Here is a 72,089-nt window from a genome sequence, read left to right as displayed (position 1 = left end):
ACAGTGGCGGGTGAGCGGTGTACTACTATTCCCAGCAGACACAGAGTGGCAGTAAACAGAATGCTATATAGTGTGGCTGAGCGAGGTACAGAGTGGCAGTAAACAGAATGCTATATAGTGTGGCTGAGCGAGCGGTGTACTACTATTCCCAGCAGACACAGAGTGGCAGTAAACAGAATGCTATATAGTGTGGCTGAGCGAGGTACACAGAGTGGCAGTAAACAGAATGCTATATAGTGTGGCTGAGCGAGCGGTGTACTACTATTCCCAGAAGCGACACAATGACTGGGGGGACCCTGGCTAGCGTGGCTGGAGCGCGAACTACCCTGCCTGCCTACCCAAAGCTAAACGTTCGGCCATGCGCTCTTAGTTCGGCCATGTGGCCGAACGGTTCGGCCGAACACCATCAGGTGTTCGGCCGAACTCGAACATCACCCGAACAGGGTGATGTTCTGCAGAACCCGAACAGTGGCGAACACTGTTCGCCCAACACTACTGTCAACGCGATCATGAGCAACAAGAATGAGATCCTCCAGTTCTCTAGTTTTGTCAACCCTTCTAAGCCACATTTTCAAGGTAGGGACTAGTACCAAAGTCATCCAGAGGGTCGGGATCAGGCTCTTGCGGCATTGATTAGATGAGGGAGTATAGTTTTTTTGTAGGCTGTGTGGGAGAGGGTAGAGTTGTGCAATAGGTATGCAACTGTACAGACAGACCTGAAATGTGCTTCATGAATTTATGTACCTCAGCCCAATAAGGCTTCAGAAGGTGACACTCCCATGCTGTGTAAAGAAGGCTTCCAGTCCCCCCCCAACATCTCCAGCAGCAGTCAGAAACCGATGGGTAACATTTGTGGAGGATATCTGGTGTTCTGTACCAGCTTGTCTGGAATTTGAAGCTCTGCTCTTCAGAGCTAGTTTTACAAGCTGCCTTATGGGTGTTCAGCAATACTTCATTCCAATGTTCCTCTAAAAGCCATGCAAGAAGCCTGTTCCATTTCTGTTTAACCTGAGGAGATACCAAAAAATGCCTCAGCTGAAAGTACAGCCATCTCAGGATTTCACTAAGTTCATCTGGATGAACTTACGCAAACATTAAAGACAAGGTGGGAGTTCTAGTTTGATCCCGCTTTTCAGGAATGATAAGGAATCTCCTGGGTAAAATTAGGATTGCCCACTAAGGGTGTCAAAGGACCTGGAGAAGCAGATATGTGCAACTTAGAGCAGCAGTGCTGAAACGCCTTATGAGTAGCAAGAATCAGTGGGTGATCTATTTAAAGGGCTTATAAGGTAGTTTCAGGTAGCCAAGTCAAACCCTGCTCAACATGTGTCCAGTCTTTTCTAAGGGCAGACGCTGTCCAGTCTGTGATCATTTCTCAACAGGTGTGCAACCAGGTAATAAAAGCGGATGTTAGGCAAGCCCGCTCCGCCAGACCTGCAAGGCAAAGACAGTATCGCCTCCCTAATCCTCACTCTTTTGTCTGCCCAAATAAACTTATTCAGTTTAGTCTGTATGTTCATTAGGAGGGTAGACCAATGGGGGGGACAGCCTGTAACAGGTAAAGAAGTTTGGGTGGATGGTAATTTTAATGATAGCCCTCCTGCCAAACCAGGAGAGGCTTCTAAAATAGGGTAGGTCCAATCGGTCAAGTCCTGCGCAATCCTAGCCTGTTTTGTGGGGCAGGAGGGGTTACAGCATGAGGGGAGAGCATGGCCACACATCGGCAGGGAGAGGGCCACCCCCCCTCCCTCACCTCGGGCTCTCCCCTCAGTGCCCCCTCTCCAGCATTAATCGGCTGTAGGAGCAGCGGCAGACAGGAACACAAGCATACCTCCATGCTTCCACCGTGGAGGTCCGATGTCTAAGTGCCACACGCTACTTTCTGTTTATCAGAAAGTAGCGTGAGACGCTTAGACATCGGATCTCTGCGGTGGATGCAAGGGAGGTATGCTTGTGTTCCTGTCTGCTGCTTCTCCTACTGCCGATTAATGCTTGAGGGGGGAGTGCCCGAGGTGAGATGGGAGGGAATGTCCCCCCTCCCCACCGATGTAGGGGCCAATGCTGTCCCCTCCTGCTACAACCCCTCCTGCCCCCCCCCCCCCACCCCCAGTGATTTCTAGTTATGCCCCTGCTTGCACAGGCAAAAATGGATACTTTAGATATCCATACTTACTACTCTAGACTCGGAGTGATATATTATGTGTGTAGCAATTCAAGTCAGGGAGGTGATCTCATGCAGTTACCGTCTGTAACAATTCTTAAGCCTGAGTGAAGCCATTGGATAGAGAACCATAAGGTTCTGAATGCCTCTGTCATTTAACTTAGTCTAAGGTCTCGATCACACTGGAGCATTTAGTGATTTTAGCAGCGCTTTCAATTGCTGGCGATAGGTAGCATTTTGAAAAGCGTTACCAGGGCCGGATTTAGGCCAAGGCCGCCTAGGCCATGGCCTAGGGCACCACAGAGGAAGGGCACCAACGCAGCAGGCTAAACTGGTGCAGCATTGGCAAGCTTGCAAATGCTGCAATGCAGGGAGATCAGGCAAGTACCTAACTGCGGTACTCTGCTGCTAGCTGCCTGTGCAGTAGCCACCTTGCTCTCTTTGCACGTTTGCATTGTGGCCGGCGGCTATGGACTTGGGCAGCACATTGGAGACGGAAAGGAAGAGGAAGCTTCTACACTGGAGACGGGTGGAGAAATGAGTGACACAGATGGTTTCTGCGGTGTGAAGGTGAACTGGCTACCTATACTGAAGGGGGGTGGGAAAAGGAGGGATTAAGGAAGTAATCTGACTACCTATACTGGAGGGAAAGGGGAAGGAGTCATATGGCTACATATACTAGAGGGAAGGGGAGGGGTCATCTGGCTACCTACACTGGAGGGAAAGGGAAGAGGAGTCATCTTGCTACCTATACTGAAGGGGGGTGGCTGATGAAAGTGGCCTAGGGCGGTAAAGAGTACAAATCCGGCCCTGAGCGTTACTGCAATGTAATGTGTATCACAGTATTCACACTTAGCGATCGCCAGTGATTAGCGATTTGCTGAAATCGCAAATGTGCTGCTTGCAGCATATTTCAGCGATTTTATAGAGCGATTGCGTTTCAATGTTATAGAATCGCAAAACACAACTGCTCCAAAATCGCTGTCCACTACAGTGAAAAATTGCGGGAAAATCGCTTTGCAAAACACTAGTGATTTGGCTAACATTTTTCAATTCCCAGTGTGAATGGGGCCAAAGCGTTTTACTATCGATTTAGCGATGCTTATAGTGAGCACAGAGTTTGTATGTTCTCCCCGTGTCTGCGTGGGTTTCCTCCCAAGTCCCAAAAACATACAGATAAGTTAATTGGCTTCCCCCTAAAAATTGTCCCTAGTCTACGTATATTATTTATTTTACTAGCTGATTGCCCGGCGTTGCCCGGGTATGTATTTGGCTGGTGTTGGCTCCGCCTACTTTTTCTAACCCTAACACATAATTACTCACTGACCAAGTTTTGTGAGCTTTGCGGTCTTTGGTATCAATAATCTGCTTTGAAATGAAACAAATCTGATTGGCTGTGTGTGGCTCCACCCCTTTTCTGAATTTGAACCCCAGTCACACAATAACCAACTGTACCAGGTTTGAGGCCTGTGCCATTAACAGTTCAAGAATGGTAGCAATTAAATATTCCCCTTGAAAAGCAACAGATGAAGTTTGATTCACTTTTGTAGGCTCCACCCACTTTTCTGAATATTAATCCCAGTAACCAACTGTGCAAAGTTTAAAAACCCTGACATTAACAGTGTAAGAATGGCTGCAGTTTACATTTTCCCAGTGAAATGTGTATTTGTCTCCACCCACTGATGATCCGGCGTTGCCCGGGAATGTATTTGACTGGTGTTGGCTCCGGCCACTTTCTAACCCTAATGCACAAACACTCAATGACCAAGTTTGTGAGCTTTGGGGTCCTTGTCATCAATAATTTGCATATTCCCATAGAATTGAAACAAATCAGATAGGCTGTTTGTGGCTCCGCCCCTCTCCAGCATTCAAACCCCAGTCACCCAATGACCAACTGTAGCAGGTTTGAGGCATCTGCTATTAACAGTGTAAAAATGGCAGCAATTTAAATATTCCACTTGAAAATCAACAGGTGAATTTTGATTGGCTACTATAGGCTCCACCCACTTCCCTGAATATTAATCTCAGTCACCCAGTGACCATCTGGGCAAAGTTTGAGAACCCTGCCATTAACAGTGTAAGAATGGCTGCAGTTTATATTTTCCCAGTGAAATTTGGTTTTGGTTCCGCCCACTATTTGTAACCTAGACACACAGTCACTCAATGACCAATTTTGTGAGCTTTGGGGTCCTTGGCATCGATAATTTGTACTTTCCCATGAAATGAAACAAATCTGATTCACTGTTTGTGGCTCTGTCCCCTTTTTTGAATTTGAACCTCAGTGACCCAATGACCAACTCTACCAGGTTTGAGGCTTGTGCCATTAACAGTGCAAGAATGGAAGCAATTTTAATATTCTCCTTGAAAAGTGACATGTGATTTTTGATTGGCATTTTTAGGCTCCACCCACTTTTCTGAATATTAATCCCAGTCACCCAGTAACCAGCTATGCTAAGTTTGAGAACCCTGCCATTAACAGTGAAGAAGGGCTGCAGTTTACAATTTCCCAGAAAAATCTGTTTTTAACTCCACCCACTTTTTATAACCTTGACACAGTCACTACTCAATGACCAAGTTTGTGAGCTTTTGGGTTCCTGGCATGAAAATTGTGCTAATGGAAGCAGTTTATCCAGCAAAGAAATCTGTTTCTTTTTGGCTCCGCCCCTTTACTGAATTTGAACCCCAAACACTTAACAACCGACTGTAGCAGGTTTGAGGCCTCTGCTATTAACAGTGTGAGAATGGCTGCAGTTTCAATATTTCCCTTGAAAATCAATAGGTGAATTTTGATTGGCTCTTGTAGGCTCCACCTACTTTTCCGAATATTAATCCAAGTCACACAGTGACCAAGTGTGTGAAGTTTGAGGACCCGGCCATTAACAGTGTAAGAAAAGCTGCAGTTTACATTTTCCCATGTAAAAAGTTAGTTGTTTTTGGCTCCGCCCACTACTTCTAATCTTGACATACAGTCACTTAATGACCAAGTTTATGAGCTTTGGGGTCTTTGGCATCAATAAGTTGCATTTTACCTTTGAAATTAAACAAATCTGATTGGCTGTTTTTGGCCCGCTCCCTTCAGAATTTAAATCCCAGTCTCTCAGTGACTGACTGTAGCAAATGTTAGGCCTCTGCTATTAAGAGTGTATGAATGGCAGCAATGTAAATATTCCCCTTGAAAATCAAAAGGTGAATTTTGATTGGCTGCTGTAGGCTCCACCCACTTTTCTGAACATTAGTCCCAGCCACCCAGTGGCCAACTGTGTCACGTTTGAGAACCCTGCCAATAACAGAATGGCTGAAATCAATCTAACAAATCTGATTGGCTGTTTGTGGCTCCACCCCTTTAGTGCATTTGGACCCCAGTCACCCAATGACTGACTGTATCAGGTTTGAGGCCTCTGCCACTAACAGTGTAAGAATGGTAGCAATGTGAATATTCCCCTTGAAAATCAATAGGTACATTTTGATTGGCTGTTGTAGGCTCCACCCACATTTCTGAATGTTCATCCCAGTCACCCAGTGGCCAATTGTGTAAAGTATGAGAACCCTGCAATGTAAAAAATGAAGTTGTTGGCACCGCCCACTTTTTCTAACCTTGACATACAGTCACTCAATTATCAAGTTTATCAGCTTTGGGTTCCTTGGTATCAATACTTTGTATATTCCCATTGAAAAATAAACAAATCTGGCTGTTTGTGGCTCTGCCCCCTTCCTGAATTTGGGCCCCAGTCACCCAGTGACCAACTGTACCAGGTTTGAGGCATCTGCTTTTACCAGTATAAGAGAATGGTAGCAGATGAAATATTCCCTTTGAAAATCAAATGGGGAATTTTTATTGGCTGTTGTAGGCTCCACCCACCTTCCAAAATCTTAATCTGTCACCCAATGACCAACTGTGTAAAGTTTGAGAACCCTGCCATTAACGGTGTAAGAATGGCTGCAGTTTATATTTTCCCAGTAAAAGTTGTTTTGGCTCCGCCCACTTTTTGTAACCTTGACACACAGTCACTCAATGACCAAGTGTGTGAGCTGTCAGGTTCCTGGCATCAAAAATGTGTGAATGGAAGCAGTTTATCCACCAAGGAAATCTGATTGGCTGTATGTGGCCCCGCCCCTGTAGTGAATTTGGACCCCAGTCACCCAATGACCGGCTGTAGCAAGTTTGAAGCCTCTGCAATTAAAAGTGTAAGAATAGCAGCAGTTTAAATATTCCCCTTGAAAATCAATAGGTGAATTTTGATTGGCTGTTGTAGGCTCCACCCACTTTCTTGAATCGTAATCGCATTCACCCAGTGACCAACTGTGGCAAGTTTGAGAACTCTGTGATTAACCGTCTAAGAATGGCTGCAGTTTACATTTTCCCATTTAAAATGAACGGCTGAAATTTGATTGGCTGTTTTATGATCCACCCACTTTTCCTGGATTTGTAACCTCGGTCACCAAGTGACCAACTGTGCCCTGTGTGGGGACTCTGGCTTGATTACTGTGAGAATGGCAGCCTTTTACATTTTTTCCATTGACTTGAATGGGTGGAATCTGATTTGCTGTTTGTAGCTCCGCCCAGGTGTGCAGGGGGGCCGCGAGACCCCCAGAACATATCATCCCAGGTAGTAAGGGATCTGTGTACCAAGTTTCGTTCAAATCGGTCAAGCCGTTTTCGCGTGATCGCGACACATACACACACACACACACACACACACACATACACACACACACACACATACATACATACATCCGATTTTATATATATAGATTTATTTATTTGTTGTATTTATAAAGCGCCAACATATTACGCAGCGCTGGACATTAATTTAGGTTACAGACAATATTTAGGGGTGACAAACAGCAATATGACAATACAGGAATACAAGAAAACCAGATCACACAGCACAGTATGAGTACAAGGTAATGCTTAGTCAGTCACTGGATGGGAGCATGGAGTTAGGCAAGTTAGGTTCACTCAAATGCATAGCATGGGTGCACAGTAATAGAGGTGCATGATCAGGTAGGACACAAAAGGAGTGAGGACCCTGCCCAAAGGCTTACAATCTAGAGGGAGAGGTAGGGACACGAGAGGTAGGGGACCAGAGTTCGGCTGTGGGTTTAGAGCAATTGTGAGGGGTGGTAGGCAAGAGTGAAAAGGTGAGTTTTGAGGGCCTTCTTGAAGGTGTTGAAGGAGGGGGCTGCCCTAATGGGTGGAGGTAGGGAGTTCCATAGTGTCGGAGCGGCTCTTGAGAAATCTTGGAGGCGTGCATGGGACTGGGTGATGCGGGGGACAGTCAGGCGAAGTTCATTGGAGGAGCGGAGTGAGTGGCTTGGTGTGTATCTCTGAGTAAGATCAGAAATGTAGGTTGGACAGGTTTTGTGGATGGATTTGTAGGTCAGACACAATATCTTGAATCTGATTCTGGACTGGATAGGAAGCCAGTGGAGGGATTCACGGAGGGGAGCCGCCCTGGTGGAGCACTGGGAGGAGTGGATAATTCTGGCAGCCGCATTCATGATGGACTGCAGTGGGGCTATTCGGGTCTTAGGGAGTCCAGACAGAAGGGCATTGCAGTAGTCGAGGCGGGAAATTATGAGGGCATGGATGAGGAGTTTGGTGGTGGCAGGGGTCAGGAAAGGGCGAATCTTACAGATGTTACGAAGGTGGAAGTTGCAGGACTTTGTGAGGTTTTGGATGTGGGGAGTGAAGGAGAGTGCGGAGTCCAGGGTGACACCCAGACAGCGGGCTTGAGAGGTAGGGTGAATAGTAGTGTGGTTAACAGTGACCTGCACATCTGGGAGGTCCAGGGATGACCGGGGTGGGAAGATCATAAATTCCGTTTTGTCTAGATTTAGTTTTAGGAACCTAGCGGACATCCAGGAGGAGATGGCAGATAGGCAGGAGGAGACCTTGTCCATGGTAGTGGTGGATATGTCAGGGGTGTGGAGATAGATTTGGGTGTCATCTGCATACAGATGATAGTTAAAACCCATGGAGGAGATAACCTTGCCAATGGAGGATGTGTATAGGGAGAACAGTAGGGGGCCAAGGACCGAGCCTTGGGGGACTCCCACTGAGAGGTGGTTGGGGGTGGACGAGGACTCATTGAAGGAGGTCGTGAAGGAGCGGTTGGAGAGGTAGGATGAAAGCCAGGTCAGGGCGAGATCGTGAATGCCCATGGATTGGAGGGACTGGAGGAGTAGGGGATGATCTACTGTATCAAAAGCTGCTGAAAGGTCAAGGAGGAGGAGAATGGTGTATTTACCTTCAGCTTTAGCTAAGGCAAGGTCATTGACCACTTTGGTGAGAGCCGTTTCGGTTGAGTGGGCAGGCCGAAATCCAGATTGCAGTGGGTCTAGTAGTGAGTTGGCATTGAGGTACTGGGTCAGGCGTTTGTGAACCAGACGCTCAAGGAGTTTTGAGGCGAAGGGGAGGAGGGAGATCGGGCGGTAGTTGGAGGGTAGCGAGGGGTCGAGGGAGGGTTTCTTGAGCAGAGGCAGTACAGTGGCCTGCTTGAAGTCTGAGGGGAAGGTGCCTGTGGATAGGGAGAGGTTAAACATGGTAGTGAGGACTGGGGCCAGATCCGTGAAGTGAGGCTGAAGTAGATCAGAAGGGATAGGGTCAAGGGGGGAGGTAGTGGTATGGGAAGTCTGCAGTAGGTGGTTGACCTCCTCAGTGGTAGTAGGAGTGAAGGAGGTGAGGGGAGGATAGGGTGGAGAAGGAGTAGGTTGTGAGCAGGTGGGAGGTGAAGATTGAAGATTGGATATTTCCTGACGGATGGAGACTATTTTGTTGGTGAAGTGGGTGGCTAAATCTGTGGCAGAGAGGGAGGAAACAGAAGGTGGGGGTGTGGGTTTAAGCAGGGAGATGAAGGTGCTAAAAAGACGCCGGGGATTGGAAGCTTGTGCTCCTATGAGCTTGGTAAAGTATTCCTGCTTCGCATGACATATGACTGTGGTAGGGATTAGATTGTGATCTCCTCTGAGGGACAGTTAGCGATAAGACAATTTAGGCTGTACAGTGCTGTGGAAGATGTTGGCGCTATATAAATATTAAATAATAATCGCAGGCTTTTTAAAAAGTCACTTCCCAGTGAATTGAGCCATAGGCTCCTGCTATGGTCACCACTCTGTCCTGCTTGTACCTCACTTCCTGTCTGAGTGCAACAGGTCCGCCCCTCTCCCTTCATGATGCTCAGGTATTTACCTGGCACAAGAACGGTCAAGTAGCCTTTAGGCCTTGTTCACATTATAAATCGCCAGCGCTATCGCAAGCGCTGAGCGATTTATAGGGGTTTTTTTAAGGGCTTTTACAAGCACTTTCTGGGGGATTTTCGCTTAGAAAAGCGATTTTCTACACGTTTTTGTGGAGCGATGTCTTTGACCCGGAAATGAATAAATACAATGTATTTATTCATTAAAGTGCTCGGGAAATTGCAATTCAAATCGCTTTTTCAAGCACTTTGCAATTTTCCTATCCTTTCTATTGAATCGCAAACACTCAGAAAATGGTGCAGGAGCCATGTTTGCAATTGGATAGAAAGCTCATTGCTTATGTGAGAACACTCACATAAGCTAACATTGCACTAGCGCTTTTAAGGTGATTTTTAAAATCGCCAATGCTAAAAAAAGAGCAAAATCGAAATTGTTCAGCCCTGATTAAAGGCTCTGTTCATAGATTAGGACTCCGGTTCAGAATAAAGAATCTGAGGACTTCTGCTGGCCGCCTTATCTCCGGCCCTCCTGAGAGATCCATAAGTCAGAGTGGGGGAGATACTATTAATACCGTGCGCTCTAAACCTTATTCGGAACACCCCATAAACGCAGGGTCCCTAATGCGATTATACTTGTAAAGCTGGCTGACTGGGGCCATTTGCATAGTTTACAATTGAAAATATATTCTTTTCTAGATGTGAAGTTGAAAGTTCATGTTGCAGTCCATATTTATTCTATAGAAAGGGAAAACAATGGAAGCATTTTATTTACTCTGACTGGCCAGGGAGAGATGGCCTCAGGCAAAGTGCTGCAAGCCGACTCAGATTAGCCAGATCCTCCACTGATCTCGCTAGCTTTATCCCCGCCAGCAATTCTCTACACAGCTTTTGGAGGAAAACATTTAAAAGGGAACTCAGGGGACGCAAGTACAAAAGAACTCTGGGAATTATGTATTCATTCCTGAATTGGTAAAGCTCAACTTCAAGCAACTATTAACACAGTCTCAATATAAAATCGGTAAAATGTTTTGTAGGGAATGATTACATTCATTTTTGTGCAGGATCTGTGATAAAACCTGCAGGAACTAACTAACAGGAGAGGCTGGATTATACTGCCCTCGTCCAGACCAACTTTCCAGGGCTTACATTCACTCTATGTACAGCAGCACGGTGGCGTAGTGGTTAGCGCTCTCCCCTTGCAACGCTGGGACCCCGGTTCGAATCCCAGCCAGATCAACTTCGGCAAGGGGTTTGTATGTTCTCCCTGTGTCTGTGTGGGTTTCCTCCTGGTACTCTGGTTTCCTCCCACACCCCAAAAACATGCAGATAGGTTAATTGGCTTTTCCCCTAAATTGGCCCTAGACTACAATACATACACTACATATGACTATGTTAGGGACTAGATTGTGAGCTCCTTCGAGGGACAGTTAGTGACAAGACTATATATACTCCGTACAGCGCTGTGGACGATGTTGGCGCTATATAAATACTAAATAATAATACTGTACAGCAGCCCCCTTCTCATTCCAGTCCCCTCTTCCATGTGTAATCTCCATGCAAAGCAGCTTCCTCTTCCATGTGTGACATCAATGTACACTAGCCCCTTAAGTTTCACATAATGCTCCTTTGGGCAGCAGCCCCTCGCTTCCATATATAGAAACAGAGGCGGCCTTTGGGGGTGGCAAGAGGGGCGATCGCTTCAGGCGCCCCACATGAAGAGGGCCCCGCATGTCATGCCCGCCATACCATGCTCATTTTGGTGGTGGTGAAGGAAAGGTCTACAGAAGTCTAGCTGTTTGTGTTCTGAGCAGTGTGTCATTTACAAATACTCAGATTTTCCTATTTTGTTTTACACACCTTATATTTTGCATTGCCCCCCCCCCCCCCCCCTTTTATTGCTTAGGTTTCTGTCTTCAGCATGCTTTACTGTACTATGCTGTTTGCATTTTTGTAATGAATTTCTGCACTGACATGAAGCTTGCCAAATGTTAGATTAAGGTAACGTGCAAGAGCCTCAGCCTGAGGACCCCGGGGCATTGAGGTCAGTCAAGCGTGGACTGGAGCTAGAGGGGGCTCAGGCTGGAGCTTCTAGACAGACTGGGGATTGGTGCTAGGTTTCATTGGGAGCTAGGGATAGGTAGAGGCTGGCTGGGGAGCTAGGGATAGGTACAGTTTGATTACATTACGTATTGTAATTGTTCCTGTATTGGTTGGCTTAGGGGTCTTTAACAAGTTTTTAAACAATAATAAGGCATACTGCTTTAGAGGTGGACAGGCCCGTGACCGTGGTGGTATGGTACATGGCCTTCACTTATGCCTCTAGGCCCCGCATATGACACTCGCCCCAGGCCCCCCGTACTCTAAGGCCGGCTCTGTATAGAAACCCCCATTTTTCACGCCAGTGGCCCCTTTGGGAAGCAGCAGGCATACATTCCTTATGGGTGCCCATCAATTTAGTGCAGGGTGAGCCAAATGACGTCTCACCCTGCTGCCGCACAAATTCTGGGCGGCGCTAATTACTATCCCCCTCCGAATTGTAGCAGCTTGAAGGGTGCAGTAATTCAGGGGATGAAATTGCTGGATCCCAGAATTACCTGTACGCGGGGCGTGCACTATAGCATTTCTGCTATAGCCACGCCAAAATCAGGCGCTATATGGTGCACTGTGCGCACCGAGAAGCCCTGCCTCAAGACAAGACAAATAACATTTATATCGCGCTTTTCTCCTGGCAGACTCAAAGCACCAGAGCAGCAGCCACTAGGGCGCGCTCTATAGGCAGTAGCAGTGTTAGGGAGACTTGCCCAAGGTCTCCTACTGAATAAGTGCTGGCTTACTGAACAGGTAGAGCTGAGATTCGAACTCTGGTCTCCTGTGTTAGAGGCAGAGCAGGCAGAGCCCTTAACCATTACACCATCCAGCCACCACTATTGCCCACCACTATTGCCCCCAGTATAGGTCATCCATGTATAGGTAGGTAGCCAGTATAGTTGCCCCTGATATAGGTAGCCAATATAGTTGCCCCCAGTACAGGTAGCCAGTATAGTTGCCCCCAGTATAGGTAGCCAGGTACAGTTAAAAATGGCGCAGAGTGAATAATGGCGCTCATAAAACGCTGTTTACCGTTTTAATGTAAGTACATTAAAATGGTAAATAACATTTTATAAAAGATTTATTAGCAGAACGGTGCGCCATTGCAGGGGGGGGGGGCCTAGTGAGGCAGCGGTGGTCGGGAGGGGGGGGTGGAAGCGGGACACTAGGCAGCGGGGTGGAGGGAGTAGGATTAGGTGGAGGGATGATTAGGTAGCATTAGTATACAGCGATCGCTCCTTCACTTCATAGTTAGCTTGCAGGAGTCCTCATCCAGCCAATCAGCATGCGGAAACTGAAGCCGCATGGTGATTGGCTGGATGCAGGACTCCTGACAACTAACAGAGGAAGTGAAGGAGCGATCGCAGGCCGGGTCTAGGTAATGTATCCCTCGGCACACATCCTCCGCCTAATCCTACTCCCTGCACCCCGCTGCCTGTCCCACTGCCTCTCCCCCTGAGGTACCAACCTCCTCGAATCAAAACAATCAAAAATCATTATACAATGGTATAACTGGAACTTCTCAAAGTATTTTGTGAGGCTGGCCCACTTCTTAAGGTATCGTACCTAACGAGTGATCCTCAATAGATGTGAGTGCCTCTAAGTCTACTACCACTCTTCAGGTAGCAGGTTATGTGTGCTCTATGTAGAGGTAAGGTTGGGGACATGCCAGTGGTGACCCAAGATAGGAATTTCTAGAGAAGTTTCTGCAGGAACAACAGAGCAATTACTCCCAAGATATTGCTTGGGGGAAGGGGGGGGGGGGGGCAAGAGTAAAGAATAGTACTCTGATTAAAGTTCAGACTGACTAATAATATCTCACCTTACCATTTAGAGCAAGAGCTATTACTCATTTTCAACACCTGCACAAGTCCATTGGTGATCTGCGATTTTTAGAATCCTGTTTGCCAGTTTCTTTTAGAATCAGCATGGAATGAAGGTGTCTAACATCCACTTAAATAATGGATGGCCTTTCCTCACTATCCTTCTGGGCTTTCTTGTCTTTTTGGAATTTTTCCATGTTTGGAAACTTTGCTGGCTTATCATTAGGACAGTACACCATAGCAACCAATCCAAACTAGAGGGTTGTTGTAACATCCAAAAATGCTAAATTGGCAAAAAAAGTAGTTAGTGCCCCCAAAAATATATGTAAGCCCTTCTTTTCTAAATAGGTCCTTATATGTCCCCCATGTTTTATTTTTTTTACCTGGTCTGGGTGCGTTTGACTAACTGTGGAGTGCCAGCAAGATTGTGGGATTTTTTTTAAGCTACAGTAACAAGCTTATCTCATCATGAATATAACAAAAATCTTCCTATTTCAGATAAGGTAAGGACACTATGAATCCCCGACCCCAAAGAGTTTACACCGTGGTGTAAGCCTGTTGTCTAGGTGTTGTTTGCGGTGGGAGCGACAATAAGCTGAGGCAGTAGAGGGAAAATTAACACTAAGCTGGGTTAACAAAAAAGGACAAAAGTGATGTCACTTTTGGGCACAAAAGAAACATTGAAGATAGAAACCAGCAGAAATGTTTACTTTTATCATATCATGTCTCCTAAATTTCACAGTGTACACTAAAAACAACAGGATAGGTAAGCTAAATAAATAATTTCTTATTGGATTTTTTTTTTTTAATTTAAAAAATGTAGTGATATATATTAATGCTACATAAATTATTATAAAATGCCATGTTATTAAAAGTAACATTTCATTTCAGTATGCAGCCAGCTATTGCATAGAAACAGCATTTGCTTGGTAATACTCCTCTTCTTCTTACATGATTATTTATCTGCACAGAGCAGGAGGCATTAAAGCTCTTCCTGCACATCTGGATAACTCGGCAAACATTTGCAAATATGCTAATAATGTATACATTTAAAATGAAGTGATGATTTTTGTTTCCCTTTGTATCTACTGTTATTACTTAGTATTTATATAGCGCTGACATCTTATGCAGCACTGTACAGAGTATATTTTATCTTGTCACTTAACTGTCCCTCAGAGGAGCTCACAATCTAATCCCTACCTCAGCCATATGTCTATGTGTATATCGTGTAGTGTATGTATTGTAGTCTAGGGCCAATTTTTAGGGGGAAGACAATTAACTTATCTGTATGTTTTGGGGATGTGGGAGGAAACTGGAGTGCCCGGAGGAAACCCACACAGGCATGGGGAGAACACACAAACTCCTTGCAGATGTTGACCTGGCTGGGATTCGAACCTGGAGACCCAGTTCTGCAAGGCGAAAACATTAACCACTACACCACCGTGCTGCCCATATTAGCATACTATATTAGCAAGTTCAACCATATGTATAATAACATTCATGTTTTATTTAATGTAACTATGCAGCTGTATTTCATTATAATAATACTAACAAACACTTCTTCAATGTTAACCACTTTACCCCCCGCGGTACGGATTTCTCCGTCCCTTTTTCCATCCTTATAAAACCAAGGGACTGAGAAATCCGTACCTCCCGCGCGTTTTCGCCGCTGTCTGTGCTCCCGACGCTCGTGCGTGCGCTCCCGCCGCTCATGCACGCCACTGCCCGCTTGCCCGGAGATCAATGAACAGGAAAATCCATTCCCGTTCGTTGATCTAAGCCCCCGCAATGATCTGCTGCTTCTATAAAAAAAAACAGCGCGATCATTGTGATTTTCCCAGCCTCATAGTGCTTCCTGTAAGCGTCCTTCCGGACCCTTACAGGTCGCATGAACAAAGACTCACTGTGGCCATCTTGTGGCCAAATAGTAAAACTACACCCTAAAGCATTTTACATATACAAATACATTAGTTTTACACAATAAAATTAACTCATTACCTCCCACACTCCCCAATTTTTTTTTTTTTTTGTAATTAATTTTGTAATTAAAAAAAAAATACAATAAAAAAAAACATAAATAGTTACCTTAGGGACTGAACTTTTTAAATATTTATGTCAAGAGGGTATAACGCTGTTACTTTATAAACTATGGGCTTGTAATTAGGGATGGATGCAAAACTGAAAAAAAATGCACCTTTATTTCCAAATAAAATATTGGTGCCAAATATTGTGATAGGGACTTAATTTAAACGGTTTTATAACCGGGACAAATGGGCAAATACATTTCATGGGTTTTAATTACAGAACAAAAACTTTTAGGAGGAGCACCAATAATAAAGTAAACTTGATGTGTGCCACGGTCAAGGCCTCTGTGCCATTAGAGACCAACAACAGTCCAACCACAAGTAAGACCGGCACCACTGGAGATGAATAGTATCAATAAGCTCTTTTAATCACACAAACATGGCTTCAGCAAGACAGACGCTGTTTCGGGCATAGCCCTTTCTCAAATTGCAATAGCCTACAAATAACACCACTACATGTGTCCTTAAGTATCCCTCCCCCACTAAAAACACCAATCGGTGTCCTGCTGGGCGGGGTGTAGCATGGCGGACCTGATGGGGAACAGACAACTTAATATGCAAATCACATTGGGGAGACATAACTTCCATTTACCTGTCACCTGTAGCAAACGACAATCAAGACACGCGCAATGGGAGCCGGCCTCCAACAACGTCATCACCCTTCCTCCCCGTGCGCCGCATCCATCAAGCAGCGGCAGCACGCAGGGGGGAGGCGCCACGCGTATCGATGGAGCGCAACACTGCGCTCCATCAAAAGGCCCGAACTTCCGGAACAACCGGAAGAAACCTCCACTTGACACGCAGAGTCCGATGGTCACTAGGCAACAAGCCTGAGTGTACATAATCGGGCTCAGCGGCTAAATGCTATGCGTGCGCCCAGTCCACAGCCCAGGAAACGCCACTTGTCGCCATGAAAACGTGAAAAAAAGTCCGGCCACAAAATAAATACTGTGGACACAGGACATATCAAACGAACAGGCATACAAGAACGTGAATATCCCGACTTAGGACAAGGCGCACGCCGGATACAAAAATCAAAAGCCCAAAACTAAAGAAAAATATAAAAGTATGGAGAGCTACACATATAAAAAGGGAAAAAGGAGAAGTAACCCAAAAATTAAAATGTAAAAATATGTCAGGCAAATGGATCAATGTCACACCATGTGTCAGGATGGCTATACATACCACCCAGAAGAAACCTCAATCAGGACGGCCATACACACCACCCAGGGGAACCTAAAAACACAAAAGAGCAATAAGTATATGAAAATAGCAACATCACAAAATATTATACATTAATACAATGATGGTGAAAAAGGCAAGGTAATAAGAATATCACACAGCTGATATTAAGTTAACGGTTATGGACACAAAAACCCAGATCGTACTCCCGATTCATACCCTTTGGTTCTAACGTATCCAGCTTTCTAATCCAAGCTGCCTCTCTTTTCAATAATGCCGTTTCTCTATTACCCCCTTGCCAGTTGACGGGGACAGAATCAATAACTGTCACCCTCAACTGCGACACTGAGTGTCCCTTTAAGGCAAAATGCTCGGAGACAGATTGACCCCGCACTTTATTACGGATCGCAGACTTATGGGACGAAATACGGTCCTTCAACCGCTGGGTAGTCATACCCACATACCCAAGGCCACAAGGGCACTTGAGTAAGTAGACCACAAAACTGGAATCACACGTATACCGTCGATTAAGAAAAAAAGTTGTGCCTTGGGATGGATGTGTGAACCTGTTGCCTTTAAGCACCATCCCACACATATGGCATCCCAGGCATGGAAACATACCAGCATGTTTGCTGCTGACCTGTGCATTTTTGTGGGTCAATTTGTCACGGATCGTTGGTGCCCTTTTAAACGACATAATGGGGGGAAAACGAAATTCAGGAACAAATGGAAATCCCTCAGTGAGGATCCTCCAGTGCCTGCGGATCACTCGCGATACTGCGTCACTGCAGGCACTGAAGGTCGACACAAAAGGAATGCGTGGGCCAATCTGTCTCCGCCTCCCACCAACACGAGGCACAAACGTAGATGGGGGATAGCCCCTCCTGCGGAACTTCAACGTCATTTGTTCTCTCTGGAAACCACATCTAGACTTGTCACTGACTATTTTGTCCACCCTACCCAACTGGCTAAGTGGAATGCTGTTTTTGGTACCTGTTGGGTGAAAACTTCTATAATGTAAAAGTGAGTTGCGATCAGTATCCTTGATATAAAGGTCAGTGGAGAGTCGGTCACCCACCCTGATGACCAACGTATCCAAAAACGAAATAGACCCTGGATCATGGTGGGACGTCAATCGTATAAAGGGACACGAGTCATGCATCTGAGTCACAAAATCCATAAGGGTCGAACGGGGCCCCCTCCAAATCTTACTAAGCTAGAGAAAGGGGCGTTGTCTTCATTGCAGCAGGATGTGTCCATCACCATCCGCCCTGCCGATAAGGGTGGGGCTGTGGTGGTGATGGACACAAACATGTATGTGGCAGAGATTATGAGACAGTTATCTGACCAGGGAGTTTATCAGCCCATACCAGGAGATCCGCTTGTGTGGATCCGCAAGAAAGTAGATGACCTCCTGACTGATGCTCTTGAGAAGGGTATCATAGACCAGGGACTTTTTAAGTTTCTTAGGGAAGACTACCCGGTGACACCAAAATTATACACCCTCCCTAAAATTCACAAGTGTTTGATGAATCCTCCTGGCCGACCCATTGTGGCTGGTGTTGGCTCAATTTTTGTACCTTTGGCCAAATTTTTGGATTCTATTCTTCAGCCATTAGTCCAGGCCACCCCTTCATACCTGAGAGATACTTCTATGTTTTTGGAGAAGTTGAGTGGTGTCACACTCCCTGGGGAGGATGTCCTCCTGGTGACCTTTGACGTTGAGAGCCTCTACACCTCCATCCCGCATGATGGGGGTGTGGAGGCCGTAGACTGGTTTCTCATGACTCGTACAGATCTGACGGTTCAGCAGAGGATGTTTTGCACTAGGCTATTACAGGTTGTACTTCAATGTAACTATTTTGAGTTTGGGGGACAGTTCTACTTACAGCTACGTGGGACCGCCATGGGGTCGAACGTGGCTCCCTCCTATGCAAATTTATACATGGGCCTCTATGAAGAGGCCTTTGTTTATGGTAATTCCCTGTTCCACCAGCATTCATTATGCTGGTGGCGTTTTATTGACGATATCTTTTGCATTTGGAGGGGGCCCCGTTCGACCCTTATGGATTTTGTGACTCAGATGCATGACTCGTGTCCCTTTATACGATTGACGTCCCACCATGATCCAGGGTCTATTTCGTTTTTGGATACGTTGGTCATCAGGGTGGGTGACCGACTCTCCACTGACCTTTATATCAAGGATACTGATCGCAACTCACTTTTACATTATAGAAGTTTTCACCCAACAGGTACCAAAAACAGCATTCCACTTAGCCAGTTGGGTAGGGTGGACAAAATAGTCAGTGACAAGTCTAGATGTGGTTTCCAGAGAGAACAAATGACGTTGAAGTTCCGCAGGAGGGGCTATCCCCCATCTACGTTTGTGCCTCGTGTTGGTGGGAGGCGGAGACAGATTGGCCCACGCATTCCTTTTGTGTCGACCTTCAGTGCCTGCAGTGACGCAGTATCGCGAGTGATCCGCAGGCACTGGAGGATCCTCACTGAGGGATTTCCATTTGTTCCTGAATTTCGTTTTCCCCCCATTATGTCGTTTAAAAGGGCACCAACGATCCGTGACAAATTGACCCACAAAAATGCACAGGTCAGCAGCAAACATGCTGGTATGTTTCCATGCCTGGGATGCCATATGTGTGGGATGGTGCTTAAAGGCAACAGGTTCACACATCCATCCCAAGGCACAACTTTTTTTCTTAATCGACGGTATACGTGTGATTCCAGTTTTGTGGTCTACTTACTCAAGTGCCCTTGTGGCCTTGGGTATGTGGGTATGACTACCCAGCGGTTGAAGGACCGTATTTCGTCCCATAAGTCTGCGATCCGTAATAAAGTGCGGGGTCAATCTGTCTCCGAGCATTTTGCCTTAAAGGGACACTCAGTGTCGCAGTTGAGGGTGACAGTTATTGATTCTGTCCCCGTCAACTGGCAAGGGGGTAATAGAGAAACGGCATTATTGAAAAGAGAGGCAGCTTGGATTAGAAAGCTGGATACGTTAGAACCAAAGGGTATGAATCGGGAGTACGATCTGGGTTTTTGTGTCCATAACCGTTAACTTAATATCAGCTGTGTGATATTCTTATTACCTTGCCTTTTTCACCATCATTGTATTAATGTATAATATTTTGTGATGTTGCTATTTTCATATACTTATTGCTCTTTTGTGTTTTTAGGTTCCCCTGGGTGGTGTGTATGGCCGTCCTGATTGAGGTTTCTTCTGGGTGGTATGTATAGCCATCCTGACACATGGTGTGACATTGATCCATTTGCCTGACATATTTTTACATTTTAATTTTTGGGTTACTTCTCCTTTTTCCCTTTTTATATGTGTAGCTCTCCATACTTTTATATTTTTCTTTAGTTTTGGGCTTTTGATTTTTGTATCCGGCGTGCGCCTTGTCCTAAGTCGGGATATTCACGTTCTTGTATGCCTGTTCGTTTGATATGTCCTGTGTCCACAGTATTTATTTTGTGGCCGGACTTTTTTTCACGTTTTCATGGCGACAAGTGGCGTTTCCTGGGCTGTGGACTGGGCGCACGCATAGCATTTAGCCGCTGAGCCCGATTATGTACACTCAGGCTTGTTGCCTAGTGACCATCGGACTCTGCGTGTCAAGTGGAGGTTTCTTCCGGTTGTTCCGGAAGTTCAGGCCTTTTGATGGAGCGCAGTGTTGCGCTCCATCGATACGCGTGGCGCCTCCCCCCTGCGTGCTGCCGCTGCTTGATGGATGCGGCGCACGGGGAGGAAGGGTGATGACGTTGTTGGAGGCCGGCTCCCATTGCGCGTGTCTTGATTGTCGTTTGCTACAGGTGACAGGTAAATGGAAGTTATGTCTCCCCAATGTGATTTGCATATTAAGTTGTCTGTTCCCCATCAGGTCCGCCATGCTACACCCCGCCCAGCAGGACACCGATTGGTGTTTTTAGTGGGGGAGGGATACTTAAGGACACATGTAGTGGTGTTATTTGTAGGCTATTGCAATTTGAGAAAGGGCTATGCCCGAAACAGCGTCTGTCTTGCTGAAGCCATGTTTGTGTGATTAAAAGAGCTTATTGATACTATTCATCTCCAGTGGTGCCGGTCTTACTTGTGGTTGGACTGTTGTTGGTCTCTAATGGCACAGAGGCCTTGACCGTGGCACACATCAAGTTTACTTTATTATTGGTGCTCCTCCTAAAAGTTTTTGTTCTGGCTTATCGGTGCCTATAAGGAGTGGAGCATCATGACGACTACACAGGTGGAGAAGGTGGCAGGCATATTTTGCTATAATGAACAACAAGCAACTGAGATTCTGTCGTTGGTTGAGAGGGGGACAGCCTTTTTGAATACTCCAGACCCCAAACCATTACAGTGGGAATTGGAAGTGACCATGAAGCGGAGGATCAACTTGGATTTACATTCCAAAACTTTGGCTGAGTATTGCCATACTAAAAGGATCCCCAGGTCCATGAGATCCCAAATAGCGCCCGTCATGTTTCCACACGACGCATCATATTGTGAGGTCTGGGCGAATATCTGGAATAAGGCGTCTTTAGACGCAATGCTGCACACGATTGTGCGCATCCAACAGGAGCTTCCTCTTCTTACGGCAAAAATCGAAGTTTTGACCAAGCAAATTAAGGATACTTTACCAGGTGACAAGTTCACGGAGTTCATGGACACTTTGGGAACCAAGATGGATAACCTGACCAAAACCATCAAGGATGAAAAAAGAGGGAAATTCACCCGGGATACATGCGATTATGTATCTGGCTACGTATACTCCTGGCAGCGTCTGCCCAGTGCCCGTCCAGCACCGAGAGGGAGGAGACCACCCAGAGGAAAGAAACCTCCAAATTCTGGGGCCGGTTCGGCCCGTGATGAATCAGGTGCCTCTTCGCGTGATGCCTCCCCAAACTGTGGAGGCGGAGGAAACATAGAGGGGGCAGGCGCCGCAGGAGGAGAAGTCCCCAAACGGAGATTGAGTCCAAGGGTCCTACGACAGAGGAAGAACCTGTAGAATCCTTAGTGGTCAACATTTCATCTCGGACTCTTTCAGAGGAGGAGACTCGTGTATTGAACTATGGACTGTCATTTTGTCCAACCAACTTTACTAATTTTTTTACGTTGGACCAGGAATTATTTCGTTTTTTTCGGAGTATACGGCTAAAACACTTTTTTGCATGTTTACCCCCCTTTCCATCCAATAGACACAGTGAGGATGATGGTTGCTTCAGACTCAAAGCCATGGGCTTTAGAAACCCTAGTTCTTTCTTACCACCGAGTCACCCCATCATAGATAGTTTTGTTTCCAAAGTGCAGGGGGATATCAAAAATATAGAGGAGGGGAGTAAAAAGGGTGGTTTTTTTGTACCTCAAAATCTTACTAAGCTAGAGAAAGGGGCGTTGTCTTCATTGCAGCAGGATGTGTCCATCACCATCCGCCCTGCCGATAAGGGTGGGGCTGTGGTGGTGATGGACACAAACATGTATGTGGCAGAGATTATGAGACAGTTATCTGACCAGGGAGTTTATCAGCCCATACCAGGAGATCCGCTTGTGTGGATCCGCAAGAAAGTAGATGACCTCCTGACTGATGCTCTTGAGAAGGGTATCATAGACCAGGGACTTTTTAAGTTTCTTAGGGAAGACTACCCGGTGACACCAAAATTATACACCCTCCCTAAAATTCACAAGTGTTTGATGAATCCTCCTGGCCGACCCATTGTGGCTGGTGTTGGCTCAATTTTTGTACCTTTGGCCAAATTTTTGGATTCTATTCTTCAGCCATTAGTCCAGGCCACCCCTTCATACCTGAGAGATACTTCTATGTTTTTGGAGAAGTTGAGTGGTGTCACACTCCCTGGGGAGGATGTCCTCCTGGTGACCTTTGACGTTGAGAGCCTCTACACCTCCATCCCGCATGATGGGGGTGTGGAGGCCGTAGACTGGTTTCTCATGACTCGTACAGATCTGACGGTTCAGCAGAGGATGTTTTGCACTAGGCTATTACAGGTTGTACTTCAATGTAACTATTTTGAGTTTGGGGGACAGTTCTACTTACAGCTACGTGGGACCGCCATGGGGTCGAACGTGGCTCCCTCCTATGCAAATTTATACATGGGCCTCTATGAAGAGGCCTTTGTTTATGGTAATTCCCTGTTCCACCAGCATTCATTATGCTGGTGGCGTTTTATTGACGATATCTTTTGCATTTGGAGGGGGCCCCGTTCGACCCTTATGGATTTTGTGACTCAGATGCATGACTCGTGTCCCTTTATACGATTGACGTCCCACCATGATCCAGGGTCTATTTCGTTTTTGGATACGTTGGTCATCAGGGTGGGTGACCGACTCTCCACTGACCTTTATATCAAGGATACTGATCGCAACTCACTTTTACATTATAGAAGTTTTCACCCAACAGGTACCAAAAACAGCATTCCACTTAGCCAGTTGGGTAGGGTGGACAAAATAGTCAGTGACAAGTCTAGATGTGGTTTCCAGAGAGAACAAATGACGTTGAAGTTCCGCAGGAGGGGCTATCCCCCATCTACGTTTGTGCCTCGTGTTGGTGGGAGGCGGAGACAGATTGGCCCACGCATTCCTTTTGTGTCGACCTTCAGTGCCTGCAGTGACGCAGTATCGCGAGTGATCCGCAGGCACTGGAGGATCCTCACTGAGGGATTTCCATTTGTTCCTGAATTTCGTTTTCCCCCCATTATGTCGTTTAAAAGGGCACCAACGATCCGTGACAAATTGACCCACAAAAATGCACAGGTCAGCAGCAAACATGCTGGTATGTTTCCATGCCTGGGATGCCATATGTGTGGGATGGTGCTTAAAGGCAACAGGTTCACACATCCATCCCAAGGCACAACTTTTTTTCTTAATCGACGGTATACGTGTGATTCCAGTTTTGTGGTCTACTTACTCAAGTGCCCTTGTGGCCTTGGGTATGTGGGTATGACTACCCAGCGGTTGAAGGACCGTATTTCGTCCCATAAGTCTGCGATCCGTAATAAAGTGCGGGGTCAATCTGTCTCCGAGCATTTTGCCTTAAAGGGACACTCAGTGTCGCAGTTGAGGGTGACAGTTATTGATTCTGTCCCCGTTAACTGGCAAGGGGGTAATAGAGAAACGGCATTATTGAAAAGAGAGGCAGCTTGGATTAGAAAGCTGGATACGTTAGAACCAAAGGGTATGAATCGGGAGTACGATCTGGGTTTTTGTGTCCATAACCGTTAACTTAATATCAGCTGTGTGATATTCTTATTACCTTGCCTTTTTCACCATCATTGTATTAATGTATAATATTTTGTGATGTTGCTATTTTCATATACTTATTGCTCTTTTGTGTTTTTAGGTTCCCCTGGGTGGTGTGTATGGCCGTCCTGATTGAGGTTTCTTCTGGGTGGTATGTATAGCCATCCTGACACATGGTGTGACATTGATCCATTTGCCTGACATATTTTTACATTTTAATTTTTGGGTTACTTCTCCTTTTTCCCTTTTTATATGTGTAGCTCTCCATACTTTTATATTTTTCTTTAGTTTTGGGCTTTTGATTTTTGTATCCGGCGTGCGCCTTGTCCTAAGTCGGGATATTCACGTTCTTGTATGCCTGTTCGTTTGATATGTCCTGTGTCCACAGTATTTATTTTGTGGCCGGACTTTTTTTCACGTTTTCATGGCGACAAGTGGCGTTTCCTGGGCTGTGGACTGGGCGCACGCATAGCATTTAGCCGCTGAGCCCGATTATGTACACTCAGGCTTGTTGCCTAGTGACCATCGGACTCTGCGTGTCAAGTGGAGGTTTCTTCCGGTTGTTCCGGAAGTTCGGGCCTTTTGATGGAGCGCAGTGTTGCGCTCCATCGATACGCGTGGCGCCTCCCCCCTGCGTGCTGCCGCTGCTTGATGGATGCGGCGCACGGGGAGGAAGGGTGATGACGTTGTTGGAGGCCGGCTCCCATTGCGCGTGTCTTGATTGTCGTTTGCTACAGGTGACAGGTAAATGGAAGTTATGTCTCCCCAATGTGATTTGCATATTAAGTTGTCTGTTCCCCATCAGGTCCGCCATGCTACACCCCGCCCAGCAGGACACCGATTGGTGTTTTTAGTGGGGGAGGGATACTTAAGGACACATGTAGTGGTGTTATTTGTAGGCTATTGCAATTTGAGAAAGGGCTATGCCCGAAACAGCGTCTGTCTTGCTGAAGCCATGTTTGTGTGATTAAAAGAGCTTATTGATACTATTCATCTCCAGTGGTGCCGGTCTTACTTGTGGATGGGTTTTAATTACAGTAGCATGCATTATTTAAAAACTATAATGGCCGAAAACGGAAAAATAATGATTTTTTTCCCACATTTTTTCCTATTTTCCCATTAAAACACATTTAGACTAAAATAATTCTTGGCATAATGTCCCACCTAAAGAAAGCCTAATTGGTGGCGAAAAAAACAAGATACAGTTCATTTCATTGCGACAAGTAATAATAAAGTTACAGACGAATGAATGGAAGGAGCGCTGAAAGGTGAAAATTGCTCCGGTGTTTCAGGGGTAAATCCCCTCGGTGGGGAAGTGGTTAATCACTTGAGTAAACACAAAGCAGTTGAAGCCACAATAAACACACTTTTGTAGGGATGTATAGGGGAAGCCGTAGCTGATGTACTTTGCCATGTACACATAAGCACATGATGCAAACATATAGCCAGGGATGAGGAAATGATGACACCTGCAGAAATAAAAAGGGGGGCAGGGGATCAATGGAATATGGAGTTTTATCCCTTCTTTGTCCCAGCATCCTGCATTCCACTTTTAAGCCTTTCTTGACTTTCCCAAGGAATACAACATTATAATACTGTCAACACACAGCTACAATGTTAATCAGTTGAGTAAACACTTGAGCTCATACGAAGCAGTGGAGCTACACTGAACACCGTTTTGGGGAAGCTAAAAGTGATGTACTTTGCTATCTGCACATAAGTAGACAATTCAGACATTTAGCCAGGGTCGAGGAGAAGACACCTGTATGAGCTTAGATATTTAACTTTACAAAAGCATTCTTGTGTTTATTCTATATAGAAATATGGAGGCTCTACTTGCCGTATCTGGCAGCTCTGGCTCATCAGTCTGCTGGTTCAGACGGACGCTTGCAGAGCGTTTACTGCCAGCGTTCAGGGCTTGGCGTTAAACGATTCCATTCAAGTGAATGGGAGCGTTTGTACCAAGCTTTTACGCTCGTTTGCACGAACACGGCGTTCGGGTCCCGATTTTCACTGGCGTTCAAGGAGCCCCTGGTAGCTACATGTTGCTTCCAGGGGCGGTTAACCGCGACGGGTAATGTCCCCCTAGGGGAAGAAAAAACGTGACCGCATCCGAACGCAATGCGAACGCTGCTAAAGCCCGAACGCATTGCCGCCGCGACGCCAACGAACGCGATGCCTCCAAACGTCCGTCTGAACCAGCCCTTAGATTGTGAGCCTTTGGGAAGCGCCCTCTCCGCTTGTGTTTCCCACTCAATCACATTATATGACTTAAAGGACCACTCCAGTGAAAAAAATAAGCAGTTAAAACCTGACAGAACCAACAAGTTTTGGACTAGTTCATCTTCTCATGGAGGACCTGAATGGCAGTTGCTCAGTCTAACTGACAAAACAGTGCACAAGGCAGTAGAGATGCTGGTTGGTATTTTACTGTTTTGGCAGTTAAACTGCCTTCCAGGCAGGGCCGGCCCTAGACTTTTTGCCGCCTGAGGCAAACTTCGGAAAAATCGCCGCCCCCCCCAGCCGTGGGTGGGATTCCGCCGAGCTGGAGGGGGTAGCGGGCAGGAAGGGGGTATTGGGCACAGCGGTGGGGAGAGGGGTCGGACCCCCCCTCCCTCGCCTGGGTCACCCTATCTGTGCTCCCCTCCAGCTTTTAGTCGCTACTGGTAAGAGACAGCGGGCAGGGATGACTCACCTCTTCTGCGTTCCAGCAGGCGTTCCACTGTCGTCACTTCCTCCAATGCCGTCCACTTACAATACAGTGGGCGGCACTGCAGGAAGTGACGACAGTAGAATGCACGCTGGAACGCGGAAGAGGTGAGTCGTTCCCACCCGCTGCCTCTTACCAGTAGCGGCTAAAAGTTGGAGGGGGAGCGCAGATAGGGGGATGCCCAATACCCCCTTCCTGCCCGGTACCCCTTCCAGCTCGGCGGCCCCCCACACCCACGGGCAGGCGGGTGCCGCCTCCCCCCCAGAAGTGCTGCCTGAAGCATTTGTTTCACCCTACCTCATGGGCAGTGGCCCTGCTTCCAGGAAATGCTTTTGAAAACAATGAAAATCCTGAGAATCTCCCATGAGGAGATAGACTAGTCCAAAACCTGTCGGTTGTGTCTTTTTTTCGCTGGAGTGGTACTTTAACTAACTGGACTTCTTGATCCCCACTCCATTGACTTCATAAACCTAGCCTAGTACCTAAACATTCCCCTGGCATGTGTGATTGTGTATTCATGTATTCGCATGTTCTGTTTTGTTGTCTGTTAACGGATCATGTGATTATGCCTAAAGATTGTGGCTAACAAGATGCATGTTGGGAGATTTACATCTGCAGGCATTCTCTGCTTCACTGGACTTTTTCCAATAAATCTTATCGGAAAAGCTTAAAGGAAACCAGAGATGAATGCTTTGGCACAAAATAAACATATCCCCCGATAGATTTTACAAAATAAATATTATACCTGGTATTTTTGCTGCTCTGGTGTGCCGGTTTTTGTGTTTTTTTTACTAAAACTCCATGAAAAACACAGTTCATCAGAAAAGCATATTATTTAGTGAGCTGTGTGCAAAATGAAATCACCATTTCTAAAAACCTCTTAAACCCCATATACACGATACGATTCTTTATACGATTCGATTACGATTCTATTTACGATCCGATTAAATCCAACATGTCCGATCAGGATTCGATTCGATTCAATTCGATTTGCCATTGCAAAACAATGGCAAATTGAATTGAATCGAATCGAATCCTGATCGGACATGTTGGATTTAATCTGATCGTAAATAGAATCGTAATTGAATCGTATAAAGAATCGTATCGTGTAGATGGGGCTTTATGACTAACAAATATAGATAAAAAAAAACGTTTTTCAATATACCCTTACATTAGCAGCTCCTCCCATCTCACCTCAACTCTCTGTGATGCTGCAAAGTATACAGAAAGGGGAAAGCAGAGCCAGAAGGAGGCAGGCTTGGGCTTGAAAAGACATCAGAGAAGACAGACTCAGCTACAATGATTCCTGAGCAAAGCTAGACTGAATGCTCAGTTGGGGATTTTATCAGGGCTGATAACAAGCAGGCTGAGCAGTGAAGAACGAAACAGAGAGCGGGTAGGTGTTTTCTCTAATGTTCCCACTGATATATATGGTAAGATACATGAGGGTGCTTCGTCTCTGGTTCCCTTTAATATTTAAAGATTGCAACTTTAATTCAGGACACAGAATGCCTAGATTTATGAGGTGGATACAGATTAAGTAAGAGACAGGACACAGTCTGAAAAAATAATTCAGTCGTTTTTTTACCACCTCTAGTAGTTTGAAGAATGTTTCTGTCATGCTGGGGGGGGGGGGGGGCTAAGCAGCTAGATAATGGAAGAGGCTACACAGGTTGTCCCGAGCAACTGCAGCTCTGGGCTTCCGATATCGCTACAAATAAGACGCAATGGCAGCGCAGTGCGATATTGCGCTGCCTATGGTCTGAGTAACCAGACAAAGAACAAACAGACAGACAGAACGCTAGCAAGACTAAGCGCTGCCCTAGCGATAGCAAGCATTCAGATACAAGACAGGACTATAGATTGGAGCGTAACTAGTAGTAACCGCAGCTCACAGTCATGTCCACAGAAGCAGAGCAAGCAGGATAACAACCAGTCACCAGCAAGCATTCACACAAGCAAGACTACAGGAAAGAACGTAACTAATAGTAACTGCAGCCTATAGTTACGTTCCAAGAAACTAGAGTAGCAGGAATACTACCAGTTACCAACGCGGTGATGGCAGAATCCAAGCTATCAGGATAGTGGACTTCACTGACCCACCACAGATGCAGCGAATGTCCATCAGGCATGGAAACAAGGCAATACACAATAATACAGAAAAATAACCAACGGCTCAACTAACGGATAAATATATATTAGCAAGTCTGCATATATATTTATCAAGAAACTAGCTAACACACAAGTAATAAGGTCGCATTGAACTACAATAACAGATCTTTTACAGAGTGACAAAGTGCCCAGCAGACCAGCGTACTGACCGCTATGTCGGGCAGAGTCTAAAATGGGAGGCAGACTTTTATGCCGGCATCAACCAATGGATGCAAGTATGCAAATTTCCACACAGCTGAATGGTAATCATTCAATCCTGAGCTGGCTTGATTACCATTTGCTAGCTGGCTGTGAATGCAAAGGAACCCCATAAGGGCTATCCGGCCGCAGCTCAGCTGCAACAAGCAATTGGTGGAATGATGACAGCATCCTGAGCTGCCCAGAACTGCAGAGCGATTGCAAATGACAATGAGACTTGTTGCGAATGCACAACTGAATGCAAGCAGATAAGCCAGAACTGTCCATTTGCAGCTCCACTGCAATGGACAGAACACACTACAGGAGGGATGCTGACAGTTTCAAAATGCAAAGAGCTACATAAGCTATTGGTACTTCCATAGTAATAATAGCAACAAGAGTGTCATTATTATAGATGGAAACATACTTTTTTGTTTAATCAAAAATGATGAAACTCTGGGATTGTAAATTACAGATCACTGTTTTTACATTTATTAGAGCTCGAGTTATTTAATAATCCGAACATTTATATAGCGCATTTCTCCTGTTGGACTCAAAGCGCTCAAGAGCTGCAGCCACTGGGACACGCTCAAGAGGCCACCCTGCAGTGTTAGGGAGTCTTGCCTTGAACTCCCTACTGAAAAGGTACTGACCCTAGCCAGGATTCGAACCCTGGTCTCCCATGTCAAAGGCGGTGCCCTTAACCAGTACACTATACAGCCACCATTTAATATAATCCCCTTTAGATTGTAAGCTCACAAGGGCAGGGCTCTCTCACCCTTTGTGTCTTGGAATTTGCATTTTATTGCTTGCAATCTGTTATACATTTTATTCACCATGTTACATTTGTCACTGTAATAACCAATTCTGTATTTTGTACCAGTGTCTATATTTCATGTATATCATTGTCTGTATTAATATGTACCCTATGTTTGTTTTTCTTACTTTGTACAGCACCGCGGAATATATTGGTGCTTCATAAATCAATAATAATCTATTAAAGAAGAGCCTGTTTTGTTCCTATAGGTATGTACACTGCCATAATTTGGTTCAACTCAACCTTAGTCCAGTATGAGTATTATTATTATTATTAATTTATAAAGTGCCAACATATTTCGTGGCACTGTACAAAATAAGAAATGAACATGGAGTACTTAATAATACAGACAAATGGAATATGCCAATATAAAAAATACATAATCGGTGACAAAATACAGAATCGATACAAAGTACAGAATTGGAAATGATAGTGACTAAAATGATTTCCAAGACACAAAAGGAAGAGAGAGCCCTGCCCTTGTGAGCTTACAATCTAAAGAGTATTTAAAATTATGTTCATAGTTTCGCTCGCACAAAAGTATAGTATTTTTAATTGAATAGTTTATCATATTGTTAAATACTGTATAGGTCTACTGTGCTGCACTGAATAGTATAAAATAATATATGTACTTTTTTGCAGTTCATGAGTGTCATCGTAACATGTATTCCATTTTATCCAAATAACAATAATTATCTGTAAATTATTTAATAAATTAAAGAGACACTGAAGCGAAAAAAAAATTATGATATAATGATTTGTATGTGTAGTATAGCTAAGAAATAAAACATTAGGAACAGAGACATGAGTCTAATATTGTTTCCAGTACAGGAAGAGTTAAGAGAAACTCCAGTTGTTATGTATGCAAAAAAGCCATTGAGCTCCACGACTTTCAAAGTCGCAGAGAGCTCTGTCTTCTGAAGCTTGTTATCTCAAATGTCATTCATAGTATTGTTTCTTCTTCTGCAGAGGACAGTTCAAAAGTTCACTGGCCTGTTCTGAAAAAATCATTTAGAATGCTGAGTAGTGTGTAAACTGCAAATATTAGAGACTGATGCAATGTTATAAAATAAAAACCTGTATAACTGAAAATAAAAATATGATATTTTCTTTGCTTTTAATAGTGTAGTAATTATCCAAAATAACACAACCAATTAATTATATCATATATTTTTTTATTCAGTGTCTCTTTAACAGTAGTCTAAATTTGAGAAATAACTTACCATAGTACAAGTAATATAAAAATCAAAAATTCTAATAAGAAATAACGATACAACTGCCTGGTAAGCTTTATTTTATACTAGTATTTAGTCTGTGCAAAATTTAAATAGGTTTGTTCATGTGACTAATTCAGCTATTAAAGCTTTATTGAAAATAATTCAACTTACATGAAATGATAAAACTCCCAGCCCCTGTGGTGGTGGAATAAAAAAGAAAAACAAAACAAAAACCTTACTCCTCACTTATACCATAAAATATTTCCAAATCTAGCAATGATAAATGTTAATATTCAATAATAATAATAACAATAGTAAAAATTAGAAAATGTTTGCAGAACTACAAAACTCTCATTTAACAAATGTAACAAAAGTAATATAAATTTAAAAATGTGTAAATGTCTATTTTGTTTTTTTCAAAATGATCCTTAAATAAGTTACTCATTATTTTATCAATCAGCACCATCATTTAACGTTCCTTTCAAAAAGAAATGGAAAAGGCTTAGGATGATCTTGGTGATAATGAAATGGTTAACCCTCTAACTATCCGATTGTTCTGGCACCTGCAGAATGTGAAAGATGGCACAGTGTCTTTTGTGGATCATAATGGCACATCTTTATTATTGTTCTAATACTCATTAAAAAAAGAGCCTAATCTCTTATTGGTCCAGTGACAAGTCCAATCCTGAACCCAGAGATGTTAGCTTTTTTCCCCCTCTTTTTATAGCTTATTGTTGCCATAGCCACAAGGCTGCAATATGGTTGATTTAGCGATTCCTCAGTACTGTACCACCATGAGCTTATTGTCTAAAATCTGTATTATTCAACTGTTCTGAAGATTTACATTTTTAATAGCTCGTTTATGTAATCCCATAAATAAGGTAACAGAAAAGCAACCTCACACAAACGAGTGAGTCAGGCTCTGAAAAAAAGCTGCTGAAACAGGTCAGTCAAGGTCTCAGCTGTGGGGTTTTGATTGGTATCGGCAACGTATCCAATGTCACCATGGACTTAAGACCACCCAGTTAGCCCAAAAATGGTGCATTACCAAGGCATAGTCTAATAGTGTTATAGTTCAGCACCCTCTTTTTAATGCATAAAAGAGCATAAAACTGTTAGGCAGAGAAGAAAAACAGTTTAGTCAAAAACTCATTTAGTTTATTGCTTTGACAGCTGAACATCAGTAAACTTCAGATAATGAATTGTCTGTCTGCTTCAGCCATTCTCTTTCTCCTCAACTGTTCCTAAAGGAGATTGAAACTGCCCCAAACATAAAGCACCTGCCTAGGCAAATTACAAGGGGAAAGCTGTCTGCAGGATCTCGTGTTTTCATGTTTTTTACATACATACATTTCTCCACCAGAAAGGATAAAGATGATAGTAATATTGCTAAGAGGGATACAAATTATATAAATATGTTAAAGATGACTTACTCTCAACACCATAAGCATATTATTATTATTTAGTATTTATATAGTGTGGACATCTTCTGCAGCGCAGTACAGAGTATATTGTCTTGTCATTTATCTGTCCCTCAGAGGAGCTCACAATCTAATCCCCACCGTAGTCATATGTATGTGGTTTGTGGTATATGTATCATAGTCTAGGGCCAATTTATAGGGAAGTTAATTAACTTTTCTGAATGTTTTTGGGATGTGGGTGGAAACCAGAGTGCCCGGAGGAAAGCCACACAGACACTAGGAGAACATACAAACTCAGTGCAGATAATGCCCTGGCTGGGATTAGAACTGTGGACCCAGCATTGCAAAGCGAGAGTGCCAATCACTACGCCACCGTGCTGCTTGTAATATAGTGTATAAAATAACCATTTTGTGATCAAAATTTTAGGGGGAAAAATTCACAATGATCAGATTTACATTAGTAGTGTTTGTTCAGCATCACATGACTGAACTGCCAAAAACCATTGCAGGAAACATCTTAGCTCAGGAATGGGGAGCGTCATTCTAAACAACTTTTTGCTTCAATGTTCATTGAAGATTTTGACAGTGTTCTACAAGGTGGTCAATGCCATTGGCTGCACTGTGGTTCCAAATTCTGGACACAAACACATTTTAGTGGTGTTGCTGGCATTGATGGAGGTAGCAGAGAGTATTGGGCTAATGGTCCACGTGAAAAGCCTTTTGTGTGAGACACTGTTATAGTTAGAAGAAAACCTGTGGATGGCATGAGCTCTCCCAGAGCATGTCAACTCGTGACTACTGGTCTGCACCTGAGTATCCCACAAGGCTCATTGGACTGCCATCATAGAGGCCAACATAGTGCTTTGCTACAAACAGGTTGCAGACCCTGGGATCATACCACTAGACAGAGAAAAGGAGAGAATGTACTGAGGTATGGGTATATGGGACTGGAAGCACAGCAGGCATCCAGAAGATGAGGTCATAGGCAGGCCAAGAGTCAGAGCAACTGGGATCGATATAAAGTATAACTCGGGCAGGTCAGGGCTGGTGGTAATCAGGTGAAGTCAAAATCCAGGTAGAGGTCGAGGCAAGTGGCTATCCAAAGGTTGAGTTTAAAGGACCACTATAGCAAAAAAATTAAAATGTAAAGTACATGTTAACACACAAATCAACACACACAAATAACATTTATATTTTCTTTTCTCCTGGCGGACTATGTTAACATATACAAATAAGAAGTACATTTCTCCCATAGTAAATTGTGCTATAAATGACTTTTCTCATGTGTTTCTGTCACTTACAGTAAGCAGTAGAAACCTGACGGAACTGTCAGGTTTTGGACTAGCTCATCTCATGAGGGATTCTCAGGGTTTTGTTTATTTTCAAAAGCACTTAGTGAATTGCAGTTGCTCCATCCAACAGTATATGGTGAGCATGGAGGCTGGCCAGCATCTTTATATACATTTTTTTTCAGGGAGTGTCTTTATAAAAAATAAAGGTCATGCTGAGAATCCCCAGTGAGGAGATGAGCTGGTCAAAAACCTGTCGCTTCTGTCAGATTTCTACTACCTATTGTAAGTGACAGTAAAATAGGAGAAAAGTAATTTATGGCTCATTTTACTCTGGAAGAAACAAACTTCTTATTTGTATGTGTTTACATGTATTTTAAATTTTACACTTTTTTGCGATAGTGGTCCTGTAAGTACAGGCTAACTCAGCAACAGGAAGAAGAGTCAGGTGCCGTTTAACTACTTAGCGACCGCCCCACGCCGGTGGGCATGGTCGCGATGGTGTGACACGGCTGTCCCCTCTGAAGCTGCGAGAGTGATCCGCTGTCATAGGCTATGACAGCTGATCACACTGATTGGCTGGCGAGGGGAGGGAGGGGGGATTTTTACATATATTAACAAAACAGCACATTTTTATTAAAAAACAAATACATAAACATTGACAAACAAATAAACACATGTCTGGGGGGGCGATCAGACCCCACCAACAGAGAGCTCTGTTGGTGGGGAGAAAAGGGGGGGGGAATCACTTGTGTGCTGAGTTGTACGGGCCTGCAGCTCTGCCTTAAAGCCACAGTGGCCATTTTAGTTAAAATTGCTCTGGTCTTTAGTAGGGTTTTCCACTGAAGTCCTCAAGTGGTTAATAGGCCAAGGAAATCAGGCAGAAAACTGAGGTAATATCACAAAGCAAAGCCTAGAGCTGAGCAGAACGGTCAGCATCTTGCTGCCTCCCCATCCCCAATACTCACAGACCTGCAGATCAGTGGCGACCCGAAGAAAAGAGAGCAATGCATAGTAATTGTGCAGCACACCTCAAATGCAGGAAGTGAGCAGTGACCTCCAGGGCCGGATTTGTACTCTTTATCACCCAAGGCCAATGTCACCAGCCGCCCCCTTTAGTATAGGTAGTAAGATGACTCCTTCCCTCTAGTATAGGTAGCCTGATGACCCCCCCCCTCCCCCGGTATAGGTAGTCAGATGACCCCTCCCCCTTTCCTGAGGTATAGGTAGCCAAATGGCTTCCTTAATCCCTCCTTTTCCCACTCGCCCCCTTTCAGTACAGCTCACCTCCACACTGCAGCAGCCATCAGTGTCGCTCATCTCCAGTGCAGAAGCTTCCTCTTCCCCTCCGTCTCAAATGCTGCCCAAATCCGTAGCCGCCCGCCACAACGCCAATGTGCACAGAGAACAAGGTGGCTGCTGCGTAGGTGGCTGGCAGCAGGGAGATTAGGCACTCGATTGATCTCCCTGCATTGCAGCATTTGCAAGCTTGCAAATACTGCACCAGTTGCTGCTTTGGTGCCCCTTGCTCCTGTGGTGCCCTAGGCCATGGCCTAGGTGGCCAAGGCCTAAATCCGGCCCTGGTGACCTCACTTCCATGTCTGAAGTGTCCCCTGTGGTCAGTGTGCCAATCTCTGCTCTCTTCATTTTTTATGCAGATCTGAGGTCTGTGTGTAAGTGACGGGGACACATAGGCAACCGTACAGTAACAGACAGGGCGGCTCTGGCAGCTTGGGCGCCCCCTGCTGTGGGTGAGGCCCCAAGCAGCCGCTTAGCTTTCCTGGGCCAAGCAGCACAAGCAGTGTATTTATAGCATCAAAAAAGGCTGAGTACTCAACATAACCTTATTATTTACACTAACAATGATTGTTATAGGATTAGTTTTCAAGAGCTGCACTCCTGTTGTCAGATCAAATAGAAATCAGTAATAAACAGCGAAATGTAAACACTAAACTATAATATTAAGTTCTGCCGCCTAATGGGAAAAATGTTAAACAGTCATAAACATTCATGGGGACTGCTGTTATAGCGAATGTTTCCACTTCAAATATCAAATCAGACTCCTGTATATGTATACAGTATATCTCTTAGAATTCTCTTGAACCTGATTGGATATTTGCAGAACAAACTGTCAAAAGTGTTTTTTTTCCTACTTATATTACATTAGGGCCTTCCTTGATCTCTTGTTTATGCTTATTTATACTAATACTCTCAAATAAAGTGATAGAAGTGGCCGTCATATATGTCGGTGTTTATCGTTTTGCAATTTGGTACAGATTCACATTTAATCTGGCGAAGGCAGTGCGGTTTCCGAAAACTAATGCTATAACATTTATTCTTAGGGCAAATAAAAAGAGGGTGGTACTCAACCTTTTTTAAAGGGAACTTAAAGCAAAAGTCTCCCCCCCTATCTGTCCATGCCTGGACCCCCCAAGTGGCAAAGGACGGGTGCCATAAGCACCCGTTCCTATTGCCAGTGTGATGAGAAACTTCCGTTTCTCATCACTTCCTATGGTGCGGGGAAAATAGTCAGGTTCCGGGTCAGGTGCGGCGGCCGGAACCTGCGTTCAGGAAAAATGCATATTGGTATGTAGACAGGGGCGTTGCTAGCCCCAAAGATCAGTGGCACGTGCCCCGGATCTATTCTGGAGTGCCCTGGATGTCTCCCAGGCAGAGTCAGCTCTGTTGCCTCAATGGCGGGCATGCTGGGAGCTGTGGTCCATCAATCGGGATTATGCTGGGTGCTGTGGTGCCTCTATGTGGGCATACTGAGTGCTGTGGGACCACGCTGGGCGCTGTGATGCCTTTACATGGCCATGCAGGGAGCTGTGGTTTTTCTATGGGGGCATGCTGGTAGTTTTGGTGCCTCAGTGGGAGGCCCATGGGAGCATGGGAGGAGGTCCACTAGAAGGTCAGGGAATGCTATGGGGGAACTACCAGACAACTTGGCAGCAGGCCAACCCACCCAGCAGAAATCCAGACCAGCCAGCACAGAATCCAGGTAACTCTGCCTAGTAATGTATAAGTGACACTCCCTATTTATGTGAATATGCTGCATTTTGTTTATTAATGGAGAAGGGGCTTCATCCAACATTTTGCTGGGCAGGCCTACTTACACTGCTGTTAAGTTCATGTAAATGTGGCTCCACCCATTGCCACACTCACATTCTGGTGTGTGGCCACACCCATTTTTTTGGCTGGAGTGCCCCAAAGTGCCCTGGATCTCTTAGGGCCTGAGCCCACTAACGCAGTTTTGCGCAGTTGTGTCCGCTTTTCAGCAACTCATCAATGTTACAGATGCTGAAAAGCGGATACAACTGCACACAACTGCATTAGTGGGCTCAGGCCCTTAGGATTCTAGCATCGCCCCTGTATGCAGACCTGCCCTCCCAGTGATGTTACACCCTAGGCTGTTTATGCTTTGTTTTTTTTTTGCCACAAATTAGGCTTTTTATAGGCAATATTTTTTTTTAGTAATTATTTTAATTTCTATGCTGTTTAAATGGGATAATAATGAAAATGTATATACTATTTTCAACCCCTGTAGTTTTACAATACACAATGATACTATACTGTAGATAAAATTATATTTGTTCTAATTATCACAATATTGAAATATATTCCTAGTACCATTTGAAAGTCAAGTGTTTTTGTTTTTTTCATTATACCTTACAAATGATTACAATCCCTAATTAGCAAAAATAGCAATCATATACCCTCAGCATACATATATAAATAGCTAAGTCACCGATTAAATAATTTTTTTATTCTCTTTCAACGTCTATCACTTTATTTTGGCTCTTTATTTTGGCTATTTTTTTTTTTTTTTTTACAAGTTTTTCATTTTGGTAACTATGGGGTGAGGAGGGACACAAAGAGGTTAATTGGTTCTTTTTATTTATATGTGTAGGATTTTTTTTGTAGTGCACTATTACATTTTTCCACCAGATGGCACCTTCCTGCATAGAAAGCTGAATCACAGTTTTCTATGCTAAACAGAAAGTAAAAGTTAGGGTTTTTTTTACAGACTTTCAATGAATACTCTATGCTGTTCGTTACAGCAGAGATCATTCACAAATCAGGCACTTTGATTGGCTTTGGAACGCATGTTCCCATTCACTAATCTGTGCTCTAACAGCCAGCGATGGAGGGAGCATGCTACATCTACACCAAGACCACAAGGCACAGGAACAGTTTCTTCCCCTCAGCTGTAAACTATCTGAACTCTTAGATCTCTCTTCATCCTCCCATGACAAGTGGTGACTGGTAGCACCTAGCTGACTGCATGGCTGCGCACTACATGTATACATGTTCAAATGTGTCCAATTGCTGTAACTGTATCCTTTATATTGTCTTGCTGCTTACATGTATTTGTATCGTATGTCCTGTTCTTTTTCACACTAGCCCTGTACTTTCCAAACCCAATTCCGGGCACGGCCCAGTCTTGCTTGGCGAAATAAAATATTCTGATTCTGCATAGAATGCAGAATATGAGTATCTATGCCCCTGGGACTTTAGGTGAAGTCCTGTGGGGTGTAGATATGCTGCCGCAGGATTAGTTAAAGAGGCACTGTTGTGACATATAGTATAATGCAATATAATATTTAGGATAACCACTTTTATGGTAAATTCCTTTATCTATATATTGCTGAATATTGATCTTTAGCCCTGCCCTCCCAGTGATGTCACATACTAAGCTGTTTAGCTATGCGGAATTCTCTCCCTAGTCATAGAAGGTCAATAGAAAGGCCAAAGCAAAGCCTCTGCAAGTCTAACCTGTGTTTGCTTACAGAGATTATTAGATTTCCACAGCTCATCTAATTATTTTATTGCAGCCCTGATAATAATTAAACTTCATATTTCTTGACTGCTGTTTCTTTTATTATTGATGGACCACTTAAAGGATACCTGAAGTGACTTGTGACATGATGAGATAGACATGGGTATGTACAGTGCTAAGCACACTGATAACTATGCTGTGTTCCTTTTTTTCTTTCTATGCCTGAAAGAGTTAAATATCAGGTATGTAAGTGGCTTACTCAGTCCTGACTCAGACAGGAAGTGACTACAGTAAGACCCTCACTAATAAGAAATTCCAACTATATAACACTTTCCTAGCAGAAAATGGCTTCTGAGAGCAGGAAAGAGATAAAAAGGGTCAATAGTTCTTAGATTTCAGCTCTGGCATACTTCAATGAATTGAGCAAAAACAATAAATCAGTTAAAACTTAAAAAGTAGATTTAAACTTAAAATAAAACTGTGGAAAATCTTAAAAGTCATTTTTAGGTGAAGGAAGATAGATACAATCATTTATTTCATTCGTTTATTTTCGCTTTGGGTGTCCACTTGAGGACCCACCATTTACCCCCCCTTAAGGACCAGCGCTGTTTTAGCTGATCTGTGCTGGGTGGGCTCTACAGCCCCCAGCACAGATCAGGGTGCAGGCAGAGCGACCAGATCGCCCCCCTTTTTTACCCACTAGGGGGATGATGTGCTGGGGGGGTCTGATCGCTCCTGCCTGCCTGGGTGTTGCGGGGGGGGGGGGGGCACCTCAAAGCCGCTGCTTGGCCAGGGATCGCTGATCTGGTACAACGCTGCTACTGTTAGCAGCGTTGTACGGATGTAAACAAAGCGGATTATTTCCGCTTGTGTTTACATTTAGCCTGCGAGCCGCGATCAGCGGCCCGCAGGCTATTCACGGAGCCCCCCGCCGTGAATTGACAGGAAGCAGCCGCTCGCACGAGCGGCTGCTTCCTGATTAATTAGCTTGCAGCCGGCGACGCAGAACTGCGTCGCTGGTCCTGCAGCTGCCACTTTGCCGACGCGCGGCATGAGTGTGTGGTCGGCAAGTGGTTAAAGGACGACTCCCAAAGTAAGCAGTTTTCTATGAACTGCATCAATAAAGAGCATAGTGATTTTATTAAACGCCAATGATCAGGCCCGGATTTACATCACATGAGCCTATAGGCACAGATGTCCTGACACTCTAGACTTCAACCTACATGAACCTATAAACCCCCAACGAACCACACCACAAGTGTGCTGGCTGTCCCAGCTGACACTTCTCCCTTACTTCCCTTGCCTGCCATAGGAAGATACAGGTGCCCATTAGTATTAGGTTGCCAGAAGTATCTTCAATATTAACCTTCCTGGCGGTAAGCCCGAGCTGAGCTCGGGCTATGCTGCCCAGGAGGATATCTCAGCCTCTGGTTGGGCGATTCGCCCCATTCAAAGTGCTGTACGCGCAGCTAGCACTTTGCTAGCCGCACGTACAGCTTGATCGCCGCCGCTCTGCGGCGATCGTCTGCGCGCAGCGGTGGAAGAGGGCCCCCCCCCCGCCAGAGCCCTGCGCTGCCCGGACCAATGAGTTCCAGGCAGCGCTATGGGCTGGATCGGAGGCGTCTGACGTCAGCTGACATCCATGAAGTCATTCCGATCGTTGCCATGGCGACAGGAGAAGCCAAACAGGGGAACACGTTATATACGCGTTCCCCTGTTTGCTATTGATGCCGGCGACGATCGCACTAGAGGGACACATGCGCCCTCTAGTGGTGTTTTATGTAGCTACTACTACTCTGGTAGCTTTACATGAAACAAAAAAAAATTAAAAAAAATTTGATTTCTGCCTAATTGACACAAAAAATGAACCGCAAGGAGGGTTAAGTAGCTAGAGGTTCCCCTTAGTATTAGGTAGCTAGAGGGACCTCAGTATTACGAAGCTAGTGGCCCCCGACTGAAGGGAGATCTTGTCAGTGTAAGTCTGAGAGCAGGGCGAGTAACCTCTCATCAGGACTCTGCCTTGGGAAGGAGGAAGGGTAGCGTTAGGGGAGTGAGCCCCCTTTCCATCATCAGGTGCCTGTGGGCTCGAGCCTACAGTGCCTTATGGTAAATCTAGGCCCTGCCAATGATATTAAAAGATTTTTGTGTTTATTTTTCATGATTTTCCAGAAAGATGTTGTGCCATAAAACTGGTGAGGGAGTTTGGCAGCAAAATAGTCCATCTGCAGGGCAGTTCTAAGCTAAATTTCACCCAGTGTGAGGTGTGAAGGTGTAAAAATGTGCCCCCCCCCATGGAGCCAGGCATAGGTGCCCGCATTATAGGTTAGTTGCGTAGGTGCCTTTAAGTATAGGGTAGCCTGCATAGTTGCCACCAGTATAGGATAGATAGGTAGGTGCCCCCAGTATGGGTTAGATAGGTAGGTGTCCCCAGTATAGGTTAGATAGGTAGGTGCCTGCAGTACAGGTTAGATAGGTAGGTGCCTGCAGTATAGGTTAGATAGGTAGGTGAGTGCAGTATAGGTTAGATAGGTAGGTGAGTACAGTATAGGTTAGATGTCTGTTTTTATCTGCATGGGGAAAACACATTAAAGTGTGCACTAACCAATTGAATTACATAGGTTTTTAATTTACCTGTGCAGAAAGCGAGGGGGGGGGGGGGGTCATACGTTTTGCCGGGGGTCTTAGTGACTTCTAGTTATGCCTCTGGCGCAAGTACAAGTGTTTTCACTGATGGTGGAGTGAGACCATTATCTGAATAAGTACAAGTGTGACAGCCATGCAATAAAGTGGAATTTTACAGAATATAAGGTAATGAATAAAGTCAGTGTTTGCCTATTGTAAAAAAAAATATTGCACTTTAACTGCTCTTAACCCATAATTTTATCCGATTGATTTTGAATAGATGCGCGCGCAATCGCAAATTTTCACCTGCAATTGCGCGGGAGAATTCATGACTGCGCGCAGAAAAACGCTAGTGCAGCCGTGCTATGAGTTATCACGGTTTAGTGAGTCAAGCCCACTGTCAGACTCCTGACACAGCACAACAAGCTGCTTTTCCCCAATGATGACCTCTTCACCTGCCTCTCCTCTTGCTTCTCTTCCTACTCTGACTGCATGTTAGTTTAAACACAGTCCAAACATGCTGCCCCTGTCATCTCTGCGCCTGATGCAAGTGTTTCACCTTGCTTCATGAGAGAACCGGCCTTAACCACGGCACTTCCAAGTCCCACTGTGGGGGTCAAATCGCAAAACACAATTGGGACGTGCCCGATGGAAATTGCCAAATGCTTTTCTGCTTGCTTCCTGAAAGACATTAGAAACGAGACTCGGGGCGACCAGCCCCTACACTGTCAGGATTTCAGGAACTGTAAGAGACTGCAAGGTAATGAGCTGCAGAGGACTGCAAAGTAGCCCGTGCTTTACAGGAACAGGAACAGTGCCGATAGTAGAATATCGCTAAATTTAAGGATGCTCTACTATTTAAAGAGTTAATTTCCGTCAGTAAAGTACTGGTAATTGTTACAGATATTTTACTATAGCTAAACGTAACGCTACTCTCACACAGAACCCTCCACTACCTATGCCCAACACTAACCCCCCTCCCCCGGTGGTGCCTAACTCTAAGACTCCCCCAGTGGTGCCTAAAGGTCCGTACACACGCCGGACTTTAGGCAACGACGGGTCCGTCGTTGCCTCCCGCTGGGTGGGCGTGCCAGCGACAGTCCGGCGTGTGTACGCTCTGTCGTCAGACTGATACGGCTGTTCCTGAGCGATCCGCCGGACGGATCGCTCAGAAACAGCCGTATCAGTCTGACGACAGAGCGTACACATGCCGGACTGTCGCTGGCACGCCCACCCAGCGGGAGGCAACGACGGACCCGTCGTTGCCTAAAGTCCGGCGTGTGTACGGACCTTTACCCTAAGACCTCCCTGGTGGTGCTTAACCCTAAGACCCTCCCAGTGGTGCCTGACCCTAAGACCCCCCCCAGTGGTGCATAAACCTAAGACCTCCCTGGTGGTGCCTAACCCTAAGACCCTCCCAGTGGTGCCTGACCCTAAGACCCTCCCTGGTGGTGCATAACCCTAAGACCTCCCTGGTGGTGCCTAACCCTAAGACCCTCCCAGTGGTGCCTGACCCTAAGACCCCCCCTGGTGGTGCATAAACCTAAGACCTCCCTGGTGGTGCCTAACCCTAAGACCCTCCCAGTGGTGCCTGACCCTAAGACCCCCCCTGGTGGTGCATAAACCTAAAGCTATGAACCCACGTCACGATTTTACCAATGATTTCACCGATGACCAGTGTTTTTTGTTGAGCGGTCATTTCCGCAATATTGCGACATGTGTACAGGCGCACGATCATGGGAACATCGCTTAGAGTTGCACAGCAATAACAACCCTAACAGCGGATCGGATCTTTAAGATCGCCAGCGACTCTTGTGCAGTACTGCAATCAATTGAAGTCTCCTGCCGCCGGCAGGAAGAGGTGTAGCTGAACAACCCTCGTCAAGGGGACGTTGCTGGACCTGTTGGGTGGTGAGTATATAGGTTAAGGCGCCTGGTGGTGCTTAATCCTGAGACCCAGCCTGGTGGTGCCTAACCCTAAGACACTCCCTCGGTCATGGCCGGATTTACCATAAGGCACTGTAGGCACGTGCCTACAGGCGCCAGATGATGGAAAGGCAGCTCACTCACTCCCCTCCACAAGTGTCTCCCTCCCTTCTTCCCTTTGCAAAGTCCTGATGAGTGTATAAATGAGAGGTTACTCACCCAGCTCTCGGCATTCCACTGACGACATTCCACTGACGTCAGGAGCACCTCTAGCTACTTAATACTGAGGTTCCTCTAGCTACCTAATAATTGGGGTTACCTGTAGCGACTTAATAGTGAGGGTACTTCTGGCTGCCTAATGATAAGGGGCACCTGTAGCTACCTATGACGTGCAAAGGAAGAAAGGGAGAAGTGACAGCCAGCACACTTGCGGTGTGGTTTGGTGGGGGTTTGTACGTTCATGGAGGGCGAAGTCTAGGGTGCCAGGACATTGGTGCCTATAGGCTCCTGTAATGTAAATCCTGGCCTGCCCCCGGTGGTGCAAAAATGAAAAAAAAGCAAAAAAAACGATAATTATCAAGTGCCGCCTGGCACATGCACCCGATTTGCCTGATACCCGTTTGCATAGCAAAACTAATCAATTGGTGCAACTGCAAGAAAATACACCTTGGTGATCACAGGACTATAATTTTCTATGAAGACCCATTAAAACCTTATTTCTTGTAATTTAAAGAGGGTAATTGATTGCACAGCCTGAGGAAAACAATCGCAAAAGAGACTATAAAACTTTCCCCGAGATCTTGAGGAATCATAGCTGCAATTCTGTTTTTTTTCCTCCAGCGGCCGAGTGTTTATGAATAGTAGATGTGACAGTATTGTTCCTAATGGTCCAGGGAAGACCTGTTTGGCATTGTGTGTTTTGATGAGCTGGAAACACATCATCATTAGCCGGCAATGTGAAAAAGACTGAAGGCTTCTATGTGCCTCCCAGAGATTGGCAGATCCAATACAACAGGAAAAATGCTGTGTTTGTGCGCAGAAAAGGAACCCCCTCTGGCTACATTATTCCATTGATCTAAAAACATTTAAATCTCCTTTGCGGAGTAGTTTTCAGTGGAAATTTCATAATCACTGTGCAAATCTATTACATCTGCACCCCTTCAAGCTGTTCTATACACCAACACAATTTATTTCCCAGCTTAAAAAGTGTCTTTTAATGAGGGTTGGGGAGCGACTTAAACAGAAAGAACCGCAAGTCATATATCAACCTGTCAGGGACTTGCATGAGGTTTACAGACACCAAAAAAAGGCAATCGCCCCATCAAAGAGAGTTTTGATAATTTTATTACTTCTTTCATTTTGTTTTGGTTTTTTGTTCTCTTTCTCTCTCTTTTAGCCAGTTGATCACTAGGGGTCTCTCATGCTCCTCTGACAAGAGGAATTCCAAGCCGGACTTTACATTTTTTTTTTATAGATGAAATAAGTAATGCTAAGCTAACTTTACTTGTTTGTATTCTTTGTTCTTGCCTTGCAGCGCTAAAGTCCCAGCCAGGGACTTAACTATAGGGGAGCAGCCCCTGCGATCATTAGGGGGGGGGGCAGACCTGGGGGGGGGGGGGCAGGGCCCAACTACTAACCTTCCATTCCTCAGATACAGGGGACTATACTTCAGATCAACACATGGGCCCCCAAGCCCTGAAGGCCACCAATGGGAAGCAAGGGAAGCGGTGTGAGAATTGGGAAGGCATCAAAGTTTCACTGGAGGTATCATGATGTGCAGAGCTGGGACAAGTCCCTTCAGCACCCAAGGCTGAGACACCAAAGTGCGCCCCTCCATCCCTCCCCCCCAGCCGTCACACACTGATTGCTGCTAGACTAAGAGGCGCCCCAGGGCCCCCAACCTCCCTAATACTTTAATCTCCAGTTATCTGACTTGCAGTCACTGCCATGTATCCCCTTTTCCTATTTCTTTCTGCTTCAAACACAATTGGGAATGACAACTGAATGAATTGTGCGCCCCCTCCTACACTGCGCCCTGAGGCTGGAGCCTCTCCAGCCTCTGCCTCGGCCCAGCCCTGATGATTTGTAGCTACTGTACATACCTCCCAACTTATTGAGATGAGAAAGAGGGACACTTAAAGGACAACTGTAGCAAAAGGTCTGGGAAGGCTGCCATATGTTTCCTTTAAAACAATACCAGTTGCCTGGCAGTCCTGTTGATCTATTTGGCTATAGTAGTGTCTGAATAACACCAGAAACAAGCATGCAGCTAATATTGTCAGATCTGACAATAATGTCAGAAACACCTGATCTGCTCCATGCTTGTTCAGGGTCAATGGCTAAAAGTATTAGAGGCAGAGGATCAGCAGGATAGCCAGGCAAAAAGGAAATAAATATGGCAGCCTCCATAGCCCTCTCACTTCAGTTGTCCTTTAAGCCATGCTCTTGCCACACCCATAATAACGCCCATGGCACGACCCTAGTCACACATACAATAAAGGTTTCAGAAAAAAATATATGTTTTACAATTCAAACCACACTGGTCCATTCTGTCCTGGTTCATTTTCCTTCATATTAACATAAAATAAGAACTATGTCAATATTCAATTTCATGCTTCAATTTGAAGGATGGGAATAAAATTCAAGTTAAACAAAACATTTGCAGGAGTAAAATATATATATTTACATAGATCTGTACATGAGTACTGAAAGAGGGACAAATGAGGAAGAAAGAGGGGCAGAGGGACAGGGTCCCCAAAGAGGGACTGTCCCTTCAAAAGAGGGACAGTTGGGACGCTATGGTAGTTGCCACTGATCCCAGCTTCAGATCCCTGTCAGGACAATATTTGCATGGAGTATGTACTATAAAGCATATGTATAGTGCATACAGTGGGTTGCAAAAGTATTCTGCCCCCTTGAAGTTTTCCACAATTTGTCACATTACTGCCACAAACATGAATCAATTTTATTGGAATTCCACATGAAAGACCAACACAAAGTGATGTACACATGAGAAGTGGAACGAAAATCATACATGATTCCAAACATTTTTTTTTTACAAATAAATAACTGCAAAGTGGTGTGTGCATAATTATTTGGCCCCCTTTGATCTGAGTGCAGTCAGTTGCCTATAGACATTACCTGATGAGTGCTAATGACTAAATCGAGTGCACCTGTGTGTAATCTAATGTCAGTACAAATACAGCTGCTCTGTGAGGGCCTCAGAGGTTGTCTAAGAGAATATTGGGAGCAACAACACCGTGAAGTCTAAAGAACACACAAGACAGGTCCAACACAGGTCAGGGATCAAGTTATTAAGAAATTTAAAGCAGGTTTAGGCTACAAAAAGATTTCCAAAGCCTTGAACATCCCACGGAGCACTGTTCAAGCGATCATTCAGAAATGGAAGGAGTATGGCACAACTGTAAACCTACCAAGACAAGGCCATCCACCTAAACTCACAGGCCGAACAAGGAGAGCGCTGATCAGAAATGCAGTCAAGAGGCCCATGGTGACTCTGGATGAGCTGCAGAGATCTACAGCTCAGGTGGGAGATGTCTCTAGATGTGCAAAGCTGGTAGAGACATACCCTAAAAGACTGGCAGCTGTAATTGCCGCAAAAGGTGGTTCTACAAAGTATTGACTCAGAGGGCCGAATAATTACGCACACCCCCACTTTGCAGTTATTTATTTGTAAAAAATGTTTGGAATGATGTATGATTTTCGATCCACTTCTCACATGTACACCACTTTGTATTGGTCTTTCACGTGGAATTCCAACAAAATTGATGCATGTTTGTGGCAGTAATGTGACAAAATGTGGAAAACTTCAAGGGGGCCGAATACTTTTGCAACCCACTGTATATGTACTATATGTTGTCTTCTTGTTTGCATGGGTTTCTTCTGAGCATTCTGGTTTCCGCCCATATCCTAAAAACATACTGGTAAGGCTAAATGGCTTTCTACCCCCAAAAAATCATTTGGGTAAAAAAAAAAAATCTTAGTTGATCAAATTAAAGTGTCCTGGAAAATGTGTCAGCACTAAATAAAAATCTACTTATAACAGAGGATGGTGTAGTGGTTAGCACTCTCGCCTTGCAGCACTGGGTTTTTGGTTCGATTCCCAGCCAGGTCAACATCTGCAAGGAGTTTCATGTTCTCCCTGTGTCTGCGTGGGTTTCCTCCGGTCTCCCCCCACATCCCAAAAACGTACAGATAAGTGAATTGGCTTCCCCCTAAAATTGGCCCTAGACTACAATACATGCACTACATGATACATACATAGAAATAGGACTATGGTAGGGATTAGATTATGAGCCCTTCAGAGGGACAGTTAAGTGACAAGACTCTGTACATCGCTGCAGAAGATTTTGGCACTATATAAATAATAATATTATACTGCTATCTGGGGGAGGAAGGTGCAACTAATGCAGCTATATTGGGGGGTCAGGGGGGCACAATGTTGACCTTTGCCTAGTCTCACTTTATCTAGTACCGGCCCTGTTAACAGTGTATATACTGTAGTCCCAACACCAACTGTCTCTCAGAAGATCTCACAATCTAATTCCTAGCCATTCATAGTCTAATGTTCATCTAGGACCACTTTGGGGGACAACCAATAAAATTATCTGTATGCCTTTTGGGATGTTGGAGGAAACAGAGTGCTCTTCCTCCCACATCCCAAAAGCATACAGATAATTTTATTGGCTAAACATTTTTTTTCATTATTCATTTTTGTATGACCTGGCTAACGGAATCTACAATGCTAACTTCCTGTGAAAATGTCACATGCAGCTTAGCGGGACCGAATAGCAGTCTATGAGCAGTCCCAAGCTCCTCTACAATTCAGCATCACATACAGGCGGTAGTCATGGAGAAGTTGGGATGTGGCATCAGTCTTCTAATAACACAGAGCTGAGCCTGACCACGCCTAAAGAGAGGAGCAGTGGGAGGAGCTGGGTGAGGTGATGACTCCGTGTAGAAGAAACTCCCACTTTCCTGGCAACTCTACACTTCGTGCACAGTTCTCAAAATCATGTAACTGGCTCTTCCAAAGAGAATAACTTTGGAATAGCCGCATCAAGTTTGAAACTTGTGTGATGAATGGAATAGTAGTCTGTTATTCCCCTATACGGACAGTAAAATATCCAGGAAGGTGAGCTAGGGCTGTAAAAGCTTTTAGCAATGGGCAGCCATGGAATGAGTTCTTCCCCAGCATGTTGCACACTGCTTTGAGGGACACAGTAATCTCAGTGTTAATGCGCTTTAATGAAGGAACGTTAATGATTACATAAATGGAAGAAAATCTGTTTTCAAGCCATCATCGTAAACAAAAATATTAGTCATTAAAGTCCATTAAAAGGAACAGTAAATATGAGTCAATTACCTTGTAAAGAAAATGAATTGTGTAGAAACACATGCAGTGGTCACTACAAAGAAGCTGCTTTTTTAAAATAAGGACTTGGAGGAACTTACTTGTACAAGCACTTGCTCTTCCAATCCATTTATTTCATACAACATATGGTGCCCATACATGGTACAATTTTTTCATTTTGTTTCGATTAGATAATTTAGTTTGATTATTCCATTAGATCGAGTATAAAGATTTTTCCAACATGTCAGATCAGATTTTCATTTAAAAAAACGGGATAATCGATCATTTTTCTTGATCGAAAAAAATAGATTCTTTTTGACTTTCATTCAATTTGATCGTTTTGGTTGGATAAACGGGAAAATCAAAGATTTTGATTGTACCGTGTATGGGCACCAATAGCCTTATCTTATGTCTGCACATTTAAAGAGACACTGAAGCGAAAAAAAAATTATGAAATGATTTGTATGTGTAGTACAGCTAAAAAATAAAACATTAGGAGCAGAGATATGTCTAATATTGTTTCCAGTTCAGAAAGAGTTAAGATACTCAGGTTATCTATGCAAAAGAGCCATTGAGCTCCACGACTTTCAAAGTCGCAGAGAGCTCTCTCGTCTGAAGCTTGTTATCTCAACTGTCAGTCGCTGTATTTTTTTTTCCTTTTCAGAGGACAGTTCAATAGTTCACTGGCCTGCTCTGTAAAATCATTTAGAATGCTGAGTAGTGTGTAGACTGCAAATATTAGAGAATGATGCAGTGTTACTAAAAACAATATATAACTGAAAATAAAAATATGCGAATATTTTCAAACATTTTCTTTGCTACTAAGGTTCTGGTAATTATCCGTACTACACAACCAATTCATTATATCATAATTTATTTGCTTCAGTCTCTCTTTAAAGCCACTGTCCAGAGAAAAGTTTTGGTTAATGCTCCTCTTAATACACTAGCAATATTGGTTAAAGGAATACTGAGGTGACATGTGACATGATGACAAAGACTGTTATATGTACAGTGCCAAGCTTATTAATAACTAGGCTGTGTTCCTTTTTTTTCTTCATCTGCCTGAAAGAGGTAACAGTTATGTATGCAAGTGACAGTTTCTTTCCAGTCGGGAGCTAGTCGGACTATAGGGAAACCTGCACTGATAAAGAATTAAAGCTCTTTCCTAGCAGAGAACAACTTCTGAGAGCAGGAAATAGATAAAAAGGGTGAATATTTCATAGAATTTAGCTCTAGCATACTTTAAAGACTATGTCATTGAGAAGAGACAATTAAACAAACTTGGGCCTTTTTTCCATGGGCAGATGATAGGCAGTGAAATGCCTCACAAATACCGGTACTTGCGGCGGCTGCTGGTAACTGCTCACTGCTGCCTGGCAACTGCTTGCTGAGCACACAATTTGACTGCCTGTGGAAAAGAGGCCTGAAAGAAAACATGAACTGAAAGCGAAAAGTTACAATAAACATACACGTCATACTTACCTCCCGTGTAGTCTACTCATCAATCTCTTTCTCCTCTCCGAGTCCTGCATGCTGTTTGTCCACTGTGATCATTGACATTCTCCGTCCTCCATTTTGAAAATGGCCATTACCCCATAACCACTTCCTGGTCAGCACACTATTAAACTGTAATATCGCCCACTTGAGCCATAGAGAAACATGGACATTACCTTGCTCATCAGTTGTCCTTTCAGTTATAACGGACAACCACTGGTTTATTTAAGTTCTCACAAAACACTATCAGGCCTGGTGCACACCGAGCGGTTTTTGAAGTGATCCGCAAACCGCTTCCGCCTTGGAAAACGCTTGGCTAATGTATTTCAATGGGCTGGTGCACACTGGCAGTTTGCGGTTTTTAGCAAACCGCAAACGTGGGTTCTGCAGCACTTTTGCGGTTTGCAGAAGCGTTTCTGCCTCAATGTAAAGTATAGCAAAAGCTCAAACCGCTCTGGAAAACGCTAGATCAGAGCGGTTTTCCAGGCGTTTTTGTTACAGAGGCTGTTCAGTAACAGCTTTCACTGTAAAATATTTGTAATCTGCTACACGAAAACGCTCCAAAAACCGCTAGGCATGTTTAGAAAACGTCTCTAAACATGCCTAGAATCGCTCTGAAATCTGCTCCAAAAACCTCTAGCGTTTGGAGGATCTGCTAGCGGTTTTGGTGTGCACCAGGCCTCAGAAGTGGAAGGGATCATTGTAGGAAGAAAATGGTGAGCTTCTGAGAGGAACTGATGGCGAAGTAAGTGTGTAATATTCATTTGCATGTACAGGGGGGGGGGGGGGGGGGGGATTATTGTGGGTAAAATAGAAAGGATTCTATGGTTGTTGTTTTACTATGCTGTCGATTGTGTGTGGGGGGTGGACTCTTGCAAAGTTTAGCATTTGAAATGACTGTAGAGCGCTTGGCCACAGTAATTTTCAAAGTAGCTTGTGAGCCCAAAAATTTGGGCACCCCTGTCTTACACAACTGTCTACACAGGTCCAGGGACATCTGTGCCCAGAGGGGACCTTTACCTGTTATAATGACCCTTAGAGATCCTTTAACTGTCCATATTAAGGGCTTACAATGTAAATGATAGGTTTCTAATTGCAGTACTTGAATCCAGAACAGGGCAATTTTTTTTTATTTTTTTTTGGGGGTGACCAGTAAACCAGCCCACATCTTGCTATGTCATTAACCAGTGAGGCCACTGGATACTCTACCGCATTTCATGCAATGAAGAATCATATAATGCAGAATTACTGAAACAGCAACAGATGAAGCATATTGCTGCAAATGTTCTATTCATTTTTTCCCAACGTCAGGTAATTAATCAACATATCCTGGTTGGTGGTGGTTTATCCCGATTACCTCTGTGCACATTTGGTGAGATTTCATTTTTTTTGAATGTGATGCATTAGACCAATAACATGCTACTAGTCTACTACTAAAAAAACTTATTAGGCCTCTATTCCATGAACACCTACTTTACACTTAAATAGAAACCGTAACCAAGAATTGAACTTCATCACAATCAGTAGCTGATACCCCCTTTCCCATGAGAAATCTATTCCTTTTTTTTTTTCCCCACAAATGGGTCATCAGGGGGCTCTGTATGGCTGATATTGTGGTGAAACCCCTCCCACAGTGTGATGTCAGGACCATGGTTCTGACAGCTCACTGTGGGAGCCTTGTTGCATTGTGGGAAATAACAGCTGTTTACAGTTGTTTCCAACTGCCAAAAAAGCAAGCAGCATCTCCTTCCACTGACATCACCTGCCAGCAGTAAAAACGTCACCATGTGGAAAATGTCAGAATGTAAATCAGGGGCAAACACTGACTAAACCATTTATACATAATTATTGTAAAAATGAAGCACTTTATTACATTATTTTCACTGGAGTTCCTCTTTAATGCTTGGCTGCTTCCTAATGCTCAGCACAGGCTCTCCCATCTGATGCGTGGCAGGAGAGTTTCTTGCTGCTGGGTAACCACAAGCAGTTAAATGCTGACATTTGCAGCCAGAAAAGGGTTCATTGGTTAGCAGATGGGAGGCTCAAAGCACACCTGAAGTGAGATATATGGAGGTTGCTATATTTATTTCCTTTTAAACAATGCCAGTTGCCTGGCAGTTCTGCTGATCTCTTTGGCTGCAGTAGTGTCTGAATCACACACCTGAAATAACCATGCAGCTATTCTAGTCAGAAACATCCATCTGATCTGCATGCTTGTTCAGGGTCTATGGCTAAGAGTATTACAAACAGCAGCTTAGCAGGACAGCTAGGCAATCTACATTGTTTAAAAGCAAAAAAAAGGTCAGCCTCCATATCCTGATCCGTTCCAAAAATAGTGTCAGAATGTGAGAGGGGATGTGCCTGTGCTTTGTACCACTGTGATAGCAGCATTACTCTTGTAAGGGAAAATATGATGTTTATTGTACTCTGTAATAATCATAATAGGTTAAAAAATATGGAGATGGGATGGACGTTCATTAAAGAGGAACTCTAACCCAGGGTTGAACTTCATCCCCTTTCCCATGAGAAATCTTTACCTTTTCTGGAATAGATCACCAGGGTAGATCTGTATGGCTGATATTGTGCTGAAATCCCTCCCACAGTGTGATGTCATGACCATGGTCCTGACAGTTTCCTATCTGTGAAGCTTGTTGCATTATGGGGAAAAAATAGTAACCAGTAGTTTCCTCTGTGCATAGAACTCTCAGTAACGGGCATTCTGTACAGATCACCTGGCAGAATTAAAGATGTGGACACCTGAGATAAATTTCAGAATGTAAAAGAAAAGGTTACCATCCATATTCATTACGTTATTTTCACTACAGTTCCTCTTTAACTTGAGGTACTGTATTTTACACACATACAGAATTTAAAGGAACGTATTTAAGAGACTGTGCTGAGTTTTCTGAACACGTTTTATTTATGCTTCACACTAAAGCATTTTTTGAATTTAGGAACACGTGAAATACTACCAAATTAAATGTTCACCTTGTTTGACCAGCAAATATTATAAGCATCTTTATTTACTGCTGTAGTAATCATGTGATGCATCCATTAAACAACGTTCAAATGTATGTATATACACAGTGCACAGGAACAGACATAATCAGTGTTCTATGCAAACAAGCGCATTGCTTGTGTAGCAAATGTTAGGAAAATAGTGTAACGCACGTTGTACAAGCAACACACACACACACGTGTATAATGCGTGTAGTGCGCAATTTGTTTCATGTAGGTTTCCAAAAACCCACCGCACCATTTTTCCAATGATTTTCCCGATGACTGGTGATTATTTTGCGCGACGAGCAGTCTTTTCTGCGATCTCGCGATATGGGTACAGGCGCGCGATCGCGCAAATGACAATTAGCAATACACAGCTATATCGATAGTCACAGCGGATTGGATCTTTAAGATCCCTGACGACTCCGTGCAAATCACCGCAATCAACTGACTTCCCGTTCACGCCATCGTGTGACGCCCCTGTACCCATCAGCCGGAAGATGGATCGGGGAGCGCTCGTCGTGTGATCCATTTTCCTTCGTCGTGAGGGGAGTATTCAGCTTTAAAATGTACATGTGCAGTCATATATATTTTAACATTGTTTAGTGAATATACTCCCGGTGTTCCTGAGGTTACTGAAACCAGGTCTCCTAGCAACAGGTAAGTAAACCCCACTGTTTGCTCTCTTTACTACACAGCAGTAAACCAAGAACATTCTTCTATCAACCTGCCAGTCAAACCACCGGGCAGAGATCCAAATGCAGAACACATTTTTATTTGTAACATTATTTCAATCAAGTAAACTATGCAGCACATCACATTTCGCTGATTAACAAAACAAACCAATATTTCAAATAAAAGAATAATGAACTATACATTCCATTTAGAAGCGTGACCTCTTTACTGTGTTACATATTGCACTAAAGGTGACGAGGCTACCAGGAATATGAATTAATTCTTTAGACCCCCCCCCCATTTTTAGATTGAATGCTTAGTGTTAATACCACAGGAAACCATAACTCTTATTGCATTGGTTAAGTGCTGACAGGCCACAACTGCTCTGCAGTGCCAATTGGTTTTATGGCTAGAAAGAAGCAAGCATTTCCAACATTCAGTAGAATCATCATAGGGCTACACAAGCAATATTATAAGGTTAAAATGTACCTGAAGCAAAAGAGGTAAAAAAAAAAAAAAAAAAAAAGGAGAGATAATACTTACCCTCAGTAGTGGCCTCTAGCTTAGGGTCCCTCTAAACATGTCCAACAAGAGCTAGTCAAATAGGTTTCTGGTGGCCGCGCTCCCAACATGAAGAAGCGTATACAAACTGGGCATGTGCGAGTAAGGTCCGCACATGCCCAGTAGAATGAAGCCACTTAGGCATGTTTTTTTGCCTCTGTGCTACTGGGCATGTGCGAACCGAAGCCTTGGTTCCAATTCCAGTGCTCTCATTTGGAATGGAGCAGACCAGTTCAGTGTCCGCTCCATTTTCATGTCGTAATCACGTCCGGGGGATGGAATGCAATGCACCTAAGGTAGCTATGGGCAACGCATCTGCTCGTCTGAAAAAATTACAGCAGGACAGGACTCTGCCACTTCATGGGTCAGTTTTTTGTAACAAGTGGATACTATTTTTAACAATAGGATCAGCTTCCTGCATTGAGCAAAGGTGTGAAAAACACATTGAACAGGTACGTTTTTTTTTTTTACACACACACACAAAAAAAAAAAGTGCGTTACTTGTGTATGCCCAATATGGACAAGCTCATACACGGACAGGAGTGCGGTCACAAGAGGAAAAGGGTACTGAGGCAAGTATGAGGATTTAAAACCATTCCTTGCCACAGGTTTGCTTTAAGATCAAGAGACTAAATTCCTTATATTTTAAACTGCCACGTTTAACCCTCTTGTTTACAGCACTTTGTGGACGGGCATAAATACAATAAAATAATTAAAAACAGTTTAAACGGAGATGCGGTGTTGGTCTTACCTATCCCGAAGAACTAGGCTAGTAATGGCTAAACAGACGTTTATTAAGCTCTATAGACAACGCGTTTCATGGGATCTTGACCACTTCCTCAGGTTAATCATACAAAAAGTGCCCGACAGATGGGGCCAATGTGAGTGAGGCCAAAGTGGGATAGAGGCACTCACAGACATTGGCCACATCTATCAGGCACTTTTTGTATGACTGACTTGAGGAAGCAGGCAAAACCTTGTAAAATACATGGTCTATAATAGTGCTAAAACATAACTAACCTAGTTCTTTGGGAGAGGTAAGACCAACACTGCCTCTCTTTACGGTTTTTAATTAATTGTATTCAGGCGTCTCCACAAGGTGCTTCTTCTATGCTGTGTTAAAGGGAACCAGAGATGAACGTTTCACACAAAATAAACATATCAGTCGATAGCTTGTAAAGAATAAATGCTCTACCTGATCATTTCGCCGCTCTGGTGTGCCTTTTTTAGTGTTTTTTATCCATTATTGCTCCAGGAAAAATCAAATATGGCCGCCGCCTCATATCCCTTCTGCTTCCGGGTTATGAGTTGTTCTGGATGTGCTGTCTAGGCTATATGAGACTAGGCTGCTATCTAGGCTATATGAGAAAGGCTGCTGCAGCCTTTCATCTGTGTGCTTTCATTTTGGTATGATGTGCAGCTGCCTGTAGGAAGTGTCTCTCATAGGAATGAAACTGCAGTCATCATCACTATCTATGCAGACAGAGTGCACACAGATCATATTGCAGCCACACTTGTCTGTTTCAGAGATTCTCTCTCAGCAGGAGCAGCCCCTCCCATGTCATCACAGCTCTCAGTATGCAAAGCAGGAAATCTGAGCCAGGAGGTGGCAGGCTTGGGCTTGAAAAGACTCCACAGAAGAGTGACTCAGCTATAATGATTCCAGGTCAAACCTAGACTGAGCCAGTCGGGGATTCTTATCACAGCTGATAATAGACTAATTAAGCAGATAAGAATGAAACTAAAAGCAGGGTAGGTGTTTACTGTCATGTTCCCACTGATAAATGTAATAAAATACATGAGGGTGCTTCGTCTCTGGTTCTCGTTAAGGCTCAGTTAGGAGGTTGTAATTTTTTAGCTTGACCCTAAGAAAACCCAGTAGGGAGTGCGACCATCCTGTTCCTGCACTACAGTACCTGAAAACACACACACACACACACACACACACACACACACACACACACACACACACACACACACACACACACACACACACACACACACACACACACACACACACACACACACACACACACACACACACACACACACACACACACTTTCTCAAACCTGTTCATGGCTCCCCTACGGTGCATGTTTTGCAGGCAACCTCAGCTATGCTCAAATGTATGCATTGGGGAGCCACAAGGACAGGTCTGAGAAACACTGCCCTGGAGGATTCTCGGCCAAGGCAGCCAGTCAGGGCCAAGAATCTAGCAGCCTCCCCGAGGTATTGCTGGGTGATCCAGAGTGCAGGATCGTCTTGGCAAAGTGCTTAATGGTCCTCCTTACCCCTCCCACTGGAAGCTGCTCTGTCATATCGCCATCTGTACAGCACTCAGTGCAAAACTGTAAGCTGAAGGATTGACTCCTGATCCATGCAGACAACATTCTTTGATGGTGTGTTAGCAAGGCCTGGACTATATGAGAAAAGATATATCATTTAAGATTAAGTTATTTCAAAGACACTTGCTTTCCTTGCAGTACTTTTAAATGAGACCGTTAAAATATGTTAAATTTCAACAAAACCCAATAGTCGACAAGGTAAATTCTTAAATCAGTCACACGTCGATCAGATCAATGTAAATTACAATAGGAACTGAACTTATAAGTACAAAAATCCACTGTGTAGTTATGGACCCGTAGAACCATTTGTTTTAAAAAGTGAACCAGACACGATGCACCTTCATGTATTTTACCATATATTAGTGGGAACATTAGAGAAAACACCTACCCTGCTCTCCGTTTCATTCTTCACTGCTCAGCCCGCTTGTTTCAGCCCTGATAAAATCCCAGACTGAGCATTCAGTCTGGCCTTACTCAGGAATCATTATAGCTGAGCCTGTCTTCTCTGATGTATTTTCAAGCCCAAGCCTGCCCCCTTCTGGCTCTGCTATAATGACACAGCTATAGGGATTCTTGAGCAAAGCCAGACTGAATGCTCAGTCGGGGATTTTATCAGGGCTGATAACAGGCAGGCTGAGCAGTGAAGAATGAAACAGAGAGCAGGGTAGGCGTTTTCTCTAATGTTCCCACTGATGTATATGGTAAAATACATGAGGGTGCTTCATCTGTGGTTCACTTAAAATACAACAAAGTGGCCGTTATCCAAAACTCAGGCAACCGGAAGTCTCAACTAACTGGCATGCCTGAGGGATAAAGGGGACTTTGTTTTGGGGGTGTTTGCAGCCTTTGAAATACTCACGGAGCCTCTAACATCTGGCAGCCTTCCTCTTGCTCCTAGCGGCTTCCAGCATCCGTGCACTTCTCTTAGTGTGTCACATGACCCGATGTATGGGGGATGCCGGAAAGCCGCTAGGCGCACATCCACAAGTTGAATCTAAAACAGCGAGGACAAGAGCTGCAGAGGAGGCAGCCAATCACATTTAGCCCGTAAAACAGGTATTCTGGTTACTACTTTGCTATTATATTAAATGTTCCCTTATATACCTTAGAATTTTCCCTGCTCAGCTTTGGGTTATGCTGAACTACAGATCTCTTGATCCCTAGCGATGTATAGACCTAGGGATGGGCTGAGATGTGGGGGGACACTCTCCCGCTGGCATTGTTCCCTGTAGCACACATTCAGGGAAGCTCATGCACCGGTTACAGCTAACGCTAGCACAAAGCATCCTTGTTACCACCCACCACTGAGTGAAGGCAATACATGCTGAAAAAGTCCTAAAAATATTAACAGTCAGTGTCAGGCTGGAATAACAGACAAACGCCCAGTGTATTGCCAAATACCGAGTAACAGTTACAGCCTTATTGCTTTGCAGTCTCTATGGCTATCTGCTGTCATGGTCGCTCTTGGAGCGTGAGTGCCTGGAGTTCTTGCTGGAGGCTGGCGAGTGGCTTTTCTCCTCTCTGGACTCCTGGCTCCTCTTATAAGGATGCGCAGTGTGTTTTGTTGAGCGTCGCGGCTCCTGGCTGCGGTCCCTGCTCTCTTGTTCCTCGTGAGATCTCCTGCTGCGCTTCTCCCTGCCAGGCGGCAGAGTATTCTTTATGGTATTTATCAGAAAGCGCTTGTTGGTGCTGGCAACAGGACACTTCATCCTGCAGAGGAAATTCATGCCAAAAAAAAAAAGTTAAGAACTCAGAGCTGAACAACTTTCAGTCTTACAGCAATAGGCTTGTCTAGTGCACCACCTAGTGTCCATTCTGAGAAATCTGCTTAAAAATGTATCCTTTTGGGAACCATTTCTTACTGAACAAGATTCTAAAAACAGCATGTAATAAACATGAGTATAGCAATATGAGAGGACTGTCCAAATAAATCTATACCGTATACTGGCAATTGTAGCCTGGAAAATAACTAGCACCTGTTGTACTACTTCCATTTAATATTACTCAACTGCAGAGATGGTCAGTAATGCTCAGAATACACAATGCGTTTTTTGTTCGATTTACCGTTCGATCGTGTTTCGATTTGTTTTTCCGCTCGATTTACCTTTCGATCCTCTTATCTATTTCCATTCACTTCTATCAGAAATCGAGCGGTAAAACGATCGAAAGTTTAATATGTTGGAAATTAGCTATCGAACCATCTATCTGCCTAAAAAACGCATGGTGTATTCCCAGCATTAGAAACTAAAAAGTTAAGTTGATGTGATGTTTGTGTTTGCAGCCAAGAAGTGGTACAGCCCAATGCAGAACCAGCCTTGATAAGGGAATTTTCAAAACAATGCAAATGGACATAAAATCAGCATATAATTTGCATTAAAGAGAACCTGAGCAGTGACAAAAAAAAAATAAAAAATGAAAATCTAGACTTACCTGGGGCTTTCTACCCCCAACCAAACACCCCCCCCCCCCCCCCCCAATAGCCCGCAAGGTCCTCCAGCATCCTTTTCTCCTCTCTCCTGGTCCTGATGGTGGCTCTGGTAGTCAGCAACTTTGGGTGGACGGGGTGACTACAGAAAACCCCAGGTAAGTCTAAATTTCATTTTTATTCACCACTCAGGGTCCCTTTAAGTCAGTTATTTGCATCTCACTATCTTGTCTCCTCTCTAATGAACCGGTTTCTTTGTTTTCATTAATAGACCTTTATGGTCCAGTTTCTCCTTAAAGGGATACTGTAGGGGGGGTCGGGGGAAAATGAGTTGAACTTACCCGGGGCTTCTAATGGTCCCCGCAGACATCCTGTGCCCGCGCAGCCACTCACCGATGCTCCGGCCCCGCCTCCAGTTCACTTCTGGAATTTCAGACTTTAAAGTCAGAAAACCACTGCGCCTGCGTTGCCGTGTCCTCGATCCCGATGATGTCATCAAGAGCGCACAGCGCAGGCCCAGTATGGTCTGTGTCTGCGCAGTACACTCCTGGTGACATCAGCGGGTAGCGAGGACACGGCAACGCAGGCGCAGTGGTTTTCTGACTTTAAAGTCAGAAATTCCAGAAGTGAACCGGAGGCGGGGCCGGAGCATTGGGGAGTGGCTGCGCCAACACAGGATGTCTGCGGGGGACCATTAGAAGCCCCGGGTAAGTTCAGCTCATTTTCCCCCGACCTCCCTACAGTATCCCTTTAAAGGATACATAAGGCAAAGCTAAAACAGAAACGTTTTACTCACCCAAGGCTTCTCCCAGCCCCTAGAAGTCTATCAGGTCCAACACCGAAGTGCTCAAGGCCACCGCTGTCCCCTCTGTAAGATTGCGACCTGTGAATGGGTCATGGTTTTCTGAGTATGAGCGCCTCTCGTGTTTGCGCCCCTGTAGTTGGGAGCGCTCTGCCCTTGCGCAGTTCACAAAGACTTGCACTGTACAAGATCTCACGGCTAGAGGAGCACGATGAGTGGTACGCAGCAGGCATGCACAGAAGACCTCAACCCATTCACAGGTCTAATGGAGGGAACAGCGGCACGGTAAAACTTCAGAGTGGGACCTGATAGACTTCTAGGGGCTGGAAGATGTCAGTGAGCGGCAAAACCGCGATTTCTGTTTTTTTGATTGGTTAGCCATGATCATGCGACTATGCCTCACTTTCCTGTAGGGTAAATAAAAGTGGAAAAGAGACCGGATCATTCACAACAAGCCAATTAAGGGGATCCTAAACTGAGAAGGATATGGATTTTTCCTTTTAAAATAATACCAGTTGCCTGATTATCCTGCTGATCCTGTGTCTCTAATACTTTTAATACACAGATGAGTTACTCTTCTCAGCCCAGGCCTGCGCTCACTAACATGATGGTTCGGTTTTGTGAAACTCAATCTCGCTTATCACTAGAGAGGTAATAACATCACTAAGAGTGAAAAGAGACTGTGGATAGCACTGCATTTTGGCTGAGCTCAGGGCAGCTGCTCACAGTCTAATCTCATGGAGCTTAAATAGACACGGAAGAAAAAAAAAATGATGAAATGATTTGTATGTGTAGTACAGCTAAGAAATAAAACATTAGGAGCAGAGACATAAGTATAATATTGTTTCCAGTACAGCAAGAGTTAAGAAACTCCAGTTATCTATGCAAAAGAGCCATTGAGCTCCATGACTTTCAAAGTCTTCTGAAGCTTGTTAGCTCAAGTGTCAGTCACTGTATTGTTTTTTTTTTCTCTGCAGAGAACAGTTCAAAAGTTCACAAGCCTGCTCTGTAAAATCATTTAGAATGTTGAGTATAGTAGAAACTGCAAATATTAGCGAATGATGCTGTATATTCCGGAGTATAAGACGACTTCCCAACTTTTCCAGTTAAATATAGAGTTTGGGACATACTCGCCGTATAAGACTACCCCTCTTGGCATCCCACCACCTCCTTCACTGTACACACACAAAACACGTCTCCTCCATCCACCTCACAACAAAATGATTGTATCATAAAAGATTTATCATAGGACATAGCTAAACATAACATATTGTATAAAAGATTTACTGTATAAAAGACAGTAGCAACTGGCATTACCGGGTGCTGCAGTCATCCGGGGGAGGGAACAGAGATCGCTCTGTACTGGCAAAGTGTGCAGTTCCCTGACGTCATCAGGGAATTGTTGCAGGCATCAGGCTCTACGTTTTGAGTGAAAGTTTCCAGCAATCTGGATAGCATATTGTGAACAGCCGCTTGCATGGGTAATAGAGCAGCTTCCTAGTTGCGGGTCACCCGATTGGTGGCGTGTGGGCTTCACAAAATGTTCTGCCGGCCATCTCTTCCAGCGTGAGCACACGTTACCAGTCAGGTGACCCCCCCAAACCAGGAAGCTGCTCTATTACCCGCGCAAGCAGCTGTTCGCAAAATGCTGGAATATACAGTAACAAATTAAAAAAATGAGAATATTTTCTTTGCTACTAATGTTCTAGTAATTATCTGTACTACACAACCAATTCATTATATCATAATTTTTTTTTCGCTTCAGTGTTCTTTAAAGCAAACCAGAATTGGAGGGAAAAAAGTGGATTTTTACTTACCTGGGGTTTCTTCCAGCCCCTCAGACTTTCAGGGTCCCTCACACTCCTCTGTGTTGTGCCGTTGCCCGATCAGAAAGATCTGCGGCTGGAGGTCTAGTTGCAGCATGCGTGGTCCAGTCTGTGCGCCTCCTCAAATTTGACAATGGCGTAAGTGTATAACGCTCCCAGCTCCAGGAGCACAATCGAGAAGGTGCACAGACAGGACGATGCATACTCAGAAGACGCGGCTAGAGCTCCGGTCACAGATCTTTCTCCCCCCTCCCCATATACAGGCGTGCTTTAACCAAGTGTAATATCATTATTATTTATTGCATTTATAAAGCACCAACATATTATGCAGCGCTGCACAATAGATAAATGGGTTAACATACAAAACAAGATCATGCAAATGTGTTGATAACAGTAGCTCAGTAACTGGACAAAATAGAGACTGTACCCACAAAAGGGGTGACAGGCAGGAAGATTGCATAATCAAACTGGAAACACTAGCAGGGCTTTGGAGTCGGTGCAAAAATCATCCGACTCCTCATTTTATGAAATCAACGACTCCACTGCAGGTACCTAAAAATTGCTCTGACTCCTTAGGCCCCATTTACACTTATTCAGTTGCTCTCAGTTATAACTGAAAGAAAACTGATTTTCAAAGTAATGTCCATGTTTTCCTGTGGCAACTTTCACACTTAACGCGTTTTAACTGAAAACGCATAATAACGCACACCAGATGATTAAAGGGAACCAGAGACGAAGCACCCTCATGTATTTTACCATATACAGTGGGTTGCAAAAGTATTCGGCCCCCTTGAAGTTTTCCACATTTTGTCACATTACTGCCACAGACATGCATCAATTTTATTGGAATTCCACCTGAAAGACCAATACAAAGTGGTGTACATGTGAGAAGTGGATCGAAAATCATACATCATCCCAAACATTTTTTACAAATAAATAACTGCAAAGTGGAGTGTGCGTAATTATTCAGCCCCCTGAGTCAATACTTTGCAGAACCACCTTTTGCTGCAATTACAGTTGCCAGTCTTTTAGGGTATGTCTCTACCAGCTTTGCACATCTAGAGACTGAAATCCTTGCCCATTCTTCTTTGCAAAACAGCTCCAGCTCAGTCAGATTAGATGGACTGCGTTTGTGAACAGCAGTTTTCAGATCTTCGATTGGATTTAGATCTGGACTTTGACTGAGCCATTCTAACACATAGATATGGTTTTGTTTTAAATTCCATTGTTGCCCTGACTTTATGTTTAGGGTCATTGTCCTGCTGGAAGGTGAACCTCTCCCCCAGTCTCAAGTCTTTTGCAGTCTCCAAGAGGTTTTCTTCCAAGTTTGCTCTGTATTTGGCTCCATCCATCTTCCCATCAACTCTGACCAGCTTCCCTGTCCCTGCTGAAGAGATGCACCCCCCAAGCATGATGCTGCCACCACCATATTTGACAGTGGGGATGGTGTGTTCAGAGTGATGTGCAGTATTCGTTTTCTGCCACACATAGCGTTTTGCATTTTGGCCAAAAAGTTCCATTTTGGTCTCATCTGACCAGAGCACCTTCTTCCACACGGTTGCTGTGTCCCCCACATGGCTTGTGGCAAACTGCGAACGGGACTTCTTATGCAATGCCTTTCTTTTTGCCACTCTTCCATAAAGGCCAACTTTGTACAGTGCATGACTAATAGTTGTCCTATGGACAGAGTCTCCCACCTGAGCTGTAGATCTCTGCAGCTCGTCCAGAGTCACCATGGGCCTCTTGACTGCATTTCTGATCAGCGCTCTCCTTGTTCGGCCTGTGAGTTTAGGTGGATGGCCTTGTCTTGGTAGGTTTACAGTTGTGCCATACTCCTTCCATTTCTGAATGATCACTTGAACAGTGCTCCTTGGGATGTTCAAGGCTTTGGAAATCTTTTTGTAGCCTAAGCCTGCTTTAAATTTCTCAATAACTTGATCCCTGACCTGTCTTGTGTGTTCTTTGGACTTCACGGTGTTGTTGCTACCAATATTCTCTTAGACAACCTCTGAGGCCCTCACAGAGCAGCTGTATTTGTACTGACATTAGATTACACACAGGTGCACTCTATTTAGTCATTAGCACTCATCAGGCAATGTCTATAGGTAACTGACTGCACTCAGATCAAAGGGGGACGAATAATTATGCACACACCACTTTGCAGTTAGTTATTTGTAAAAAATGTTTGGAATTATGTATGATTTTCGTTCCACTTCTCATGTGTGCACCACTTTGTGTTGGTCTTTCATGTGGAATTCCAATAAAATTGATTCAGGTTTGTGGGAGTAATGTGACAAAATGTGGAAAACTTCAAGGGGGCCAAATACTTTTACAACCCACTGTATATCAATGGAGACATTAGAGAAAACACCTAGCTTGCTTTCTGTTTCATCCTTCACTGCACAGCTTGCTTCTAATCAGCCCTGATAAAATCCCCAACTGAGCATTCAGTCTGGCTTTGCTCAGGAATATTTATAGCCGAGTCTGTGTTCTTTCATGTCTTTTCAAGACCAAGCCTGCCCCCTGCTGGCTCTGCCCAGGAATCATTATAGCTGAGTCATTATAGCAAAGCCAGACTGAATGCTCAGTCTGGGATTTTATCAGGTCTGATAAGAAACAGGCTGCGCAGTGCAGAATGAAACAGAAAGCATGGTAGGCATTTTCTCTAATGTTCCCACTTATCTATATGGTAAAATACATGAGGGTGCTTCATCTCTGGTTCACTTTAAGTGTAAATGGGCCCTAAGTCTAATTTTTACAAAGGCTATGGATTTGGTTCAACAATCATCCAACAGTTTATTTAGATTACTGAAACCACTGACTCCGACTCCAGGTACCCAAAATTGCTCTGACTCCACAGCCCTGAACACTAGGGAGGAGGGCCCTGCCAGAAGCTTACAATCTAAAGAATGGGGGTAGAGATAATAGGTGCATCTGCTGAGAGGGTGCCCAGCAGAATGTATTATGGTGCGGATACTCCACTATATTAACTAGGAGAGAAGAATTATAATCTATAATTACAGTCAGCATATGTGGGAAAACCTTTATATGAGCTTTTGTTTTTTTCACTTTAGGTATATTTTAAGCTTTGGGCTAGGTTCACAGTGGGACATTGTGATGTGGCATTAAAAACTGTGCCTGCATTGCTGTGTCCTTGTTCCCGCTGATGTCACCAGGAGCGTACTGCGCAGACACAGACCATACTAGGCCTGCGTAGTACGCTCCTGGTGACATCAGCGGGATCGAGGACGCGGCTGTTAGCCCAGCAATCAATGAATGGGATTATAGATCCCATTCATTGATCAAAGTCCCCCCCAGAAAAACTGACAGCCTCTAATCAGAGACTGCAGTTTTTCTAAGTGAAAAATAGTGTCCCATCTTCATTCTTGTTCCTGGGAGCGTGATCGATCGCTCCCAGGACTTTTTGACTGTGGCCATCTTGATTAGCATGTGACGCTCGGTGTAATGGAGCGCACATGCAGCACAGAGGAGTCAGCGTGCTTCTGAGCCTCGCGCTATGCGCCAGCCAGAAGTGAAGGGGGAAGGACATACTGCGCACACAGGGCGCAGTATGTCCGGGGCAAAGTTCAAGCAAGTCGCCGCACACCGGAATGTATAGACAGAGAACGGCGGCAGACGGAGGGGGGCTAGAGGAACAATTGGTATGTGCTCATTACACCCTACACAGTGCTGCAATAATTTTAACCACAAACGTTCGGTTGTGGTATCCTTTAATTACGGTAGCATGTATTAATTTCAAACTATAATGGCCAAAAGCTGAGAAATAATGATTTTTTTCAATTTCTTCCTTAATATTCCTGTTAAAATGGATTTAGAATAAATTAATTCTCAGCAAAATGTGTCACCCAAAGAAAGCCTAAATGGTGGCGGAAAAAAAACAAGATATAGATCATTTCATTGTGATGAGTAGTGATAAAGTTTTTGGCAAATGAATGGGAGGTGAAAGTTGCTCAGATGCACAAAATAAACAACCCTTCGGGCTTAAGTGGTTAAAGTCACAATGCAACACAAAAAAAGTGGTAATGCACATTAATGGTGGGTTACCGTCGCATACAGTAGGTACAGTGAAGCATTCAGGCAATAAAATGTATGCTTTCCTGTACCCAGTAACGTGTGCATTTAGAGGTAACGCACTGCAGCAGTGCTTTACGGTAACGCTACACCTTACAATGCGACGCTAATGTCGCACTGTGAATGCCCCATAGGCTATCACTGCAGTGCGGTAAGCTGCGTTATAAGACTTTATAACACAACTTCGCAACGTCCCACTGTGAATGCAGCCTTATCGAACACAGCATTTACTGACTAGAGAATTTCAAAACACAGTATTTATTAAAACATACAATTAATGTCTGGAATCCATTTTCATGACCAGTTCCTTTAGTTGTGTAAGGGTTGGCCATAACTGCAGAATTTGAAGTTTACAGGACATATGTGAGCAGAAGATTTATTAAGAGGTCCGAAACTACTATGCTATGTCAAGTTTTACAGGAAAGTCATAGTTTTACATACCAGCCCATTGGCCCCATGGTCTCAGCTCGATCTTTTCCACGTTTGGCTTCTTTAAGAAGCTCCTCCACTGCTTTTCTGCAGAAGAATAAAAGGAGCGTCACACATTGTGAAAAATTGTATGGTGTACGGACAGATTCCCCCTTTTCCTTGTCGTCTGTGCCAGATATTTCAATTGAGTAACAGTAAAGCATTTCTATCAAAATGACACCCCCCACCCCCTTTCTGCACAACAGGAGTGTGCTGGGTGTTTGGGATATATCATTAACTGGCCCATCATTCCCCTTAAAGCTGCAGAGAGCAAAACAGAAATGTGGGTGCCCGCAATGGCATAGAAGTTTGCAGGGCTGTGGAGTCGGTACAAAAATCTTCCGACTCCAACTCCTCAGTTTATGAAACCACGACTCCAACTCCGGGTACCCAAAATGGCTATGACTCCGACTCCTCAACTCCGACTCCTTAGTCTAATACTTAACAGGGCTGTGGATTTTGTACAGAAATCATCTGACTCCAACTCCGGGTGCCCAAAATTGCCCCGACTTCGACTCCACAGCCTTGGAAGTTTGAGCGCCACCAAAGACCATAAATCACAGCTGGAATTATGCCCAGGGTATAATTTTGGCCCCTGAGGCATCGGTTGTAGACAATATTGGCAGAGATGGCAGCGCACATAGTGGTGGAGGCACAGACAGCACCGGGTAAACAGTTATCAACGCATGGGGTTTGACAGCGATAGTAGGTAGGTTAGTAAGTATTAGTGGAGGGTCAGTGTGACAAGAATGTTAGGGCAGGTTAAGTATAGTGAACATATTCTATCAGCACTATAAAGTGCAACAGTTGAATATTGGTAACATTAACAATATTATACTAGCAGCTTCACCTGGCGCCCAAATGTACACACAGCCTTTTTTTCATGTATGCACAGAGTACAAACACATGCACAGTGTCAAATACAATGAGGAAACTATAGTAGTGAAACCGGTCGGGTGAGGCGGACGTGTGGCTGGATGGCGTCCTGTGATTTCTATGTGCTGTTTTCTGCTGTGGGTCCCTGTAACAAGGACCCAGATGTGAGTGGATTTTTAATGAGTTTTATGTTTTTTTTAAATTGGATTTACATTAAACACCAAAATAGATACGCTTAGATCAGTTTATCATTTCTTTCATGCATAATCTGCTGAAATACTGCATTAAGAACCTGAACCATTGTGGTCATTCGCATATGGAGAGGAGGCCAGCTGGGAAAATACCTGCCGCTGACCTTATAATGCTATGTTACAGACCCTGTAATTAAAGGGAACCAGAGAGGATGCAATATACATACCTGGGGCTTCCTCCAGCCCCATACGCACGGATCGCTCCCACGTCGCACTCCTCCGCTGCCTGCATCAGCCGCCACCGGGTCCCGTCATTGCCGCGAGTCGGCAAGTCGGCCGGCGGACGCGGCCAATTCTCCGCATCACAGGGTGCTCTCCCCATACAGATACGCATGTGGCTGTTAACTGCGCAGCCGCATGCGTACATGTATGGAGGGAGCCCCTGTGATGCGGACAATTGGCCGCGTCCGCCGGAAGTGACGGGTCCGGTACCGGCGGATCCAGGAAGCCGAGGATGGCGGCGTGGGAGCGATTCAGGCTTATGGGGCTGGAAGAAGCCCCCGGTATGTATAAAATCTGTTTCTTTTTTCACCCCCCGTTCCTCTCTGGTTCCCTTTAAGGTCTGTAACAATCTGGTAAGCGCATCTATGTTTATGGTGTTCCTGGTGGTGGATATATATGATTAGCGCTGAAGGTTTTATCTACAACATGCACAGTGTGCCCTCTCCATATGCTACCACAGTCCCTTTTAATTTTTACATTTGGGCTGTGTGTCTGCTACCAAACCACCCAGTGCTGAAATTAACTGATCCATAATTCACCTTAAAGGGCATCCGAGGTGAAAATAAACTGATGAGAAAAACAATTGTATCTACCCTCCTCCTCCTCCTCCTAAAAATGACTTTTTTTTTTTTTTAGATATCCCATTTTATATTTAAATCTAGTTTTTAAGTTTTTACTGTTTCATTGTCTTTGCTCAATGACTCCTTCATTGAAATATACCAGAGCTCAAACCTATGAATTATTGACACTTTTTATCTCTTTCCTGCCCTCAGAAGCCATTTACTGACAGGAAAGTGGTTTATGGCTGTAGTTACCGGTCAGTGAGGGTTATGCTATAGTCTGAACCAGTCCTACCCGGACAGAAACTGTCACTTGCATACCTGATGTTTAACTCTTTCAGGCAGAGAAATAAGAAAGGAACCCAGCCTAGTTATGTGTATGCCTGGCACTGTACATACACATGTCTATTTCATCATGTGTATGTACTGTCCCTTAAAACAGCCTTTAAGTCTAGACCACAGAGAGTACCAAAAATGTCTGCTCCCATGCAGTGTGCTCTCTGCATATGTTACATAGTCTCTTCAATTTTCTATGTATGGGCTATGTAACAGCTGAGTGTCCCCAAACCACCCAGTGCTGAAACAGATCCATAATTCACATTTAAAACAGCCTTCGAGTCTAGACTGCAGAGAGTGGCAGCAATGTGTGCTCCCATGCACAGGGTGCCCCCTCCATATGCTACCCCAGCAGTCCATGTGCTTCCTGTGCAGCTCTGCAGCCCACTACATGGCAGCCAGCCACTGAGAGAGGAGAGACCACTGCTGACACATTATCCTCGCCAAGCAGCCGCACTTACTTCTCCAGCTCGTCCTCCTCCTTCATGGTGAGCACTTACAGGCGCTGCACCGGAAGACACTCCACACATTACGCCAACCAACAGCTGCTACGCAATTGCCAACCAGCAGAGACACTTCCGGCGCCGCGACGTTTCCTTGCGTGTGACGTCATCGTAAGCGGTTTGCTGCTGTAGAATTTTTAGCGTTGTGTGCAATATGTAATACAATACAATTACAATACATGCACGTTATAAGGAACAGGCTGGAAGGTGTCGCGTGCTGACTCCTCATGGGTTTCTCTGTAGAGGGGGAGCAGGAGGGATGGCTGGGGAAGGCGGTGCAGCAGTAATTCTTGCTGCAAAGACTGTTCATTGCATACTTGAAGTTGTATTCAGAATAGGATAACCTTATAGTAGTAGTAACTGTAACAAAAGTGAATCTCCCGACCAAATGTTTGCCTGTGACGAAGAAGGGGTTAAGATGGATACTTACCTCAGTAGTGGGATGCCTCTGGATGGTCCAGACTCCAGATGCTTCCCTTCTAGCCTTCCATTGCTGTCCAGGACCCTCTTCTTGTGGCAGTGCAGATGAGTACATGTAGGAGTAAGGCCCGGTTCACATTAGTGTTAGAAAACAGACCGTAAACGGAACGGATCCAATGTTAACCTATGGAACCGTTCACATGCGTTCGTTCATACGGATCCATTGGGTATGTTCCACTGTACAGACTGCAACTTTGCTTCAGCACCTATTTTTCCGGACCGCTGAACTCAGCGGACTAGAAACGGAAGATGAAGCCCTACATTTGTTTCTTCACACTGGCGAAGGAACGGACCATTAGGGAGAAAAATCCACTGGGGGGGGGGGGGGGGGGTTATGCAAACCGGGCTGTAGCTGGGAGGGTGCAGAAGACGGGCGGGTGAGGGAGGGTTAAAATGTACCCAGGCTTCCGTCTTCAATTGCTGACGGGTGGTTTCTTTCACCTCAATTGCCCCCCACGTTGCGTCACTTGACTACGCTTTCTCATTCAACCCTTGCCACACAAGCTTCGTTCTGCTGGGCAAGCACAGACTTTACTTGCACATGTGCAAGGATGAGCTTGTTCATGGTGGGAGTGTCGCCGCAGAAACATTCAGGATCTTTTGCCAAATGTGTTCAGAGGGATGCAGCGCTGGAAAAGAGGGCTTGAGAGGGATTGGGGCAGCTATCCAGAGGCTTCCTACATCATACCTCCCAACTTTTTGAGATGAGAAAGAGGGACACTTTAGACGCCCCACCACACCCCTAACCAGGCATACCACTAAAAATTCATAAGTAAAAATGTAATTTTAGAATTCAATCCACACTGATTATTTCACAATAATCCACACTAGATTACTATTCCCCCTCTAGGCCGCCATGGTTTCAGGCATAAGCACAGGACAGTATTTTAGGGAAGCACAACTGGACACAGCACCGGCAGTGAAATGGCGCTTGGAACAGCACTATCACGTGCCTGCACATGTGAGCGGACGTCAACTGTCGATACTACAGTGCAATAACTGATGCTGTCATTCAGTGCTACATACCATGTTACAGTGCATCCATTACGCTGCATTGCAATGCCCCAGTGACGTATCTAGGGAATTTGTCACCTGGTGCTGATTATTCACAGACACCCCCGCCCCAAGCCCAACACCCCCCCCCCCCCCCTCCCTGAAAAACCACCACTATTTTTTAATGGGAGAGTTGACAGGTTGGGGCACTGAGTGTGTCGTTGCAAATTTTTGGGGGAAAGGGAGCCATCAGGATGTGGACGAAGCTAACCGTAATCTGAAAAGAGAAAATAGTCATGGGAGAAGACAACATTGGTGGAGGGGGAGCTGGGAAAAGAGATAACATTACCTGCAATCAAGCTAATCTATATTTCCTGGAGCTTGCTTCTCTGCTCAGTACAGAAGTCGATTGCCAGCACCTGTATCACTGGCTTCTGCAACAGCAGACTGCCCTGCGTTATTGATTAATTACTCTGATCAGTATAAATAATCAATAGTCTATGGCACTCTGGTATTACAGCAGCCAGTGCGCATTGGCTACTAATGACAGGCAACTTCTGAAGCACTAAACGCATCCTGTCACCTCTCCCTGCTAATGTCCCAGCTGCAGCACAGCAATCATTCTCTCTACTCACCCTGCTGCTCTGCACATTCACACACTGCAGGCTGTGTGTAGAGAGCGAGGAGACACATTGCCCATGGAAGAGGAAGGGGGAGAGGTGCTACATATAGAGCAGGAAGTAGTACAGTCCCTTGCACTGCCTGCTGCTATTTTCCCGAATGTTGCCCATACTATAAAAAAGTGGCAGAATACAGTGACTGAGAACCACAGCAGCACCCCTAGCCATGGCTACACCCGGTGCTGTGAGCAACTGCAGCCTCATGGTAGGTACACCACTGCAATGCCCCTCTGTGTACAGGGCCTAATACAGGGACAAGTGGGTTTGGTTCTGTAACACAAACAGTTTTGAGCTATGCCTCTAGCACCTCCTTCGATACATAATCTACAGCTGCTTTCTGTACATTGCATGCATCATCCTTCATCACTGATAATTTCATAAGCTGAGGAGGGCAATAAAATGTATATTTGTCCGTCAAAAGGGTGTTTTCTTTTTTTTTTTTTTTTTTGAGCTTCACCTACTAGTTTTTTGCTTGTAAACTTACATTTCCCAGTCCACTCCATGAGAACATCCTGTCAATTCTGGCTGCTCCGCAGACTACTGCACGCAATAATGTCATCACAAACATGCACTGAAAGATGTGCTGGGAATTGAGGCTGCGGAGCTGCCCCCTTAATATGGTGTTAATATGTGGGGTTCACAGTTGGTGGATGGAAGGCTGCTTAGATACATCTTTATTGTAATAGTACTTTCAGGTTCCTAAAGGCAGAGTCCTGATATATACTCCCAATGAAGTTGTGATGCTCATAAAACCTGCTTTGAGAGCTCGTTCACACTAAGAGCGTTTTTGCCTTTTTTTTTCCAGTGCTGCCGATTTTCAAAATCGGCCACAAAACGCTTGTGCAAAGAATCTCTATAAAAAGGTTCATATCAGTGCGTTGCGTCCGCTGTGCGGTTTGCAAAGTGATGCCGGTTCCATTTTTGGGGCGTTTTTACTATAATGGAAGGTATAGGAAGAGTGATAAACGCTAAAAAAAACGCGTTTTTTAGAATAAATACATTGTATTTATTATTTTCCGGGGTCAAAGAGTTCACTTCTTGACTTGCGTCAGGGAGTGAATGACAAAACCGCTCTGTAAAAGCGCTTAGAAAAGCGCTTTTACCAAAAACGCAGTGCACAGTGGATCGAACAGCAGTGGGGACAGACAACAACCTTGAGGAGTACCTGTGTTTGTGGTCATAGTTTGTGAGTA

At 44.6% G+C, this 72,089-nt stretch overlaps 1 protein-coding gene across 1 annotated transcript; it reads right to left on the bottom strand.

The window, feature by feature from the left end:
• Positions 1-57,750: 57,750 nt before the first annotated feature.
• Positions 57,751-68,808, bottom strand: POLR1D (RNA polymerase I and III subunit D). Its single transcript, XM_068265010.1, has 3 exons — positions 68,702-68,808; positions 65,969-66,043; positions 57,751-58,092 (listed from the first exon to the last, which is right to left on the bottom strand). Exons 1-3 carry the CDS (start codon positions 68,725-68,727, stop codon positions 57,825-57,827), a joined length of 369 nt encoding a protein of 122 aa, XP_068121111.1. The 5' UTR covers positions 68,728-68,808; the 3' UTR covers positions 57,751-57,824.
• Positions 68,809-72,089: the final 3,281 nt, after the last annotated feature.

Source organism: Hyperolius riggenbachi, chromosome 2 (genome assembly GCF_040937935.1).
Source record: "Hyperolius riggenbachi isolate aHypRig1 chromosome 2, aHypRig1.pri, whole genome shotgun sequence".
NCBI lineage: Eukaryota > Metazoa > Chordata > Amphibia > Anura > Hyperoliidae > Hyperolius > Hyperolius riggenbachi.
Note: the sequence above shows the minus strand (reverse complement) of the source record. Positions and strands in the feature narration are given on the sequence as shown.

Coding starts and splice junctions, on each gene's coding strand:
- POLR1D (XM_068265010.1), bottom strand. CDS start 68,727: ATGAAGGAGGAGGACGAGCTGGAGAA. Junction 66,044..68,701: donor GAGGAGGACGAGCTGGAGAA/GTAAGTGCGGCT, acceptor ATTCTTCTGCAG/AAAAGCAGTGGAGGAGCTTC. Junction 58,093..65,968: donor ACCATGGGGCCAATGGGCTG/GTATGTAAAACT, acceptor TTTCCTCTGCAG/GATGAAGTGTCCTGTTGCCA.